The 61583-nt window shown below is 42.4% G+C and overlaps 2 protein-coding genes across 6 annotated transcripts; one reads left to right on the plus strand and one right to left on the minus strand.

Moving 5' to 3' along the window:
• Nucleotides 1–10667: 10667 nt before the first annotated feature.
• On the plus strand, nucleotides 10668–36890 carry Ociad1 (OCIA domain containing 1). Of its 3 annotated transcripts, XM_051170101.1 has the most exons (9): nucleotides 10668–10833; nucleotides 12177–12239; nucleotides 12616–12696; nucleotides 19617–19670; nucleotides 25511–25558; nucleotides 26235–26370; nucleotides 29122–29294; nucleotides 33204–33356; nucleotides 36427–36890. In XM_051170101.1, the coding sequence occupies exons 2-9, from the start codon at nucleotides 12182–12184 to the stop codon at nucleotides 36462–36464; spliced, it is 741 nt and encodes a 246-aa protein (XP_051026058.1). In that variant the 5' UTR covers nucleotides 10668–10833; nucleotides 12177–12181; the 3' UTR covers nucleotides 36465–36890. The 3 variants fall into 3 exon arrangements, with proteins under 3 accessions (XP_051026058.1, XP_051026060.1, XP_051026059.1); XM_051170103.1 differs by lacking the exon at nucleotides 33204–33356 and having other exon boundaries at nucleotides 29122–29339; XM_051170102.1 differs by lacking the exon at nucleotides 33204–33356.
• Nucleotides 36891–46283: 9393 nt separating this feature from the next.
• Ociad2 (OCIA domain containing 2) lies at nucleotides 46284–60642 on the minus strand. 3 transcript variants are annotated; one of them, XM_051170475.1, is made up of 6 exons: nucleotides 60500–60530; nucleotides 57016–57112; nucleotides 53740–53771; nucleotides 50537–50584; nucleotides 48972–49089; nucleotides 46284–46666 (listed from the first exon to the last, which is right to left on the minus strand). In XM_051170475.1, the coding sequence occupies exons 3-6, from the start codon at nucleotides 53768–53770 to the stop codon at nucleotides 46585–46587; spliced, it is 279 nt and encodes a 92-aa protein (XP_051026432.1). In that variant the 5' UTR covers nucleotide 53771; nucleotides 57016–57112; nucleotides 60500–60530; the 3' UTR covers nucleotides 46284–46584. The 3 variants fall into 3 exon arrangements, with proteins under 3 accessions (XP_051026432.1, XP_051026431.1, XP_051026429.1); XM_051170472.1 differs by having other exon boundaries at nucleotides 46294–46666; nucleotides 53740–53793; nucleotides 60500–60642; XM_051170474.1 differs by lacking the exon at nucleotides 53740–53771 and having other exon boundaries at nucleotides 46290–46666; nucleotides 60500–60642.
• Between the last annotated feature and the right edge of the window lie 941 nt (nucleotides 60643–61583).

Consider the following 61583-nt stretch of genomic DNA (forward strand, 5'->3'; position numbering starts at 1 on the left):
CTGCAGGCCAGAGGAGGGCATCAGATCACATTATAGATGGTTGTGAGCCACCATGCGGTTGCTGGGAGTTGAACTCATGACCTCTGGAAGAGCAGTCAGTACTGCTGAGCCATCTCTCCAGCACCAAGCAGCTATTTTCAGTGCTTTGCCCTGAGTTAGTTAACACATGAATGGAGAGCTGAACAAGGAACTTACAGGAGACTTTTTCTTTTTCATGGGGAACAGCAGGTTGGAATAGACCCAGAGGGACTGGGAGAGGTCTTGGGTATAGAAACTACAAAGCATTATTTGAATGAATTTACCATAAAAAATAAAATAAATAGAACTATTGGAGTCCAAAAATGTTTGGGGGCTGTTCTTGGTAAGAGGACTGGGGAACAGCTCCTCCAGAGGATTCATGTTTAGTTCCTAGCACCCCTGATGGCTCACAACCTTCCGTGACCCATCATCTAACCCTCAGAGGCACCAAGCAAACGTGTGTAAATATAGCTCATGTACAAGCTAATGGAAAATGTCCAGCAATGAAAAGATGAGGCCAGCCTGGTCTACAAAGTGAGTCTAGGTCAGCCAAGGCTACACAGAGAAACCCTGTCTCAAAAAAAAAAAAAAATCAGGAAGAGATTAAATAGAACTTGAGTGTAGTGGAAGTTTTGATGTCTTTAAAACTCAGTTATGTTATATAAACATGATTTTATTTTAATCTCAGGTGTGGGATATGGGGCTGCTTTAGATTGTCCACAACAGGCTTGGAGAGGCGTGTAATCTTTGGCAGCTGAAGATAGTTAAATTCTGAGGATTCTGAAAGGGAATAAATGGCAGAGCCCAGATGGGGGCAGGGGATGCTCTGAGAAAGTAGAAGTCTGCTGCTGCTCCTGATTGCTGTGTGATGCAGTCTGGTGAAAAGGAGTTGAAGATAGACTAAAATGAAGATGGGACTCACCCCCAAGGAACCCAGTAACCCTAACCAGGTGGAAGTAGGCTAAGAGACCTACACCCCCTTTTCCCACTTAGCCTTCTTTCTCTCCTACCTGGTATTGGGGTGTTGGAAGGGATTGGGGTGAAGGGAGGTAGAGGTATAAGAAACTCCAATAAAATAGCAAAAACAATACATACTTACACTTGAGTAAATGGGAGGAGCTGGGATGGATCCCTCACCTGTAGGAGAGCCGCACACAAGAACAGTAAGAGAGACAATATATAGGCCGGGTAAATAGTTAGATGCTATGATAAGAGCCAATGGCTTCTGACTGTCTCTAATAGAGGTTGTTTAATTACACGCTGTGACTTTTCATTTAACTGAGCAATGTTTAAGTGTTAAACACACATGCTATGGTTGGTATAAACACAAAGGGGAAAGTACCTTTCTTGCGAAAGCCAAGTAAATAAATATTTGTGGTTTGGTAAGCGTTATCACAAAGGCACGCGAAATGCTGCAGAAGCTAATTCTGAGAAAAGTGGAACTTTGAGAGGGCAGAAGCATGAGGCCAGGACCAGCACCCCCAAGCCGACGTTCTGGGTCAGTAGCTCTGAATTCTATGCAGTCAGATGCTAGCAATGTGAGAGGCCTCCATTGCCCTCTGTGACAGATAAGTAAATGCTATTTTTGGCCTTTGGGCAGCCTGAGGCTTATAAGAGAAACTGGCCCAAAGGTATTAATATTTTAAATCTCTGGAATCTCTGCCTGTTGTGTCTCTGTAGCAGACACAAACTTGCTTCCAGACAGAACTTGGCTCTTGGATTAAAGTTTACATTTTTTTTAAATGTGGATATTATCCTTTTCTTTCTTTATTCTCTTATTTTAAAACAGTTTCCTCGGTGTAATGCTCTTGTGGGCTGCGCACAGTTCATCCTTGCCCATTCAGATGCCGACTTCTCTGCCCTACTATCCGGTTTCAATCTAGACATTGCATTGTGATGTTTATTCTAAGTAGCTCCGGTCTCAAGTTTGTGTAAACATATCACTATTTGTTCTCTGTGTTGCCAATAAAAAGCTAATTAGCCAATGCTGAGCAATACAGAGAATTGGGTGGGAGATCCTGGTCCAGTGACGGGAGGAGAAAGAACAGGAAGGACAGAGGGATAAAGTGGAGAGGACCAGGAAACACCAGGAGGAATGAGCCAGACCTAGCAGATGAGTAAAAAAGCAAGTGTAAAGTGGGAAACCAGAACGGGAGGGAGCTATGCTAGCTCGGAGGTTTAGGATGGAGTGATGATTGCTCAGTACTGTGCTCTAGGCTAATTAAATATGTCCTAGTCTCTCTGGGTTATTTGGGTATATACCTGGTTAAGGAGTAACCACAGGTTATACTAAAATTATAAATCAATATTAAGTATTAATAATCATTTCAACACAGTTTTAAAAATTTTATGTGTCTGAGTGTTTTCCTGCATTTATGTATATGCACCACATGTGTGCCTGGTGTCTGAGTGTTTTCCTGCATTTATGTGTGTGCACCACATGTGTGCCTGGAACTAGAGTTAGACAATGCTGAGGCAGTTGTGGTTACAGACAGGTGTAGGTGCTGGGAACTGAATGTGGGTCCTCTGTAAAAGTAGTAAGTACTCTTAAACACTGAGCTGTCTTCTCAGCCCTCTTTTTTAGTTTTATTTTAAACATTTTCTAAGATGGGGCCTCCTGTATCTGAAACTGGGCTCCAACTTGCTGTTTTAGCAAGGCAGACCTTGAACTTCTGATGCCTTGCACCTACTTCCTGAGTACTGGGATTATAAACCTATCTCACGACGTACTGCTGGAGACAAAACTTCTCATAGGCTTAGTAAGCACTGGGCTCTGGCTCCAGCACTATCAGAGTTTGCTGTTACTGTTGCTGTTGCTGATGCTGTTGCTGTGTTGTTAGGAGAAACTGATTTGAGGACTTGAGATGTAGCTCAATTCTGTAGCATCGGCCTAGAATGCATAATACCCAGGGCCAAATCCCCAGCACAAACAAACAAAAAGAAGTTCAAACATTTATGAGAGGCGTGATAGTGGATGTCTGTACACGCCTGTAATCTCAGCACTTGAGAGGTGGAAGCAGAAAGACGGAGTTCAAGGCTATCCTTGGCTACACAGGGAGTTCTGTGCCAGTCTAGGCTATATGAGACTGCCTCAAAAATCAATAATAAATGAAACAAAACCGAGAAACTCATGAATGATTACTTAAATACTTACAGTGGGCTTGAATTTTAAACACTGCTATATTTTGTGCATACATACAACACCTTAAGATTTCAGAAGCACTGAGTTAAGATCCATTGTCAAGCTGAGTGTGGTGGCGCACGCCTGTGATACCAGTACTCGGGAGGCAGAGGCAGGTGGACCTCCATGAGTTGGAGGCCAGCCTGGTCTGCAAAGTGAATCCAGGACAGCCAGGACTACAAGAGAAACCCTGTCTCAAACAACAACAACAACAAAAAACCAACCAAACAAACAAACAAAAAAAACAGGGGCCTGGAGAGATGGCTTAGAGGTTAAGAGCACTGGCTGTTCTTCCAAAGGTCCTTAGTTCAATTCCCAGCAACCACATGGTGGCTTACAACTATCTATGATGAAATCTGGTGCCCTCTTCTGGTGTGTAGGCACATGCATGCAAAATACTGTATAAACAATAAATAAATAAACACATAAATAAATCTCTAAAACAAAAAACAAAACAAACAAACAAACCATCCACTTGGTGGTTCTAGTCTCCCTGAACTGGGAAAGACCCTCACAGACACCATGTCACAGTCATGTGGGTCTGGGTGATACGGTATCCCAACCCCTCACAGACACCATGTCACGGTCACAGTCATGTGGGTCTGGGTGACGCTGTATCCCAACCCCTCACAGACACCATGTCACGGTCACAGTCATGTGGGTCTAGGTGACGCTGTATCCCAACCCCTCACAGACACCATGTCACGGTCACAGTCATGTGGGTCTAGGTGACGCTGTATCCCAACCCCTCACAGACACCATGTCACGGTCACAGTCATGTGGGTCTGGGTGACGCTGTATCCCAACCCCTCACAGACACCATGTCACGGTCACAGTCATGTGGGTCTAGGTGACGCTGTATCCCAACCCCTCACAGACACCATGTCACAGTCACAGTCATGTGGGTCTGGGTGATACAGTATCCCAACAAGCTGCTTCTCAACTTTCTTGGTTAACAGTGTTTATAGTGACGTCTGACTTCTCAATGGCTCTCTTCAACAGAAATGTTGAATGCAATAGCCATCTAATATTAAAAATGGCCAAAAACTTGGCAACTTTTACAATTTTGAAAGACTTTCTTCTTATTAACAAATGTAAGTATTGGGAAAATCGAAAGGAATTATGAATCCATATGAACTTTGTATATCAAGAACGGCAAAATTGAGCTGGAGAGATGGCTCAGTGGTTAAGGGTGCCGCCTGCACTTCCAGAGGTCCTGAGTTCAATTCCCAGCAACCACATGGTGGCTCACAACCATCTAAAATGTTATCTGATGCCCTCTTCTGCAGATAAAGCACTAATATATAATAAATAAGATAAATTAAAAAAAAAAAGAATGGCAAAATAGGGGGCTGGAGAGATGGCTCAGTGGTTAAGAGGGCTGCCTGTTCCTCCTAAAGGTCCTGAGTTCAATTCCCAGCCACCACATGGTGGCTCACAACCATCTGTAATGTGATCTGATGCCCTCTTCTGGCCTATAGGTGTACATGCAGGCAGAACACTGCATACATAATAAATAAATAAATAAATAAATAAATAAATAAATAAATCTTTTTAAAAATCGCAAAATAATAACGGAGCTGAACACTGCATTGTTAGACCAACCCATCCCCATCTATGTTGAGCGAGCTGTGGAACCAATGTGAAGTCTGAGGTCCATGAAGCCTGCTCTGGGTTCAGTGCAGTGGAACCAGGACATCTAGAATATGGCACATGTCTCTAGCTGCCTCATTGGCTCCTTCTCCATAGTGGGCAGCAATGTGCTCTTTGACTGAACTTTCTGCAGTTTAAGATGGGAAGGAAAACAAATCTTTCCCCCAACATCACCTGGCACATCACTCAGCAACATGTGCTAAGTCTTTGCTACTCTGAGAATTCCCTTCAAAACACTGCTTAGAATGCAGACACAGGGCTCTGCCCAAAGGCTGCTGAGTGATGCACAGAAGTCTGTAGTGTGCCCAGACATGGTCATGGCAGTGCCTACCTACCTTCTATCCCCTCTTTTCCCCACATTTCCAGTCCTTCTCGCTATTTGTAGTTTACATGTGTTAACAGAACCAAATCCATCTAGAATTATAAAACAAACCTAACCTTCACTTATTTCTTGTACTTTCTCTCAGCTACCACTTATGTCTGCTTTCTTCAAACAACTAGAACTAGTAGAAATAGTAATCTATGCCTTTCCATACATCAACCCCAGCCATTCTTTTCCCAGTCAGTCCAGTGTAATCCAGATTCTTTGCCTCACCTTATAATCTAGATTTGAATAAAAAAAATACTTGTAAAAGTTATTAATAACTTTCTTAATGTAGTTAGTGGGTAGCTTTCAGTCCTTATCAACATTTGATATGTTTGATTACATCCTTGATTTTGCAATATTCTTTTCCTCTGGCTTCTATAACATTCCACTTTTTATTTTTTTAAATGAATATTTATTTTATTTTAAAGATTTATTCACTTATTATTATATATACAATGTTCTTCCTGCATGTACACCTGCACACCAGAATAGGGCACCAGATCTCATGTGGTTGCTGGGAATTGAACTCAGGACCTCTGGAAGAACAGCCAGTGCTTTTAACCACTAAGCCATCTCTCCAGCCCAGACATTCTACTTTTTAAAAAAGATTTATTTAATGTATATGGATATTTTGTCTACATTACGTCTACACACTTGAAAATGGCATCAGATAGTTGTGAGCTGCCATAAGGGTGCTGGGAATTGAACTCAGGACCTTCAGAAGGGGAGTGAGTGCTCTTAACCACTGAGCCATCTCTCCAGCCCCACATTTTTTTTTGTAACAATAAAAATATCCTAGTCTCATTAATGGGCAAATGAAACCAGATTTTCCATGAACATAAAGCTTTTTTAAAAAAGGATTTATTTACTTATTGTGTATATATAACACCTGCAGGCCAGAAGAGGGCGCCAGATCACATTATAGATCACATTATAGATCACATTATAGATCACATTATAGATCACATTATAGATCACACTATAGATCACACTATAGATCACACTATAGATCACATTATAGATCACATTATAGATCACATTATAGATGGCTGTGAGCCACCCTGTGGTTGCTGGGAATTGAACTCAGGACCTTTGCAAGGGCAGCCAGTGCTCTTGACCTCTGAGCCATCTCTCCAGCCCTCTAGGAGGACTTTTAACTCTCTTTTTTCTTTTCTTTTTTTCCAGGAAAAAGAACACATAAAATTTATTATATGCCAAAAGCACGGAAATATTCTTCTGTGTTGTAACTGGACACTGGGTAGTCTATGGTGAACCAATAAGGCATAATACCTACCTTAGAGAACACAAATGTAAATGCATTGAATCATTGTTACTTTTATAAGGTAAAGAATATAAAGAAAAATACACAGAGTCAACCTCTGGCCTCAAAAATGTATGCACAGGTAAATGTGCTCCTTCACATACATATGCAGGCATACGCATGAACTACACACACAAATACAGCAATAATAATTGCAATTTTATTTGTTTAGTTGGTTTTTTTTTTTTTAAGAGACAGGGTCTCTTTGTGCAGCCTTGGCTGTCCTGGACTCTCTTTGTAGGCCAGGCTGGCCTCGAACTCACAGCAATCCTCCTGCCTCTGCCTCCCAAGTGCTGGGATTAAAGGCGTGCGCCACCACACCTGGCTTAATAATAATTGCAATTATAAATTATAAAAGTCCACCCAGTGCTGGTGAGATGACTCAGCAAGCCAAAGTCTTCATCACACAAGTCTGACAGCCTGAGTTTGAGCCCCTGATCCCAAAGTGGGAGGACAAAGCCGACCCCTGACAGTTGTCCTTTGTCAACCACTGAGTGCTACACAACCTATCACACACACAAAAATAAAATTGAGATGAAAAAAGCTCAGCTAAGAAGAGAAACTTTATGTTACTGAAATCAAGAGGAAATGTATTAGTTTGCTTACATTTTATATGAATGAAGGAGTACTCTGAAATATTCCTTTATAATGGTTTCAAAGTAATATGTAATGGGCTAACAGGGCTGGTGAGATGGCCCAGAGATTAAGGGCACCTACTGTTCTTCCAAAACACCTGGGTTCAATTTCTTGCACCCACGCCAGGTAGCTTACAACTGCCTGTATCTCCAGTTCCTGCACACACACGTGGTGTACACAAACTCATGCAGCCACACATGTAGAAATAAATAAATATTTAAAAGCAAACGCAGCGAGGTCTGAAAACAGAAAGGTAAAAACGGGATGCTATTTCATTGGATATTTACTCAATGAAGCTATTTGGAAGAGTGTTTGTTAACTGACCCTTCCAGGGGTGTCTCTCTCTATTCATCTCAGAGAGCAGTGGCAGACGGAGGAAATAATTCTACTCGAGTCTAGCTCGGTGAACCAGTGAGCTTAATTAAAGCTACTTTCAGAATCATGGGCAGCTTGCCAGCAGCTATACCACTTAATATGCCCCAAGCATACACACCCAACTGTGTATCTTTGCAGAAGGGAGTGCCCCCTGAGCTCTTGCTGCCTTTGGATGGCGTGCTAATGGAGCCAACCTTGGGAGGATCTCCAGCGGGTAAACCAAAGCTCTTCTGACTTCAAGGCTGGAACCCAAGGCTTTCACGGCTGAGCACAGAGTGTCACATCAGTATTGCTTTAACTTAATCTAGGAAACACGCTTTCTGGTGACCTCGAAGTTCGCAGTAAGTGCACCAAGGGTCTAAGATGGCTAACAAATCCTACAGCCTTTCTCCATCAAGTGTACATCAGCTTCCAGGAAGACTTTGGATCTCATCCAATTTATGCTTGAATTATTCTATTATATCATTGCCCAAATTATCCAAAGGTCCAATAACCTTTAAATGTCAGCACAACTGCAAAATGACAGTTCACCCACATATAAAATTTGATTTTGAGAAATAAAGAAGAAAAAGGTATAATTTGAATACTTGAGAATCTTATTTCCAAAGAAAAAGCTCCATAAATCTTTAACCAAAAAAAAAAAAGTTGCCAATATTGATAGCTTAATTGATTAAAAGTTGGTGGACAACAGAAAATATTCCTAACAGTGTACAGTGATCATACATTAGATCTGCCCGAGAAAATATAAAGGATAGGATAGAACTAGATTCTGGAACCTACTAGTGTCATTAATAGTCAAATAAAAAATAGATTTTGCATTAGCATTAAGCTCACTCAGAATGACTTCTAATTCATTTCTTATTTCCCTCTGTAGGAAAAAGAATATTCAAAATTTATTATATGCTGATGGAAATATTAGACTTTTGTCTTCGAATTTTCTTTCTTTTTAATTTTTTAATTAATTAATTAATTTTTTGTTTTCTTTAAGACAGGGTTTCTCTGTGTAGCCTTGGCTGTCCTGGGCTCACTTTGTAGACCAGGCTGGCCTTGAACTCAGGAAGATCTGCCTGCCTTTGCCTCTCAAGTGCTGGGATTAGAGGTGTGTGCCACCACCGCCCGGCTTGTCTTCTAATTTTCTTATATTTGTTTTTGTATTATAAAAGTACATCCAATAGATTCATTAAAGAAATTAATGTGGTTGACTTTATTCTATATGATAGTCACTTTGATGCTAGACATTTATGCTTCCTTTCTTCCATGACCTTTTATTTCAGTGAAGGGAAGTGAAAAAAGACAAATTGGGCAGTGGGCAAAGCATCTTTGATGTAGTAACATCCACACATCTTGATTAAAAAAAAAAAAAGAAGAAGAAGAAATGCAGTGCTATACAGGAGAATACAAACTGCAGGGGTACTAAACTAAGAATAACTTACCATAAGAAAATGAATATTTATGTCAATTATCTTGAAATATGTGAGCGTATGCTTGTAAAGCTGATCTCAGAAATAAGCAGTTGTGACAAACCACGGTATTGCCAGAGCTACTGTGTGGTGCTATAAGTCTGTGTGACTCCTAAGAAACAGTGACTGTCTGGTGTGTTTCAGGTTTCACAGAGGAGGTGGTATAAAGGCAGGGTTTTGGGCTATCAGTGTACTCTACAAGACAGGGCGAGTCTCTGTGTATGGTGCTGGTTCAGATAACACAGTGAACAGTTGAGTGCAAAGAGAACAGGCTGTTTCTCATTGGTGTAAGGTTCAAGAGGCCTAGAGGCCTAGCCACGACTCTGCGGATCAAGTGCTTTACATGACCTCCTCTGGTAAATATGTTTACAGAACAAGTCTGTGGCTGCTGTAGAGGCAGTGAAAAAAAAAATGAAATGAGGAAAGAGGTAAGAAATGTGACGTTTATAGGAGTGGGGCTGGGTGGAGCTGTTCAGAAGTCTCAACGATAAACTTTCTGTACTTGGTTCAGAATAATTTACTCAATAAACATCCCAGAGACCAAAGAACGAAAATGAATAGTTGGCAGCTGGGGATGGCAGCCTAATGCCTGATGGACAAAAGTCGGTCTCCTAGGATCAGAATATACTCTCCTGTTAATAGAGTCAGAGAGTCTAAACTCCTTTTCAGACTTGTTTTAATCCAAAACAATGAAATAGGCATTATTTCTGTTATTCAGATGAGTAAATACTGAGTCTCCGAGTGGGAATGTATCCTTGGCTCCAGTTTTAGAATCCGTGAGACACCAGACTGGAGATTTTGACAGTTAACTAGATGCTCACCCTTAAACTCACTACCTTGCTAAGAAGCTTAAGGTATACCAATGAACAAGGAAGGGGCGTGTGTGTGTGTGTGTGTGTGTGTGTGTGTGTGTGTGTGATACCAAGGAAGGGGCATGTGTGTGTGTGTGTGTGTGTGGTGTGTGACCAAGGAAGGTGTGTGTGTGTATGTAGGTGTGTGTGACCAAGGAAGGGGCGTGTGTGTGTGTGTGTGTGTATGTAGGTGTGTGTGACCAAGGAAGGGGCGTGTGTGTGTGTGTGTGTGTGTGTGTGTGTGTGATACCAAGGAAGGGGCGTGTGTGTGTGTGTGTGTGTGTGTGATACCAAGGAAGGGGCATGTGTGTGTGTGTGTGAATACAAGGAAGGAGCGTGTGTGTATGTAGGTGTGTGTGACCAAGGAAGGGGCATGTGTGTGTGTGTGTGACCAAGGAAGGGGCGTGTGTGTGTGTGTGTGTGTGTGTAGGTGTGTGTGACCAAGGAAGGGGCGTGTGTGTATGTAGGTGTGTGTGACCAAGGAAGGGGCATGTGTGTATTGTGTGACCAAGGAAGGGGCGTGTGTGTGTGTGTGTGTGTGTGTGTAGGTGTTCCAGAACATCCCTACCGGCCGGTCACCGAACAATCTCTGGGTCACATCACAAGAGCATCGAACCTCGCTCGAGGCGGGGAGGAGCTGCAGTCCCATAACGCGCGCAGCCGCAGTGTAGCTCTGGAATGCGGCGGCCTTTGAGGGGTGAAAGGAGGTGGGACCAATTGGATGGGGCGGGGCCGACACTCGAGCGTTGCAAGGCTGGCCCGCGGCAGAGCGGCTCTTACGTCATTTCCGGTCGAAGGCACGGCTTCCGGGTCCCGGTCCGAACGTGCTTGGGTCTGGGTGACTTCTTGACGACCGCGTTGCAGCTACCCTCTCTCCCCTTGCCGGGTTCCCGCGTTATCCGCGGTGCCCGTCTCTGGGGTCCTCCGCCGGCCTCTACCCCGGGTCGCTGCCTCGCCTCCTCCGTCGTGAGGTGGGTGTGGTGGCGCAGCTGGCCTCAGTGTGTCTGCCAGGCTCCCACCCTTCACCCGCCGCCGCCTCGCGCTTTCCGCCATTTTCCTGCCTAGAGGTGTCTGGTCGCGCCGCGGGCCTTGGCCGGTGACCCGGGTGGCTGGGGCTTGCGTGGGTGGGTGGATGGGAAACCCGCGGTGGCCGAGGTGGGTGGCAGCGGCTGGCCTTCGCTGCAGCCTTTTTCTTTGCAATTGCGAGCTTTGATCTGTAGTGTTCAGGTGGTCGCACGGCCCTCCAGCCTCTGGGGAAGATGCGGGTTCAGTTTTTTCCCCCTCTTTTCTTCCTAGTACCGTTTTGCAGTTTGATAAGCTTCCTCTGGATGCTTCCTCCACCCAACAGTTCAGTTTACCTTTTCTGAGACCTTGCTCTCATAAGGGATGGGTACGCAGTAAGCCCTAAACAACTTACGGAAGGTACTTCGTCTTCGGCATCGTGCAAATCATACCGCGGTGCGATTGTTTTAAGCATGAGGTTACTCATTACCTTACCTGAAATGCTGAGGTCCGAGTTTAAAGGAAGACTAAAAAAATATCAGTCGATATACGTTCTTGGAATGCTCTTTGGGTTTCTAAATCTAATTTATTTTAGTTTTTGAAGATTATTTAGGTCGGTGAAGGGAAGTTTGGAAGATTCGTAGTTTGCAGCCACCTCCCGAGAATGTGACGTCGTTATATTTTTTTTGACTGCTGTTGTGGGAGACGATGCAGTTATTTATTTATTTATTTGGTTAGTTATTAGAGACCTGGAAATGCATTGAGATTTTTCCTCCATTTGTTCAGGATTGTGGGGTTTTTGTTGCTGTTGTTTCTGTTTTGTTTTTTGAACCCAGATCCAGAATAATGTGAATAACCTAGCCTCAGAAGGGAAATTATGTCAGCTGTTCTTATATGCCCGCTTTTCCATTAAAGAACTGAACATGAATGCTTAGTTCAAATAGTGTGTTTACAACCCATTTTCATTCGGTTATTTTCTTAAGCAGTTGAAATGTGCTGGTCAGGGCCTGAAGAGATGGCTCAGCAGTTAAGAGCACTGGCTTTTCTGTAATACCTGGGTTCCATTCCCAGTACCCACACCACAGTGTCACAACCATCCGCAGCTCCAGTTCCTGGGGAGCCAGCATCTTTGGTCTCCTCAGGTACCAGAGTGCATGCATGCAAACCAAACAACCGTGCATGTAAAATAAAATTGATTTTAAAAAATGTTTAATGTTCAGTAAATATTTGTTGATTTACAAGTAAACTGGTTATAGATAATTAACCTATTCTGATACTTTATAATACTTGGATGTAAATGTTTCTGATACAGGAACTATGAATGGGAGGGCTGATTTTCGAGAGCCGAATGCAGAAGTTCCAAGACCAATTCCCCGTAACTATCATATTAAGTATTTATAATTAGCACTTTCTGTGTAAGGAAATTTTAATTGCTTGAGTAACAGCTGGCTTTATGGGTGTGACATCTGTATAGTCACACACAGGGCTTTAATATTCTCTTGTTACAATCTCAAAATTCCTTATTATCGGAACAGGGGTGGGAGGTGGTTTTCCATACTTTCATTGAACACTGTCCAGCCTGTCTGACTAACAGGTAGTAAGAATAAATTCTGTTGGAAGTCAAAATTGTTTTTAAAAAAAGTTAACAAGCTAGTTTCTTCATTGTTTTATTTTTTAAAAAATATTCTTGTTACCAGTAGGCAGAACTAACTTTTCAGCCTTAAAATGACTTTCAATTTTTCTCTAAAAAGACATAGGGGCTGATTACATTCCAACAGAGGAGGAGCGGAGAGTCTTTGCAGAGTGCAATGAGGAAAGCTTCTGGTTCAGATGTGAGTTAAACTTTAAGAAAGTTTTTAAAGGATGTACATGGGTGTATTTGTGTTGTGTGTGTGTATATGTGGAGGGCAGAGATGTCTGTCTTTCTCCGTTCCTTGCCATTTCTCTCTCCTCCCACCCCCCAGAAAGGGCCTCTGTGTAGCCTTGGCTGTCCTGGAACTGGCTCTGTAGACCAGGCTGGCCTCAACGCACGGAGATCCTCCGTGCTAAGGTGAAGGTATAGGCTACCACCATCTTGTTTTTCTAGACAGGGTTTCGCACTGAACCTGAAGTTACACCATTTTGACTAAATTGGCCATCTAGTGAGCCCCCAGGATCTTCCTAACTCTGCCTGCCAGCACTGGAGTGTCCATGCCTGCCTCTTCACATGAATTTTGGCGACCAGAACTCAAATCTTGATGTTTCCATTGCAGGCACGTTACCACCGAACCATCTTTCCAGCCCTGGTTTATCATTTTCTAATCAGCATAATTTAATCCAAAACTTTAACCTACATATTGACTTAAATTTAAGTTTGAAATTATAATTACAAGTCACACACTGGGACACTCTGGGTGTAGTGTGGTTGGTTATCACTAATAGAGTAAGGAAACAAGTGGAATTGTGTCGGTAGTCACAGCATGAGGCTGCTAACCACCTCACTGTAGAGGTGAAGGATTCCGGGTTAGAGGTGTGAAGTGTGTCCGCCTGTGTTCCTCTTTAGCTGTTGAGTCGTTGTTGGGCCTTGAAGCCAGGTCTGTCTGAACCACAAACTTGGTTGGGGTTTTAATAAAACTCTTAGTGACTGTCACAACAACTAGCCTGCTGCCTTTTACCACAGTGAGGCTGCTATACTGTCAGCTCTTGATTTCTGACTACAGGCCTTAAGATTAGGATTCTTGTTGTTGTCGACCAGGTTGGGAGTTGGATTCTATCCAGTGATAGGGCTAATGAGGCCCAGGTTTGCTCCCTAGTCCCAGCATGGTGGTGGAGGAATCACAAAAGGATCGAAAGAACCAAATCACCAGCACCCCAAGGGAAGTAGGCCAGGCTAGCCTTGAATATGTGCTTATTCTGCCTGGACTCCATGGTAGACCACGTCACAAACACAGTGATCTGCTTACTTTATACCGAGTCCTGCTGGTGCTTCTGAAATCACAGTGCCTTTACAATTGCTGTAGGTAATTCTGACAGGAATTTAAAGCTTTCTTTCCATCTTTGTTTTTATTTTCTATCTGTGGGTATTTTGCCCGCGTGATGTCTGTGGACTGTGTATTTGATGCCTGAGGAGGCTTACAAGAGGGTGAGGCTCATTTGCAGCTGGAGTTACAGACTGCTGTGAGTTGCCATGTGGGTGCTAGGAACTGAACTCAGCACTTTGCAGAGCAGTCGGTCAGGTCTCTTAACCGGTGAGCCATCTCTCCAGCCCTGCAGGATATAATTTTAAAAGGGGGAAGAAACAAGAAAGGGGTCTGGGAGATGGCTCAGTGGGAGAGCCTGCCAAGCCTTGAGTTCAGTGTATAGAACCTGAGTGAACAGGAGGAGCCATTCCAAAAAGTTACCCTCTGACCTCCGTAGAAATGCTACAGCAGTGTTACCTTTTTTAAAGAATGTAAAATGGCAATTTTTGAAAATATTGATGAGGGAATAAAGAAAAAATAAAGGTTAAGTGGTAATACCAAGATACCTAAATAAATTTAGAATGGCAGTTTTACACTTATGGCTCAACAAATTATTTTCAAGTCCTTTTTTTCGGTAAAGATTTATTTATTTTATGTATGAGCGCTCTGTCTGCATATACATCTCCATGGCAGAAGAGGGCATCAGATCTCATAGATGGTTGTAAGCCTCTATGTGGTTCCTGTGAATTGAACTCAGATCCCCTGGAAGAGTAGACAGTGCTCTTAACTGCTGAGCCATCTTTCCAGCCCTATTTTCAAGTCTTGATGACATAGAATTAAGAAAGAGAAAAACCTGTTTAATCCCAGTCCTCAGGTGGCAGACAGGAGGATCTTCAGTTTGAGGCTGGCCCTGAGCTACATAGCTAGTTGAAGGTCTCCCTGTGCTGTGCTGCAGGATTCTACATGGAAAAGGCTAGACTAGATAGCCTTTGATAGAATTTGATATGTAATGTGTTAAGCTAATGCATACTGTTGTATCCAGATTTATTTCTGGCTGATAAATGTATGCTTTTGAAATGGCCGTAACATTATTATGCTTAAATTGCATTGAAGGGTAGTGATCTATAGGCAGGATTTCATATATAGGAAAGTGACATATGAATAATAAGGTACATTTTAATTACATAGTTATTTCAAATTGAGAGAAATAAGGACAGGTGAAAATAGCTTGCTATTGTCTTTCCAGCTGGGCTACTAGACAAAAGATTAATAAGTAGCATTAGACTTATTTTTGTTCAGTTTTTGTATTTTTGTGAGATAAAGCTCTAGATGTCCTGAAACTCACTATATAGACCATTCTGGTCTTGAACTCACAGAGATCTGCCTGCCTCCCGGATGGGACTGCTTAATCAGACACTTAAATCAGAGATGAACTAAGTGGTCCATATTATGACAGCACCAAACTTTAGGACTATATAAAACTTTACAGCAGATGATAAGGAATTAAACATGTGTAATTACCATGAGGATTTAATAGTTACCTAACAGAAAAATTTGTACTTTATAACATTTCACAAATAAGGAATGCTTTTTGTGGCACACATATTTATACCGATGAGTAATCGGATTGATTTTACTAAGTTTTGGCTTGAGCAGAATGTGAAAAGTAATTATAACTCCCTGGAAATGTAGTGATTATACTTTTTAAACCTTTTTGACATCTGTAAACCATTCCTTCTAGTTTAAAATCAGACTCATTAATCTAAAAAAATGTTTCTATAAGGTAACTGTTAGTTAGCTTATGAAAGTAACATAACAAAAGGCTCTGTACATGAAATATCCTTTGTTGCATATTATGTACTTCGTAGTTCTCAACCTTTGGAATTACTGGCATGGTGTATGGTGTATGGCATCCGTTACAGATTGCATGAGTTCTGTTGTACATGCGTGTTGATAGTGTTATGTGGCTTTCCCTGGAGAGACTTAGACATGTGTTTACCCAGATTGGGCTAGCACCGGTAGAACAAAGAAAGGCTTCACCGGATCCAGCCTGGCGAAGCATGGAGTTAGCTTAGAGTTATTACTGTAGGAGCTTGGCTGACCCTTGAGCAGGTGCATCACTCACAAGTTTCCCAGCATGCAGCACATACATGGAGGCTGCTCTGACTTATTTACCTCTCACAGCCTGCAGGAAGAGAGGCTTCTTGAGGAAATGGTCCTCTCCAACCCAGAGGAAACAACTACACTGCACTCTTGGCTCTTAACGTGCTTTCTTGCTCATGTCCCTTCTTTCAGGGGAAGATGAAGATGTATGGTGACCATCTGAGCAGTGAGTCACTGTCACAGCAAACAGTCTCGTCAGTCAAGAGTTTCCACAGTCATCACTATCACCATAAAAACAAGTTTCCTTTTAATATGTCCAACAGTGGCAGCAGTCTACAGGCATAAACACAAATGTTTAGGAGGCAGTTTCATCATGTACATTTAAAACAATAGTCATGGCTTCCCTACTGGGCCTACAATATTCTTGGTCATAAGTTCATGCCTGGCTCACAGTATCAAACATTACTTTTCTGTGGGGAGGTTTCAATTCACCTGGAAACCTGTTGTCTTCATCTGCATTAGTCATGCCTCATGCCAGCATTATAGCAGCAGCCACATCTTCTTGGCATGGCCACCAGGACTACTGGGCGCCATCCTTTCCCATCATCCTGCGTAATGCTGTCTGATACTGTAGATTTAACCACTAGGGAGGACATTGCCGGCTTGAGTTTTTTTCTTTTGTTTTGTTTTGTCCAGCAACCAGAGTCTCCCATGTTAGGGACTTGGTATCTACTTGTGGTGTGTAACCAGCATAGTGACAATAGCCTGGATCTGTTGAGGGGGCTCTTTGGAGAAAGTAGCTGCTCAAAAGTTGTTGGGGGGAGTCATCACTGATGTAGCTTTTTTGTGAGTCAGCCATGCTATGGTGCCACAGCCAACCATAAATTGCTCAGGGGACTTCCTGATCAATTGGGTACCTTTTGAGCCACCTGTGCTCCTGTAAAGAGTCTCCAGTAAGCACACTGGTTCACAACTCGACTTGGATGAAATCTTTATTTGATATATGGATGCTCTCTCCGGGGTGAACAGACTCTTCTCTATGAAAAGTCAGGTTATAACTACGTATCTCCAAATTAGTATTATCAATGCTAAAAACAGATTCTTGATAAACAGTTAAATAAAACAAAGGGGAAATAAACAGATTCTTGGACCTATCTTAGTGTCTGGATTCAAGTCCCAACTTTTAAGAGCTGTGAGATTTGGCAAGTTTCTATTCATGTCACCATTTGTTTATCTATAAAATGGGGGTAATAGCTACCTATCTCATGGAATTGTGGGATTTAATTCTAACTTTACAATTATAACTTTAGATAGTTATCTATTAAATGGCTATATGTATGTGTCTCTGTGTGTGTGTATATATGTATATGTACATACTGACTAATGCATTAAAGTTTCCATTGAAAACTGTTGGGAATTTAGTATTTTGCAGTTAGGAGGAGAAAAGAACTCAAGGAACTGTGGAAATTCTTGGATATGGTGGGGACAGCGGTTATCACTATTACTGACTTATCTAAAGAAAGAGATTGTTTACAGACTGGGGTAGTAATGACATAGTGGTAAAGGCCACTGACCTGGGAGCCAGAGAACTTGGGTTCTGATCCCAGATCAACCCCACGAATCTCCTGTGTTGTTTGAGCACATGAGTTGTCTGTTCTGGTTTACTCTGATTGGGGTGAAGACTGATGGGGAGACACCTGCCAAAGCCCTTCAGCTGGCCATTCTCTTTTGGTGTTATGTAAAGTAGATGCTGTAAGTTGGATAGAACTTTAGCCTAATCATTATCCCTTGTGGCATAGAAGATGTCTGCCGTCATGGTGGCAAGTGGAAATAGCACAGCAGCAGCACATTACCAGGACTGTTGCTCTTTGTCTCAGAGACAGAGAGCTGCCCACTGTGGGGCAGCTGACTAACGCATCGCTTCTTACCTCCTGTAATTCTTCAGTGCTACGCGTTAACAGTCCTTGAACCAAGACGAGCTGATGCTGTAATTAAAAACAATTTGTTCTTTGAAAAACCTTAAATGGTAATACATGAAGGCGCTCTAACCAGCCAGCATTAAAGAAAGCGTTTTTCCAGCAAAGGTAAAATCTGTTAGTAAGTAGAATAGTAAGCAGCCAGACCTTAGGGCGGCTGCAAATTATGTCTGCTAGCAAAGCTAATGTCCAATTATAGAATTAGAAATCTTGATCATAAAATTTCTCTAAGTAAAATGTTTAATTTTGTTTTTAAATTGCCACATAGCTTAGACAAAGGTTGAGCAGACTACAGCCATAGACCAGATGCAGTTTTGTATTTAGTATGCTAAAATAATTTTTATACATTTAAAATAGTTGGGAGAAAAAAGACCAATTTGATTACATATGCAAATTACTATAATTACTATTTTGTGTCCATAAGTAACATTTTATTAGAAAAGGTTAAGTTCATTTTTTTCATGTTTTCTGTTTGGTGCTTTTGCTGTAAAATGGCAGTTGCATAGTTGGCACAAAGACTATTACTCTTTGGCTCTTTGTCTCCCATCTAAATACTAACCAGGCCCGCCCCTGCCTAGCTTCTGAGATCGGGCGCGTTCAGGGTGGTATGGCCGTAGCCTTCTCTGGCTCTTTGTACAGCATGCCGTTCACCAGGTGCATGTAGTTATTTAAATTCAAAATAATTTACAATTAAAATATAAAAAGCAATATTAGGTAAGGAAGCATTAGTGGAGTTCAGAGGAAGATGGACACTTGCATCTCAGAGTCTGTCTACTGTGTATGCTCACTAGAGATCCAGAGTCAGGGTTTTTATTGGGGACTGATCACATGGGCACCCTTAGCCTGGCTGCTACTGAAATTCCAGTCTCCCAGGTGGAAAGTTTTTCAGTGTAGACTCTATTTGTACAAACAGGCGAGATACTTATTTAGGTAAACTTATTATCAGTCTAGGGAAACTGTCTACAGGTCAGTTACCAGATCCAGTTGCTTGTCAAGCTAGTAAGTCAAGTATCAAGTCCTGTCACTGCAGAAAATTCTAAGTGCTGGTGTAAAATGATTTATAGCTCTTTTTTTAAGTTCTAAATCATTTTGGAATTATGGACTAGCAATATCTTTTATATAGTTTCATATGGTTTTAAGGAATATTTTAAATACATGATTTCGTTCTCCCAGCTACCAGGTTAATCACATGGTCAAATACATTTTGTCTGACATAGTATAATATAAAGCCTAAAATCTTAGGGCCTGATACTAGGCAGATTTCATTAGGTTATGAGACCTAATGATTATTTAAGTAGGTGGTTTTAAGAGAATAAGGTTCTTAACATCTTTAAGCTTATTTTGTAAATGGTAGTAATATGACAATGCAGATGTGATGATAAAAGGTAGATGAGATAGTTCACATGAGGCACTTAGACTATGTGGAATTTGGCTACTTCAGCGGTGACTTCTGGACAATCTACTTTGTTGTTTAAGTTGATTAGTTTAGTGAATTGCTATTGAAACCTAAATCTAGATGATTTCTTGGATTATATTGTTTTAATATTTTGAAATGTTTTCTCAAAATACTCCTTTATTTTTGTAGTGTATACACAGTGCAGCTTTAGAGATCTTGGTTGTTGAATCTGTATCTTGATGGTTTCACTGTTACTGATACTAATTTACCTATCTCCTAGTGTACTCAGAACAGTATTTCCTTTTGTTGATATTAACAAGTTCTTTTTCTTCCTATAGCTGTGCCATTGGCTGCTACAAGTATGTTGATTACTCAAGGATTAATTAGTAAAGGTAAGTGTTCAAATTCACATTTAATTAACATTTTTCATATCTTGCTTTATCTTATTTTCCTGATTTTTAAATAAGGAAATATCTTATTAAGCATGATAATTGATTAAGCTTATACAGTATTGGAACAATTTTGTCTATCTAGACCCACTTACTTGATTATATTGATTTGATATTTTGATGGCATTGGGCATGTGGTTTGGTTTTTGTTTTTTTCTGAAACAGGGTTTCTCTGTGTAGCTCTGGCTGTCCTGGACTCACTTTGTAGACCAGGCTGGCCTCGAACTCACAGAGAACTACCTGCCTCTGCCTCCTGAGTGCTGGAATTAAAGGTGTATGTTACCACACCTGGCTGGGCATGTGTTATTATTTTTAAGATATTTTATTAATTTATTCATATTACATCTCAATTGTTATCCCATCCCTTGTATCCTCCCATTCCTCTCTCCCTCCCTTTTTCCCCTTACTCCCCTCCCCTATGACTGTGACTGAGGGGGACCTCCTCCCCCTGTATATGCTCATAGGGTATCAAGTCTCATCTTGGTAGCCTGCTGTCCTTCCCCTGAGTGCCACCAGGCCTCCCCATTCCAGGGGACATGGTCAAATATGGGGCACCAGAGTTTGTGTGAAAGTCAGACCCTGCTCTCCACTCAACTGTGGAGAATGTCCTGTCCATTGGCTAGATCTGGGTGCATGTGTTATTATTATTATTACAGTACCTGCCTATGTACAGGAAGCCAGGGTTTGAACCCTGACACTTTATTTAAACAAACAAACAAACAAACTGGGTTTGGTTGCACATGCCACTAGTCCCAGCACTTGGAAAGTGGAACCAGGAGGATCAGAAATTCAAGGCATCCTGAGTTACTTGAGACTCTGCTTCAACAAAATCCCCAGCCAGCCAGAGAATTTGCTATTAGTAGAAATCCACAAGAGCAAAAAAGCACCGTAACATTTGTCGATCGGTCTGGAGGGATGGTCCAGTGGTTAGGAGCACTAGCTGTTCTCCAGAGGACCTGCGTTTGGTTCCTATACTCACTCCAGCTTTCTTACAACCTTGTAACCAGTGCCAGGGAGCACATGTGGCTTAGACTCAGACATTAAAAACCAACCAACCAACCAACCCTTGTGACTAGTTTGCAAGGAGAGCAGAAAACCTGGGCTAGTTGGACATTGCATCCTTAGATATTGTAAGAAATGCAGAATCTGGGCCCATACCAGGCATACTGAGTCAATATTGCAATCTGTTTTACAAATTTAAGGTGATTCATATGTACTGGCTTAAAGACCTATAGTTTTCTTTAATGGCTTTGTCTCCTCATCTTGGGGATAGGTAAGGATGAGTTAGCATTTAAAAAAAGAAGGAAAGAAAGAAAAAGAGAGCAAGATAGATTAGAGGGCACGGAGAGATGGCTCAGCAGTTAAGAGTGCTCATGTTCTTGCAAAGGATTCAGGTTCAGTTCCAAGCACCCGCATGGTGGTTGTCTTAGGGCTAAAAGGAAAACATTTAATTGGCCCTGGCTTACAGTTTCAGAAGTTTAGTGTTAGTGGTTGTTTTAAAATTGTATTGCAGTTTTTCTCTTAACCTGGCTAGCACCCAAATAATTGAGAGTAGATTATTCTATTTATTTGACAAGCTTTATGGCACAAGAACTGAGCAGTATTAATGTCTTAACTCTCTAGGCTAATCTGGCTTCCTCCCAGTATAAATCCCCTAGATACTTGCTTTTATGGCTTTCTCTGCTCCAGCTGCTCTCTTCTGATATCTGGACCTCTCCTCTTTGCTAAATCCCCACCTCCTCACCCCCTCCTCTTCTCCTGGCTGACAGGAAGTCCAGCCTTATTCTCTACCCTGCTCAGTCAATGGCTATCAAGCCTCTTTATTGACATATCAGGGAACAAATGAGGAGCAAAGTTTAGACAGGCTCTTCTCAGAACAAGGATTGGAGCTGGATATGGGGGCCACAGAAACCAACGTTTGAAGCCTTACACAGTGCACAATAACATTATACCTACAGTTTAACACACTATCACTGTGACAGGTAGTGTGGTGGCATGCAGCCAGACAGTGCTCCTGGAGAAGGAGCTGAGAGTCCCACATCTTGATCTACAGGCAGCAGGAGGCTGCCACAGTAGGCCTAGATTGAGTACATGAGACCTTAAAGCCCACCTCCACAGTGACACACTTCCTCCAACAAGGCCACACCTCCTAACTGGCCAAGCATGCAAACACATGAGTCTGTGGGAGCCATTCTTATTCAAACCAGTATAGTGGTTGGCAGCTACTCAAAACCACAGCTCCAGAGGACCTTACACAGGCAAAGCACCTAATCTTCAAAAATAATTCAGAGATCCAGAGGTCTGGTTAGTGGTATAATTTCACATGTCTGTGTGTGCATGCAGGTGTAACCTTGTCTGCCATTCCTCAAGCACTTCTACAGGTTACCTCACTGTCCTAGAAGTCAAGTAGAATAGACTGGGCAGCCCAGTGGGTCCCAGTTTACAAATGCACACTTTACCAACTGAGCTATGTCCCCAGCCCATGGTAATTTTTTAAATAGTCCCAGAGAGGCTAAATTTTGTTGGTGTAAGTAGTTCAGTGTACATCTCTGGGATTTGGTTTAGATTAAGTATTAATGTATTAGGGGTACAGCCATTGGAGTTGCTTGTTAAATTTACTTTGTGAATTACCAGCCCATTTATAACCTTCTACCTGTGTTTTTGTCAGGGAACCATTCCAGAAAGTGGTGGTAATGATAATATGACTCTAGACATCTGGTTGGTTGGTTTTGTTTTTAAGACAAGGTTTCTCTGTGTAGCCTTGACTGTCCTGGAACTTGGTGTTTAGGCCAGGCTGGTCTCAAATTCAGAGGTCCACCTGCTTCTGCCTCCTGAGAGCTGAGAGTAAAGATATGTGTCACCACTGCCTGGCAACTCCAGACATCTTTAAAAAATTGGTTCTTTTAATTAACTAGCTACTTTGTAAATATGAATATGATAGGATGTGCTTTAGATTAAAAAAAAAACTATTATAAGATGGCAGGATCTGATGTAGCTCAGGCTGGCATTAAACTCAATATGTAGCTACGACTTGCCTTAAGTTTGTAATTCTTAAGCTTTCCCTTTCTGCGTGTGAGATTGCAGACATATACCACCATACCTGTTTCTCTGGGAAATGCTGGAGGAAATATAAGAACTTGAGGCACCATGTTGTGAAATACTCAGTTGTAGATATTCAAAGAAGATCATCATCTGTACTGTAGTCAAAAGCAGTCTTTAAAAGATGTGGCCTTTAAGAGATATGCAAGATTCTGAGTAAAAAAAAAGGAAGAGGTATCAGGAAGGGATATGTGTGAGTCGCTAGGTTTAATACCAAGTGCTCCTCCTCCTATCCCCCACCCTAAAAGGATGTATAGAGGCAGAACCAAGACCCTCATTAAATAATTAAGTAGCTAAGGTAGAACCAGAAGAAGTAATACTTTTACTGTCTGGATTATGATGTGAAGAAGGAAAAGCTTTAGATTTTTTTTCCCCTGTGGTGGCAGGAAATCCTGGGCAACTTAAGGAAAAGGGAGAAATTAAAATTAGGGCAGGCTTTTGGGAAAAGAATCAGACAGAATCTACAAATACGTGTATTTCATCCTGATGGTAGTGTTTTGTGTATCTTTTGGTCCATAGTATGTTGTGTTGGACATGCTATACTAGCTGATCCCTGTTTTTTATACACTGCTCTGCCTGCGTGTACACCTGCATGCCAGAAGAGGGCACCAAGAGGGCACCGGATCTCATTACAGATGGTTGTGAGCCACCATGTGGCTGCTGGGAATTGAACTCAGCACCTTTGGAAGAGCAGCCAGTGCTCTTAACCTCTGAGCCATCTCTCCAGCCCCTGATCCCTGTTCTTGATCTAATAAAAAAGAACAGAACGGGCTGGAGAGATGGCTCAGCGGTTAAGGGCACTGACTACTCTTCTAGAGGTCATGAGTTCAATTCCCAGCAACCACATGGTGGCTTACAACCATCTATAATGTGATCTGATGCATACTGCTTACATAATAAATAAATCTTAAAAAAAAAAAGAACAGAACATAAAGGAAAAGCCTCCTGCGTTTTACTTAATAGTCTCAACTATTTCAAATTTGAGTCTGATTTCACGAGTGAGCACTGCACTTTTTATGTGTTTTAATCCAGTATAGTCCATGTTTATCATTGTTGGAAACATCAGAGGTTATTGCTGTAGCGTCTGTGTTGATTGGCAGTTACTGTTACTGACCAACATCACGCATCAGTACCGTTTTCTTTTCTTTTTTCTTTTTTGGCAGCGGGGTGGGGTCGAGGTGCAGATAGTGTCTCCATTGCCCTGAAACTCCATGAAGCCCAGGCTGGTTAGCCTTAGCCTCATAGTGACCTGCCTGATTCTGCTTCCCAGCCACTGATATTAAAGACGTGTGGTGCTTCCGTGCCTGGCTCCGTTTCCCAGCTCTTGAAGCTTTCTTTGTGTTTGGCTTCTGTGATAGCACGTCCTGCCTTCTTCACTTTCCCATGCTCTCACATACCTGATGTGGATTGTGCTGTTTTAATTCTATATAGCACAAAATGACAAATTTTTATTATTCTCATGCTCACTTTTTAAAAAAAATTATTTTATTTTATTTTATTTTATTTATTTATTTATTTATTTATTTATTTATTTATTTTTGGTTTTTCGAGACAGGGTTTCTCTGTGTAGCCCTGGCTGTCCTGGACTCGCTTTGTAGACCAGGCTGGCCTCGAACTCAGTGATCCGCCTGCCTCCGCCTCCCGAGTACTGGGATTAGAGGTGTGCACCACCACGCCCTGAGTCATGCTCACATTTTTAATGTTGGTTTTCTTCATTTGTTGGTATTTGGAGTCTTGTTCTGGCCTTTTGTTTCTATCTATGCACATTTTGTAAGGGGAGCTGAAAATTGAGCCCTCGCTAAATCATGCTGTGACTGAGCTTCACCCTGGTCGAAGTCTGTGTACTCTAAGCTAGCAGTGACATGGATTTTAGTGGCAGTGCTTGCAGCAAGATCCCATGATTGGATCAGTGAGATGACTTCGATGAGATGACTTAGCAGTATATATGCGTCCTGCTAAGCTTGACAACCTGAGTTCTGTCCCCAAAGTCCACATGGTGGTAGGAAAGAGCCACCTCCTGCAGTTGTCCTCTGTACCTGCCGTGCCAGGCAACTGCACACACATGTATGCATACAACAAAGAAACAATCAAATAAAGTAAGTCCCCATGGCTATCTGTAGGTCAGCATTGATGGACTACTTACTTAGAGTCCACTTTTTGTGCTCTAAAATCTTGGCTAGGATGAGAAGGTGATCTCTTACAGTTTTTTAGATATGTTTCTTTCATATTTCATGCCACCTGGACTCACGGTACATGTTATTGACTCTGCACTGTTTTGAAAGGACTGTTTTTATTTACTGTATTGCACTGTTGCTTTTTCTTAAGAGATAGTTCAGCTTATTCTTATATTTATAAATGACCACCTTAATTTATTATTAGTTTATCAATAGGTCTTCATACCTGATAATAGTTTATTATTCTTCAGTTTCGCCTTGGCACTTTGTGTCAACACATGGTTTTTAGAATAAGGAAAATGTTTTGATTTCAGTCAAACCTTGAGCTTGTAGGTGTATTTATGGAGAATTGCCTCCTCAATGTGTAGTGTTTTTTTGTCATTTAGAAAAGTTTCTGTTGGCACCAATATTACAAAGAAGAGTTACTGTTGGCACTTGCTGTTTTAAGATAGTCAAAAATGATTTTTTCCTTCTAATAATGTTACTCATAAATATTTAACTCTTCTTTAGGAATCCTCTCAAGTCATCCAAAATATGGTTCCATTCCTAAACTTATATGTAAGTATGAATAATGCTATATTTTTCCTACCCTTTTTTCAAATGATTAATTTAAATCAGATATTTTGAGTTAGTTATGTTACATGTTTATATGCTGTCTCAAGTCAAGTTGTTTAAAGCTTTTCATTAAATGTAATGCTTGAAAATTTTAATGTCAGCATAAAGTCCTGTGTTAAAAGGCTCCCCCCTTTTGCAATATAAAATAACTTTTCATTTGACATTATTTTACATACAGTACTTAAATAAATTTGGTCTGTTTATAGTAACAGAAGAGTTGGGTAGAGAGTCTACTAATTCAAGTAATTCATTGTTTTAAAGGGCTTGCTGTACTGAGTTTTGTCTTTAAGGCAGTCCGCATGGCTACAACTTACTTTGCTTATCCCCCCTGCCTTGTTCTTGTCTAGGAAGTAGTATATTAGGATTGGGCTCATGTTATAGCTACTTTACTTGAGCTGACTTCACTTTGGAGAAAGTGAGTTATATTCATAGGCTTTCTCTATAATTTGATGTAAAGTGTCTATATCACCATTTTAGGTAATCTTGGTCTTTCTAAAGCCTAAGAGATACTTAGAAATGTACTTTAAAAAATGCTATTACAGAAAAGGTTTTATCTAAAAAGGCCCATTCATTGACAAAATTTATTTGTTTGTTTGTTTGTTTGTTTTTTACAAATAAGTTGCTTGTATCATGGGATACTTTGCTGGAAAGCTTTCTTACGTGAAAACCTGCCAAGAAAAGTTCAAGAATCTTGAAAACTCTCCCCTTGGAGAAGCTCTACGGTCAGGCCAAGTGCGGCGCTCCTCTCCACCTGGGTAGGTCAGTTCTCACCTGCACTTACCAGCAACTCTCTGTCAAAATGCGAAGCCTGAAATGCCTATGGCATTGCTTTAGTAGAGAAGTGTTTTGCCTTAAAAAGTAGACCAAGATTTGGGTGCTTTTAGGACCTGTCCAAGGATAAAGGATTCTTGTTTTCGTTCAATTTGGCAAGCACTTTTGGTTTGTTGCATTTTGGACTTCTTTCAAGGTACCAGATTTTGTCAATCTATCTTATTTTGATGGATAGCCACTTTTCTCTTTTATTGCTTTTAGAAAAATTAACATAGCAGAAAACATTTGTCTGTTTGATTTTCTTTCCTTTTTTTTGTTTTTTTGTTTTTTTGTTTTTTTTTTTTTGTTTTGTTTTTTCGAGACAGGGTTTCTCTGTGTAGCCTTGGCCATCCTGGACTCACTTTGTAGACCAGGCTGGCCTCGAACTCACAGTGATCCACCTGCCTCTGCCTCCCGAGTGCTGGGATTAAAGGCGTGCGCCACCACGCCCAGCTTGTTTGATTTTCTTGAAGCTTGCTGTACATTTATGTTTGTTTTGACTGTCTCATAATACCAAGAACCATAGTTAATTCTTAAATATATTTCAAAAGCAAAGTGGTGCTTGAATCAATTTTTGGTATAAATTGATTAAAGGTATTTTGGAGTGTTTGTTTATTTTGTTATTTACAAAGCTGTAAATAAGATACAAAGGAAATTAAAAACCAAAACAAAAACTGTAGGCTCAAGGTTGTTTACAACTTTAAATAGAAGAGAAACTGTCGTTGGCATCATGTCCAGTGGAGGGGGTGTGGCCACGTTACGCCTGTGAGTGGACATCATGTGTGTGGCCACGTTACGCCTGCGAGTGGACATCATGTGTGTGGCCACGTTACGCCTGCGAGTGGACATCATGTGTGTGGCCACGTTACGCCTGCGAGTGGACATCATGTGTGTGGCCACGTTACGCCTGCGAGTGGACATCATGTGTGTGGCCACGTTACGCCTGCGAGTGGACATCATGTGTGTGGCCACGTTACGCCTGTGAGTGGACATTACGTGTGTGGCCACGTTACGCCTGTGAGTGGACATTACGTGTGTGGCCACGTTACGCCTGTGAGTGGACATTACGTGTGTGGCCACGTTACGCCTGCGAGTGGACATCATGAGCTGCTCTACACTGTGACTGTGAAGTCTGTGAAGCGTCTCAGGGAAATTGTTTTTTTTTAATGTTGGCAATGTTGTAGGTTATATAATTTATTTACCTATTAAGTATACAGTGTTTTGCCTGCAGAGGGCATCAGATCACATTATAGATGGTTGTGAGCTACCATGTGGCTGCTGGGAATTGAACTCAGGACCTTTAGAAGAGCAATCAGTGCTCTTAACCTCTGAGCCATTTCTCCAGTCCTAAAATGGTTTTGATACTGAAAAGACAGTATAAAATTGTTTATTTATAAAGCTGTGTCTCAAGAAAAGTTTATACCAATAAATAATACAAGTCCTCAGTAATACTGGTTGCAATACGTCAGATTTTTACTGTCTTTCCCAGACTTCCTACAGAGTGATTTGGTTAAGTTAAAATTAAATCTTCAAAACAGGGCTGGGCGGTGGTGGCGCACGCCCTTAATCCCAGCACTCATGAGGCAGAGGCAGGCGGATCGCTGTGAGTTCGAGGCCAGCCTGGTCTACAAAAGGGGTCCAGGACAGCCAAGGCGACACAGAGAAATCCTGTCTCAAAACAAACAAACAAACAAACAAACAAAAATCTTCAAAACAACTACAGTAAAATTCCTGCAAATGATAACATGATGGGGTGGTGTATACAGCTCATCACCACTTGGAAAGCTGAAGCAGGAGAATTAAGTGTCAGACCAGCCTGGGCTACATCTCTACTTCCTATCCCTAAAACTACACTTAGAAATGTTAAAAATTTCAAAGTTCTAATGCTACGTAGGTATAGCAGCACATGCCATTAAGCCTAGCAGTGGGAGGCAGAAGCAAGCCTCCCTGTGAGTTAAGGACAGCCAGGGCTACATAGTAAGACCATCTCAAATAAACAACAAAAGACGTCTTCAGACTTAGAAATCTAGTAAAGTGATGTTTTAACCCATTCTTGGGTTCTTCAGATTATGTTTTGGATTTTATATTGTGAAAATATAGATTATCTGTGTGGGTAGGTAAATGCATAAGTAATAGAATCATTAAGCAATGTAAATTTTATGAGAAATAGTAATACCTGTATCTGTGTCAGCTAGTCATAGATGATGTGGACTGTAGCGGTGGAAATACCCTACCCATTAGTGGGCAGCATGGACATGTTTGCTGAAACCTACTCTGAAGGATGTTTTCCTATGTAAGAACTTTAGCACACAAATATATTGAAATTACCCCAAAGCTAAATATTTAGAAAATTGAATGTATGTTTTTCTGTTTCCTGTTATTGAATGACTGTTTACTTCTGAGATGGTTACACTATAGCCCTATCTGGCCTCCAGCTTGGGATCTTCCTGTCTGAGGCTCTCTGGGCCTGGGATTACCATAGTCACCATCCTGTTTAGTTAGTGACCATGTTTAAGGTGCCTAAGTGGGTCAAGATATAGCTTGACTGCTTTTATAGCAGAAACAAACTTTATTCAATGGCTTACAAATACCTTAAAAAATAATTATGATTATTTTAGAAATGTATAGCTTATTTTTATACCTTAATATAAAGACAATGACTCTTTGTTCTTATGTGTTATGGTATTCTTTTTCAGGCATTATGCTCAAAAGTCAAAATATGACTCAAATGTGAGTGGTCAGTCCTCTTTTGTGACATCTCCAGCAGCAGACAACATAGAGGAGACACTTCCTCGTTATGAGCCAATTCCGTTTAGCGCTTCTATGAATGAGTCCACTCCCACTGGTATTACTGACCATATTGCCCAAGGTAGAAACTTCTCTTGAAATGAATTTCAGCATTTTATGGTCCAACGTATGTATACACTTTATTTGATGCTCTTTTCTCCTGGATATCACCTCTGTGTGCTACTGTCTCCTGTCAGCCTAACTTCATCCATTAGCCTGACTCAGCATGTTTGCTCTTTTCCTCGGTTTCTTCATTCATCCAGCATACTCTCGCTAGGTGTGGAGGAAAGAAAGATGAACGAGAGAAACTCTGTAAGAGGATACAGGAAGAGATGGATGAATTTCAGATTGTCCCAATGGTTGAGACGTTCACAAATGCAGAGGAACAGAAAGAAGTGGTGGCTGTGCCTGGGGGCGTAGAGGCTCTGGAAGGTGTAGGTTCTATATTTGATAGGCTGGTCATAAAGGCTCTCAGTTTCCTGTTTGTAATCGTAAGGAAAAGTTAGACCTGCTTTACAGAATTGTTGTCATGTGAGAAAATCCACTTAAAAATGTATTGCAAAATTTGTGTAAGTACTATGTTCAGAGCGTAAATGTATAAAGACTGGAATAAGGCCAGGATTTAAATTATGTAACTAGTCATTAGTTTATATCTTCATCTGGAGTGGAGATGGCCATGCTTCTCAAAGAACTGTTGGAGTTAGCTCAAGTAATCAGACACAACGCTAGTGGACAGTAAACTAAAGACACACTAGGTTCCTTCCTTTCATTCTAGAGTGAAAATTAGAGAGTTAGGAACAGGAAAGAGGGGCTGGAGAGATGGCTCAGAGGTTAGGAGCACTGTCTGTTCTTCCAAAGGTCCTGAGTTCAATTCCCAGAAACTGCATGGTGGTTCCCAGCCATCCACAATGAGATCTGATGCCTTCCTCTGGCCTGCAGGCACACATGCAGGCAGAATACTGTACAAATAATAAATAAATAAATAAATCTTAAAAAAAAAAAAAAAAAAGAGGAAATTTGAAAAGAAAAAGAAGAAGAAACAGGAAATACAGGCCTGCAGTTCCTTATCTAAAACCCTAAGACACCAAGAGCTGTGACTGGTGTGACCAAGAGTTGGAACTGGACCACACTTGGCGACAAATAGTGATATGGCCTTTATTTAGTTTACTTATGCGACCTTTTCTCTATATTTTGTATAAAACTTTTGACTTGTTTATTACACATTCCTGCCCTGACCTTCTGTCTGGGAATATTATATATGAGAATATTTTTCTAAAACTTATAACATCTCTAACTCAGAGGGCTTGGATAAGAAATTGTGCACCATTGTCGAGTATGCTTTGAAAATAACTTTGAAGGCTAATTTGGCAACGATTAGAGATGTGTCTTTGTTTTTATCTTTTTGACTCTAGATTGAGTCTATATACAGGTTAGAGAGACTGGAGAGGGTGCAATGGAAAAAGAGAAGCTGATTATATTTTAGGGGATGTTTAAAAAGGTGCCAAAGGGACCTAGGTAGCTCAGAACATAAAGTATCCACAAGCCAGGTATGGCTTTGTAAATTAATTAGTACTGAATGAAATGTAAAGGTAATTTCTCTGGTAGCATTTCAAGTGCTCAGTAGCCATGCATGCTTGTGGCACCTTGGATGTAGCACTGTAGAATACTGTCACTAAAGATTTACTGAACATGATGTCTTATACTGAAAGTTTGGGCAGAGGGAAGGAGCTGTTGCAGAAAAGATAAAAGGCTTGAGTTGAGGAGAATGTTGTTGAATTCCTTAATACTAAGGCCCCAGTGCTGTTTCTGCTAGGAACCAAAGATACCAAGTTAGAACAGGAAAGGGGCAGGCAGAGTAGAGACACCATCTTCTCTTTAAAGGCTGATCTTGATCTTCACCTGTGTTTCATTTTTTTAAGTTAAGTTCAGATCCATTCTCCCTATATCCTAGGCATGCACCAGCTCTTTTGTTGTAATTGTATGTAATTGTTTCATACCATTTTCATCAGCAAAAATTTGTGTTGTAGTTTTTTCCATATAAAAGCAGATAGAAGTCTCTTTGGTCTTTACCCACAAGTGAGAAAGATCTATATTTAATATGAATTTTAATGCCCTTCATAGCAGCTATCCATCTGTCCCCATGTGGTTTTTGTGTGTGTGTTGTCATCCTCCCCTCCAGGTCAGACTCACCACTGCGGATCCCTGTGGCCCTCTTGCTCTGCCCAGATATTGACCTCCCCACTGTTAGCTCTTTTTTTTTTTTTTTTTTTTTTTTTTTTTAAAGGATTTCAAAGACTTAGTGATCTTTTCAAAGCTAGAAGACACTTTGCTACATTGGCTAATAAATTGCCAATTTTAGGCAGTGCTGCTACACACTTTCTTATTCCTTCCAGGCCTTAGTAACTTTCACAGCACAATAAAGTACACTGTCTGCACAGTGCCGTAATATTTAGTCAGCCTACGCATGGAGAACATGTGTAAGTCTCTGCTGATCTTCTGTGTGTTTATGCTTTCATTTATCACAGAATGTCAGAATAATGTCCTTTGTTATACAAGAAAAAAGTAGACCTGGAAGGAATCCTAAAGATGATGCTTTCAAATTATTTCACAGTTGGAGAAAACAGGATTCAGAGAGGCTTTAGTGATTTGCCCAAGGACTTGTGCCAGTGGCTAGTGGGGTGAGGATGCAGACCCCACAGTCCTGAAAATTCCTACAGGTGCCTTAGGACTTTAAGGGAAGGGAAATAACTTCACTGGTTGTTTACCACTAATGTAATATAGGATTTAAAATGGATATAAGATTATTTTTTAATTTAATGTATGATTACTTTTCTTCTCCAGGAAAAATGGGTTTCTAATCATGGTATATTAGCAAAAGTTATAAATTGAGATCCTGTTTGTTTTGTATTGATACAGTATACTACCAAGACAAAAGATTCGAGTGGAGCCAGGTGTGGTGGCACACGCCTTTAATCCCAGCACTTGGGAGGCAGGGGCAGGCAGATCACTATGAGTTGGAGGCTAGCCTGGTCTACAAAGTGAGTCCAGGACAGCCAAGGCTACACAGAGAAACCCTGTCTCCAAACAAACAAAAAAAAGATTGAGAGTGAAAAATGCAACTTAGTACTTACTGCTTGGAAGATTCTGATTAGTCACTGGGGTTTTAAATAAATACCATTTACAAAAATTGACTCAAAATTTAGGTAGTATATTACTAAAATGACACACCTGGTTTGTGTATCTTGCTGGAAGGTAGTTTAGTGTGCTGTACAGTCTTGAGTAGGTATTCACTGAGTGTTACCATTAGGTATGCTTTGGAACTGTTTGTGCGGCCCTTTTGCTATTTATAAACTTAAGCAACGCTCCACATCTGACCTGTCCATCATTAATTACAGAGGCCACCTCGTTATTTGTGTGAGGATTTGCCTGGTGCTGCACACTGACTCTTCGGAAGGAAGAGAACAAGTTGCTCAAGCTGACCTTTCCTACCTCAGGGCTGTCAGACTGCTAGACTCAGCTCTACTCTGTTCAGAGGCTGTTTCATACCATGGAATAGTTATTTCAAGTATTTTTGTTTAACCACCATAAACATAGTAAAAACAAATTTTAGCTAGTATGTGTCTATAGAAGTATTAATATGATTTACTGTCAAGTTCTGTTCAGTTGCGACCAATAGATACTCTGGTTCTATAGAACTAATGACTTCAGGATTTAGGAAGTTTCAGCCACACTATTAGATCTTATAAATTGTTCCCTCCGCAGCCATGGCTGAGTTTGTAAAAATGTTGATACTAATCTTAAATTTTAGCAGCACAAGGGAGGGGGACCGTGCTTGTGTAATTGTCTTGGGGGAAGCCTCTGCAGAGGTAGGAGTAGTTTGCTTCTGTGACTTCACTCTCCTGCTTCAATTTTAGGTCACAGCTTTTGCAACATGCAGTCGCTTTAGGCTTGTCCACCCTTATCACCACGCATTAACTGTTTGTTGTTTTAGGACCTGATCCCAGCCTTGAAGAAAGTCCCAAAAGAAAAAGTATTACATATGAGGAATTAAGGAGTAAGAACAGAGAGTCGTATGAAGTGACCTTAGCACACAGGACTGACCCCTCAGTCAGGCCTGTGCAGGAAAGAGTGCCCAAAAAAGAAGGTATGACAGTTTAGTCTAATCATGGGACTCCTTAGATCGAAAGCTGAAGTTTCAGCTTAAAATGTTATTATATTAATATGTCTAGCTTACCAATATATTTACCAAAATAAATTATTTTTAAAAGAATAGTTACTTTAGAGTGGATGACGAGGGCCAGCAGGTAAAGGCATCTGCCACCAAGCCTGATGACCCGAGGTCAGCCCCTGGGAATCACACGCTGGAGAGAGAAAAAGAACCGAATCCACGAAGTTGAACTTGACATGATGCAACACACACATTTGACATAAATAATAACAAACAAATGTTTTGTTTGTTTTGTTTTTGTTTTTTGAGACAGGGTTTCTGTTTGTAGCCCTGGCTGTCCTGTAACTCACTCTAGACTAGGTTGGACTTGAACTCAGAAATCTGTCTGCCTCTCGAGTGCTGGGATTAAAGGCATATCCTGCCACCCCCCACCCAGCTAATAATTAAATTGAATTTTTAAAAAATTATTTATTTTATAATAAGACACAACAGAGAAAGCAGCTCTCTAATACAGTGTTCTCCCTTGTAAGGAGTCACCTTGGGAACTGATGCCTTTTCCCTGACAATTCAGCGAGTCTTCTGCATAATCAGGTTTAGTGACCAGGGCCTGAATATTGTCCATTATTGATACTTTTTGAAAAATCATGGATCCATAATTGAGTACATAAACATACAAGGATTATTGGCAAGCTTTCAGGGCTTTTCCGGGAGAAGTTTGACTTTTTCCTTTGTAATTAAGAAGTTTTAAGTTGTAGTTTAATTTTTCTGGACAGTAATATGTTACAAAAGTAAAACTTTGGGTGCATTTTTCATCTAAAGAAAGACATTTTTACTAGAGTTTATTTTGTTTTGTTTTTTTAAACGATTTCTGTTTAGAATTTTATGACTTCTAAAGAAATGCCAAGGTATGGGTCCTGTTTGAAGGTTTTCTGTGCACTCATTTAAAAGTTAAGGGGAAAGCTGGGTGCAGTGGCACATGCCTGTAATCCCAGTACTTAGGAAGGCAGAGGCAGGTAGATCTCAGAGTTCAAGGCTAGTCTGGTCAAAAGAGTGAGTTCCAGGACAGCCAAGGTTACACAAGGTTATCCTGTCTTGAAAAACCAAAAAAACCTAAATAAATAGACAAATAAATAAAAGCTAAGGGAGGTGATTAGAAGGCCCTGGTTTCTATACATAACACAACAAAGTGGTAAATATATAATGGGTAAATAAACTATCAAGGGTAGGACGGGTCTTAGTCACTTCTGGAGGGCCATCTCCCATAAAAATGCAAAAATAATAGCAATTCTCTAGTATTATAATAATTTTTAGAACCAATTTGGTTTCTAGTTGTTAATGATTGCTTCATTTTACAACTTTTTGTAACTACAAAGCAAAAGTTTGTTACAAAATTCCTTCCCTTTGAAAAAGATTTCTGATGTAGAACACTGCTGGTAGCCTCGCTTAGTAGGCACGTACGTCCTTTATGCTGGTTGACTGAGGCTCCGAGTGGAAGCCTCACATATCCTGAGGACAGGAAGCCAGTTTCCCTTTTTATGCTCCTTTACTCCATGTCTTACAGCATAGCATTTGCACTTGTGTGTCAGAAAGAACTGTCACGTTTTATTTTCATTTTTCAGGCTCACAGGCTAGGGAAAGAGCTCTGCTGTGCTTTTGGCATTTGCTGCACTGGACATGTGGAGCTTTAACTGGACATTCTTGAAGTGCTGTTACATGCATGACACAGTAATAAACCTCTGTAAAATATAGCTCTTAGTTTCTAGAAGAAAACTGAGGTTTTTTTCTTACTCTTTATATCACAATTTAAAGAAAAGACCTGCTATGAAATTTTTATTTTTCTAAAATGTTCTTGAATCTAAACAGAAGTTTGGACATTGGTACAGTGTAGTTCAGAATCTCTGAAAGTGTTAATATTTTGAGCATTAAGGTGGGCAGTGATGCCTCCCCAGCCCTGGGGAGGCAGAGGCAGAGGGGGGTTCGAGACCAGCCTGGTCTATAGAGTGAGTTCCCAGACAGCCAGGGCTGTTAGACAGAGAAGCCCTGTCTCCAAGAAGGAGAGAGAAAAAGAAAGGAAAGAAAAGGAAGGAAGGAAGGAAGGAAAGAGCTTTATATGGATTACTCATGGTGGTGTTTATCTTACTGGGGATTAAGATAGGAAGCACTTGTAGTCAGAGCAGTGCTACCACACATTGTGGATGCTTTAGAAAACTACCACACGGTTTTAAAGGAATAAACAAAATGGAACAACAGTGGGGCAATGTATGGTGGTTTTAATGTGATGATACAAAGGCTGTTTTGACTTCATGTGTTCAGGAAGTGCCCACACTGCACTGCAGTCATTGCTTCTTAACATTGTTAGAGTTGCTGGAGCGAGTCTTTGCCATAGGTGTTAATTCACAGCTAGAAGCTGTGTAGAGAGAAGGTAAAAGAGTACAGGAAATGAGCTGAGTGTAGCAATGTGCTTTCCCAGCATGCCTAGGCCCTGGGTTCCAAAGCACTGCCAACAAAAGACAGGAGTGACCTTGAAAATTTAATATTGTAAGATGCCAGAATATGGGAAATAGTTTCCCTCATTGTCATTTGACAACTGATAGGTGAGATTGAATTAACTACACCATTACTCTACTTTTTGTGAAAAGCAAAGTTAAGTTATTAATGATTTTAAAACAATTTTTTTTCTTTTTTTTTTTTTTTTTTTTTTTTTTTTTTTTGGTAATTTTGTTTTGGTATGTACTATCATATACAACCACATGCTTATTTAGGTAAATTTGTAAAGGCAGGCACCAGGATTTGTCTTTGAAACATATCTCCAAATCTCAGTACTTGTTAAGGCTTATACCTTGGGCAAATTACTAATGTCACCTTTAAAATGGGGGTTGAGCTGTTACATAGTTTGATACAGGCCATTTGTGCTCAGTTCTTTATCAGCTGACTCTCAGGTGCCCTTATCCACTCAATGCAAGCGAAGTGCCTCATCATCAAACAGACTTAAAGTGGTGTCTTTTACTGTTTGGAATCATCATTATTTGTGCTTTTTTTTCCCTAGTCAAGGTAAACAAATACGGAGATACTTGGGATGAGTGAAACACGGCGTCGTTGGACCTGCTTATCCAGCTTGACCAGGTGGTCGCGCACCTGCATGCTTGGACTCAGCAGCAGCCTTCATAAACACTTTAAAATGAAATCCTGATTTGTGTGATTTAACATACGATGCTTTACAGACACAGATTTAGTGTTTTCCCTTGTGTAAATGTCCCCAGGGCACCCAGAATGATGGTGTTAGCCAAGGCTGTGCACACTTGCTGACGTTCTCGGTTACAGGGAGAGATCAGGAAGCTCTCCTGTGACTCTAAATCAGCCTATGTGAAGCTAAGTGATAGTGCATGTTCAGGGGGTGGGGGTAGCAAGCGCACGCCTCGGGGTTAGCTTTGCATCAGTTATTGAGAGGCCTGGCTCCAGCATTTGCTCTAGCATCTTAATGTTTGTGGTGAATAAAATGTAAAAACACAACTGTCTTTCTCTTTTGTATGGCTTTGTTCGCAATTTGCTAGTGCATTTTCATATATAGGTCTATGTAAGTGGTATTTTAAGCAAAAGAAAATAGAAACATGTAATGCAAGTAGACCCCCATATACAGTAGTAGCTAAATGTCTTTAGGAAACAAGTGGGTTTTGTGTTAGCATTTTGTAACTAGAACCAAATCTCTGAGACAACAAGGAAAAAAGTCTTATTAAGGGTGGTTCAGGCCTGGGGTGGCTTTGTGTGTTCAGGACCACATGGCAGGTCAGCGCCACTTAAATTACTAACAAGAGAACCAAAACTGTTGTCCCCTAGTCCCCTTCCAGGGCCTGCCATTAGTGCTCTGAATGTTCCACAAGGCCTTACCTCTCAAAAGTCCATACTTCATTCAGCCCAGGAGTGTCACTCTGGGACCACACCTTTAACATGTTAACTTCTTCAGGGTCCATTTGAGGCATCCCAGGGCACTGGAGTTATGGATGGTTGTGAACCACCATGTGAATACCAGGAACCAACTTTGTGCCCTCTGGAAGAGCAGAAGTGTTCCTTGCTGCAGAGCCACCTCTCAGCCTCTGCCCCATGTTTGACATGTCGTAAGCACGTCATCTTTCTGAGACTTAAACGCTGATTTCTGTACCACCACCACCCCCCAAAAAACCTGGTGCTGGGGAGTGAATCCAGAGTCGTCCTTGGATATTCTAGGCAAATGCTTTATCACTAAACTGCAGCTCCAGACTTATTGAATAAAATATGTCTCACTTCAGGTTCCATCTTTACCTGGCCACCATTTCTGAATACAAGGACACTAAGCCAGCAGAAAGGACTGTTGAGAGCTTTTTTTAAATTTCCCCCAGATTTCATTTGAGATGAAGTAATTTGGTTATGTTTCCTTGTGGCATGAGGGAGAGCAGCGAGCAACAATGAAAAAGTCAGACAGCTCCTGGCTTAATGCTGTCTGGAGTGTTAGCAAGGCAGTCAAGTATCAGACACAAGTATTGCTGAACTTTGCTGCTTTCAGGGCCTCTGTTTGCAGCTTCTGTGAATTCTTACTTAATCCATCCTGGGTCACCCCAGTCACCCTCCTTATTTTGTGTTTTGCCAGTATCTACCTGCCACTGGATCTAAAATAAATAAACTCTTGCAGCTACCAATTTTACAGAAAGGGTTTGATACAGGAGCTGAGCTGTGGTGACGCGTGCAGAGTAAGAGGTTGGCCCTGCGCACTAGACCTTGCATGGCTGGGAAGCCGACGTAGCAGTCTGCAGACTACCTCTGAACCTAGCACTGACCATGGTCCTCTTGTGGCCATGGAGACAAGTGGGCATGTAGAGGGCCTCTTATTTTGACAAATGAGATAGGTATGCCTTAGAGGAGGAAGGAAAATGCTAAATGACAGAGGGCAGCAATGCAGGGAGAGGAAAAGAAATGGTCAGAGTCAAACAGAAGCTACTGAAAGTAAGCACTGCCTTGAACTCTACTGACATTTGTAACAGATGACAGTGCACCCTTCATTTGTATCTCATTTCCATGTTGCCAGTGGGCCCCATTACTCACAGGCTGCTTTATGTATTGTTAGTACTGAGAAACTCTTGTTAAGTTGATGAAGTCTTGAGTCCCCTGATCATGAGGAATGTGATGGGGTTTTTAGTTTTCAAAACCTCATAAGGGGAGACTTGTTTTTTAAAAATAATTTTTATTTTATGTGCATATGTGTTTTGCCTGCCTGTATGTCCAGAGACCAGAAAATGAGTCAGGTTCCCTAGTGACTGGAGTTTTTTGGTTTTGAGTCATTATATGGGATCTGGGAATTGAACCTGAGCCCTCTGGAAAAACAGCCAGTGTTCTGATCCCCTGAGCCATCCCTCCAGCCCATTTTTTTAATGTGACTTTTTATGATACTTTGTTTTATTTTTAATGAAATAGGTCTTGTGTAGCCGGCATTGGCTTGAAACTCATTGTTAGTAGAGGATGACCTTGAACTCCTGATCTTCCCCATCTCAGAAATGCTAGGGTCCTGACTGTTCTAAGCTTAGGAGGTTTTTTGTTTGTTTGTTTTGTTTTAGTTTCTATGAGTACCAAGCGTCATTATTAATCTACCATTGATAGGCATAAAAACTCAATAGCCCCTCTCTCCCAAAAAGCAAGTTGAAAAAATTTTAACAAAAAAAGAGCCACCCACCACTAGGGAGTCAGAAATCCTGTGACATGCCATTTCTGCTGTGGTTGCCACAAGAGACAGTGTGCCTCAATGTATCCAAAGCTTCAGGGAGCCCAGATTGTCATTTTGGGAGGACTCCTCGGGGTTCTGCCAGTTCTGCCTGATGGTCCGTCTTGGTGTAGAGGTACACGAGGCTTAATCTAGTATGGCCATTAACAGGGTTTCTTAAGGAAGAAGCCCAAGTTTTGCTCTGTTGGCCTTGGACAACTGCTTGAACGTCATCTTGTTCCTTCAGAAGAGGAACCAAGCCTCAGTCTCTCTTGTCAGTTTGACTCTGTCAGTCAGCTCCTTGAGAGTCTCCTCACGAGGCTTAGGTCCGTCTCAGAGTGTTCTCTTAGCGCCTGGTGCTGCTTACGAGTGAAGCCGGGATGTTGATCCCAGCAGGACAAACTCAAGAGTTGTCTCCGTGGCAGTTACTTCCTTCTTGGCTGCAGCTCACTTGAGTTCAGTCCGTCAGTTTCGAGCTTCTTAGTTCCACCCACCAGGACCTAAATCCTATTCCTTCCCTACCTATGTGTAGATGTGAGAGAATAAACTAGATCACTACTTGAGGCTTTTATTTGTAATTAATGTATTCAGAAGGGACTCCAGATGAAGCCCACACCCAAGAGGTTATTTGTTCAAAAGGGTGGGAGAAGCACCTTAAGTCCCTATGAAACAGTCTGCCAATAAAAAGCAAGCACTTACCAGGAACACCAAATATCCAGATACCAAAATGGAAACAATGGGGCAGGAAAGATGGCAGCTGTTGAGAACACTTGTTGCTTTTCCAGAGGATCGGGGTTCAACACCCACATGGCACCTCACAACCATAACTCTAGTTCTAGGGCATTTGACACCCATTTCCGACCTTCAAGGGCATCAGACACACATAGGGTGCACACACATACTTGCAGGGAAACACTCATCTAGGCGGGGGAAAGACTGGTAGACTATGTGCCTGTCCAGCCAAAGACTCTGAAAAGAAAGAGAAATGGCACCATGAAGCTCAAGAGGTCGGATGCATAGCTCATAATGACCAATTGCATGCACACAAAATGGGAAGAAGACTTTAATGGTAGGCTATGCACAAAAGCCTAGCCAGAAGCTTGGCACAGTGTCATATCTCAGACCACACTAATAGTATGCCAGTAGAAACATCTGACATCCATTGAGGGCCTTACTCAGTCTTCACTGTTCCAAACATGATTATCATCAGTCCATTTAATGCTCATGAACAACTTGCCATATAAACCTGTTGAAATGATTTCCATTTCAAAAGAGAAAACTTTAGGCCCAGAATAGATAAATAATAACTCAAAGCCAGAAAGCCATTTTGTTTTCCTCTTAGTGTTTTTTGTTTTGTTTAAAGATTTCTTTATTATGTATGCAGTGTTTTGCCTGCATGTGTGCCTGCATGACAGAAGGCACCACATCTCATCATAGATGGTGGTGAGCCACCATGGGGTTGCTGGGAATTGAACTCAAGACCTTTGGAGGCACTCAGCCAGTGCTCTTAACCTGTGAGCCATCTCCCCAGCCCTTGATTTTTCAGTGAGTCAAATCAGGTAAAAGGAGGTCATCACGTTTGTCATCTTTGTCTTTAAGAGCCTCACCCAAATCTGTGGTCTGGCTACCCAGCAGCATCCTTTGGAGACGTTTGTCCTTCGATTTTACTCTTTAAGTGGGAATCCAGATTTGAAGCAAGGGGCTTTGCTAGTGATTTCAGTGCTGGAAGCAAAATAATAATCTTGCCTTCAAAAAAATAAAATAATAATCTTGCCTTCTGAGCTGCTCACTCCACCGTGGAGTCTTCCTGTGTGAGAACACCGGGCAGAATGGTCTCCCCAGACCAGGGTATGGTGGGCCTGGGACCCCACTGCAGTGGTTGAAAAAACTGAGGCCCTCTCAACCACAATTTTAAGAGGCACGCTTCTCAGGGTGCAAAGGCTATCGGGTGAAAGGAGCAGCTTCGAGGGAATCACACACTGAGGGTGACACATACTTACAAAGCACTTAGATGCCCAAGAACTGTGCATGAGAGTCAGAGAAAACCCAAAGCCAAACACTCTGTCCTGGAGGAGCTTCTGGCCCTGGTGGGTGACTGGCAAAGCAGGGCTCTGAACTGCTGGGCTGCGGGCTGGACCACAGCAAGGGGTGGCAGATAGTGCACATGGCGCTCCGGGAGTCTTGCGTGCCGTAGGGTGCAGAGCGGAGGGGAGCTCCATGTGGAGTGGGGTAGCATTAGGTGGGTCTGAAGGACAAGAGCAGGTGCTGAGAGTGTGGGCACCAGGAAGTTGTGGGTTGATTTCTCCGTCCCACTCCCACGCCTTGGGCAGTGACACCACACAGAGCACACACATTCAATGTTTAAGTGTATGATTGACTCAGCATAATTCTGGAGACGGAAGCAAGAGGATCAAGTCAAGGTCACCTCCATATACAGTAACTTTGAGTCCAGCCTCAAAAAGGAAGACAAGGGGGGGGGAACCCCAAAGATTGAAATATTTATGTGGAGGGGGAGAAGCAAAGCAGACGCCTATGTTTAATATGTCCCTGCCTCTCTACTCAGTTGCACAGTCTAGCTGACCCTGGACTTGGCAACCATTGGGTCAGTCTTTGAAATTGCTGCCAGTTCTAAATGCACAGCATTGCATTTTCTGACTGAAGCTTGGAGAAGTTTCTGCCGATTAGCAGTTTGCACTGAGTATCAGGGGAACAACATATTTGTGTTACATTTCATTAAGTCATATTTCATTACTCTTGTAATGTTAATAGAAGGTGGATGGCCTCTATTGCCACAGTATGGAAAGAACATCCTTGTCTAAGTAAAAATGTTAACAATGTGTAAGAAGTGTTGCATACAATGTCACGTCGTTATATGTAATGTGTACATTTGATGACTGTATGTCTGACATATATAGTAAATCCTGTTGGATGTTATGATTCTTTGCACAAAGGAAACAAACACAGGGTAGTTATCCTGTTTTTATTTGGAAATAACATTTTATATAGAATACACTTCAGCTCTAGCCTTGAATGCCAGGATCACACAAATTAGGACAAACTTGGGGAAAAAAATGTTTGCCTTAGTTAACAGGGTGGGGTATTTGACCAGTTCCTCATTTTTTTTCTTGACACAGGTCTCTCTATTATATAGCCTTGGCTGTCCTAGAACTCACTATGTAGACCAGGCTGAGCTCAAACTCACAGAGATCACCCTGCCTCTGCCTCCTGAGTGTTGGAATTCAAGATGCATACTTTCGCTTGCTCTAAAAATTTAAATATCCTTTGTAGCCATCTCCTCAAGTGTAAGCCAAGACAGAAGCACACTTTTCCCAGAATAGAACAGGTCTTTATTCTTATTACTTTAATTTTTTTGTTTTTTGTTTTGTTTTGTTTTGAGACTGGGTTTCTTTGTGTAGCCTTGGTTGTCCTGGACTAACTTTGTAGACCAGGCTGGCCTTGAACTCACAGTGATCCACCTGCCTTATTACTTTAAAAAATTCCTATTTATTCACATTCTGATTCTGTGCTTGTGCCTTCGACATTTTCACAATGATTTTCTCCTCAGTAAGGAGAACATGCTAGATCCTGTCGCCTATGTGTTCATCGGGCACACACACACACATGGACCCATTGTAGGCCCTGCTAATTGCCTCTTTTTAGATGATCTTGTAAGGACATTAGGTCCCCCAGCACGAACTCTTCGAAATCAGCCTGGGTACACACCACATGTGGATTGGTGCTTGCCCAGCCTTTCTGGCACAAAGGTAAGCAATCCTATTACCAGGGCTTTGGGACAGCTTAGTTTCGTTAGAGCTTACGATGGTGTGCAAATGCTGGGATCAGCTTGGTCCCCGAACACCATAGATGCACTCTGAAGACATCCCCGGAGTGCTCCAAGGATGTGTCGCTGAGCAAGGATCTTCCTTCACTGTCATTCTCTGCCGAGAACACATCACTAAGTTATCTAGACCTCAAATGTGTGAGGCAGGCTCGCCAATTCAGACAGCAAATTTGTTTCTTCTTTTAGTACATCCAGGGATAAAGTAAATTAACATTACATTAATTCCCATTAGTTATCTTTAATATACATATGGTCTCTAAGCTATGAGGATTCGACCTGTTTTCTATGATTAGGGTGAGAATGTGAGGGTGATCAATAAAATGTCTTGTTTCTCAGTCCAAATCTGCTAACACTGTTATAAAACAGGATATATATATATACACACACATATATATATATATATATATATTTTTTTTTTTTATTCTAACTGCTGCAGTATTTATTTGATTTTTTTTCACAGAGCAGAAATTCATGAAACCAACTTTCTGGCTATATTTATATTTGTTTTTTTTATTAATTTATTCATATTACATCTCGATTGTTAGCCCTTCCCCTGTTTCCTCCCATTCTTCCCTCCCTCCCATTTCTCCCCTTCTCCCCTCCCCTATGTCTGTGACTGAGGGAGACCTCCTCCCCCTATATATGCTCTCAGAATATCAAGTCTCTTCTTGGTAACTAGCTATCCTTCCTCTGAGTGCCACCAGGTCTCCCCATCCGGGGGACATGGTCAGAAAAGGGGCGCCAGAGTTCGTGTGAGAGTCAGATCTCACTCTCCACTCAACGGTGGAGAGTGTCATGTTCGTCGGCTAGGTCTTGGTAGGGGTTCGAAGCTTACTGCCTATATTCTCCTTGACTGGTGAAAACAGGCTATATCTTAGATTACTATCCAACTGTAGACCCTGTTCTTAGCACATTTAGGGTGGGCAAGGCCAAGGTATGCTGTTATGTAGGCTAGGTCTACTAAATGGTATGTTCATCAGACAGCAGCTTGATCAGGACACTGTGAACTGAGCAGCATCAATAACGAGTTACGTCTCACGCTCTTTCTCATAGGGAGAGTCCCTGGGTGAGGCTGGCTAGAGGCGACTTTCAGCACTTCGTTCAGTTGATTTTTGCTTTCCTGCAACTGGATCTGCAGTGTAAACCTGCTGCCCTTTGCCAAGGGTTTTGGCCATTCCTCCACCCCACCCCAAGCCCCTGGTATGAGAGTTCTTTTACAAATTTACAGTGGTGAGTGCTGGCACCACGGCAGACTTCTGCTCCAGATGCCTGCTTCCTACTAGGTACTGAGGACCCGCACAATGATCAAGACCTCCTGGGAGACCTTCCAGGATCTCCCTGTGGACTGGTTCTCACACCAAGATCTCCATAGTTAAGCACTTCAAGAATAAATTGTCCACTTAATGAAAAGTAGACAGTCCAAACAATAAACTCAGTGTGACTGGGAACTATAAAGATGTCAACAATTAACAAAATAAAAAGTTTCTATTGCTGATAGTGACACTCCCTTTTTCCCCAGTTGCCAGGGACTGACCGGTAACATTGACTGGTTCCTGAGAGATATCTTTCTGTCTTGGAGGAAGTGATGGTGCCGAATTCTACGTTATTATCAAGAGCTGAGTGATCTTAATCACTAACTTCCACTTGTAAGAGCCAAACTGAATTCAAGAGGCCAGAATAGGGCCTGGGGGTGTAGGGTGTGTGTGTGTGTGTGTGTGTGTGTGTGTGTGTGTGTGGTGTGTCCACCACAGCCAAAACTGTAACATCCATAGGAGGGAAGAAAGAAGTTTGGTTCACCACAACTAAGTAGTCAGTGTTGGTTTAAAATTTGGGAGTCTGCCTATGAGTAGTTTATTTTAGACATATTTATGCACAGCACAATTTGATGAAAACTTTCCTGGGGATAATCAACTCAATCCTCTTCTGTACACAATAAAGCACATATAAATCTCCTTGAGGAATAAAGTACGGCAAAGAAAGAGCAGAAGTGACTACATTAAAATTCTTTGTAAAGTACAAGTGACACCATCTATAGATGGGTTCTGCAGATTAACTACATGTGACACCTTCTATAAAGATGAATTCTATAGACAAATTGCAAAAACAAAATGAAACCAAACCAAAAACTTCACATTTGGGGGGGGGGGTGGTTCTGGTGTGGTCTTGGCCACACAGTGCAAAGGTCACTGACTATTAGCCATGTCTATGCCCAGCCTTTTGGGCAGATAACAGGTTATGCATCCTGCCCTTTGAAGGAAGGACCCTGTGTGTTAAACACTCCAGGCTCCCTGGTGCTTACCTGTGCTCACAAGCATGTTTGCACCTCTTACACTGGTTTAGCATGTACAAAGGGCTCGACTCCCAACATAACAAAAGAAGAGAAAGCTAGCATATTGGCTCTGCCTTTTAATTTTCAGAAATAGAATTTATTGACTGTCAAACAGGATATGTCATATAAAAATCAATTCGGTCAAATCACTCCATCTCATTCATTTAATGGTCACACAAAAATAAACCTCCACATATTTTTGATGCTTAAAATGAAAAATTTCACACCAAACATTAACCTTTGATGAAATTTCCCTTTTTACCCCCACAGTTCATAGGCTTTCAGATGTTCTGAGCACCGACACACACACACACACACACACACACACACACACACACACACACACACACTCCATATTTAACTGGTGATATGTAGACAAAGCATTTTCCTGAGAAGCTGCAAAGATGCAAGGGCACCTTTCACATGGGATTCAGCCAAGCCGCCTAAACAAAAGGTTCCAAAAAGGAAGGACCACACTTCTTGTGTAACAGACATGGCTGGGGAAGGAGTCTAACTCACGCCATTGCATTGGCTGCCTCTGAGCTCCTGGAAATCCCAATAGCTTCTTATTTTCAGAGTTAGTTGCCTCCTCCAGTGGTTCTTCCAGGAAGCTACTCGCTAAAAGAATAGGTTAGGAAATTGTCTTTCTGCTCTGAGACTACTAGTCAAGGTAAAAGTAGACACTGTTGAGTGCTGACCATGAGATGGACTCATGAGCCAAGCAGGTCACCTACATGATGATGGGCAATTCTGCAGCTCCACCTTTGTGATGAGCCACCAAGTCAACGTTGATCACATAGGTCTCTAGGGTGACCCCTTCACAGGAAGGGTTTTCCACTGAGTTAGGATGGACTTCAAATACTGAAACATAACCTTTCTTAGCTTTCTAGTTTCATATGCATGCGTTTTCTTTGGGCTATGACTTCCCAACTAACTTGCACATCAATCATTCCTGTTTTCTACCAGAGAGCTTAGACCACTTGGGGGGTGGGGGAGTAAAGAGCAGAGTGAAGGGCTTGCGGGGAGGACTACCCAGAAGCTACTCAAAATTCTCTCAGGAAGCTCTAAGCAAGGTGGGGTGTAAGTTCAATCCTGTGCAGTGTGTGATGGCTCCTGGCGTGCTCTAAGGGAAAAGAAGAATATGCCATGCTCAAGTCAACCGAGAGCTTTCCACGGCAAGCATTTCAAAGGAATGAGAGAATTACAAGGTTTCTCTTTCAGTAGGAGTATATTATCTTAAAGTACACTTGGAAGTTTAAATGTGTACAAATTTAGAGGTTTAAAAATCATTGAAAACCACGGACACGGTTTAGGAAGCGGATGGTTGTGCCCCTTCCTTCTCACTTAATCCACGCCTGGTTTTGCAATCCTCACAGGTAAGCAGGCAGTGCCTAGAAGAGAAGCAAAAACAGATGGTGACCCATACTTTAACAATGCAAGCTCTTAGTGTGTGTGTGTGTGTGTGTGTGTGTGTGTGTTTCTTCCATCCCCCAGCTCCCCAAGCTCTCATCTTACCATTATAAGCAATGCATAGAGCAGTGTTTGATTCTACAGTTCACAAGCTTGCTTTTTTTTTTTTTTTTTTAAAGATGGAATAAGAATTGTTTCTTGGAAAAAAAAAAAAAGAATTGTTTCTTGGGTTACAATTACCCCAAAATATCATTCAATAATGATGTTTATGTTGGAACAGATGGCTGGATTTGTGCTCAGAGTCACACAAAAGCTCAACATGACTCTTTGAACTTGATCACTGGAGGACTTTCTACCATCACAAAAAATAAATCATAAAGTATTCCAAGTGTAGTGGTGCACTCCTGTAGTCCCACAGCTTGGGAGCTAGGCTGAGAGGAGGCCTATCTGGGCAATATAGTGAGATTATCATCTAAAAAAATAACAACAAATGTGCATCACCTTCTCTTGGACTGCAATGCCATTAGGAGCCTGCTGTACTTTTAGTTCATGAGAAAATCAAGTGGCCTCATGTACTGTTGCCTCTGACGTGAGAGGTGAGCCTTTCACTCAGGGCTTAGCCACTGGTCACCATGCACAAATGCCAGCCCAGACTGCGGCTTCTGATGTCAGGAGCTAGGCAAGCAAAACAGCTACAGAATGCTGAGCTGAAAGGGCCCTGGAGATCATTTAACCCCAACCACCTCCTTCTAATACCTGAAGTACAGAACGATGTCTCGAGAATGTCTGGAAAATATGGATTTCATCATCGTTCCAAAACCCAATGTTGGGTTAATAGCAAGAAAAACTCCCAAAATGAAAAACGAAGAGGAAAGAAAGAGTGAACACACTGCCTCCTTTGCTGACAACGCTTTTCTCTATTTTCCCTGTACACATCAGAATCCTGGGCCAACGACTCTGTGAGCTGACTCCAAAACACAGCTTTGCAAGGATGGAGCAACACTGGAGTTGTCTGTAAACACACAGCTAATGCCTTCTCCTGGCCTTGCAACCGTAAAGAGAAATGTCAGGGGCTGGGAACAAAGGGGATACTGAGGTCTCTTCTTCGTACGGCCACCAGCGTCTTCTCAGAGTGTGAGAACACGGTGGCAGGCTCAGTAGAGTACTTCCTGACGTCCAGAAGGCCAGCAGCACGTACGATAGGCTGCGGTGGTGTAGACCTGCCATGCCAGCACTCAGGAGCGAGATCAAGGAGGGGACCAAGCTCAAGGTCATGCTTGGGCTACAGAGCAAGTTTGAGGCCAGCCTGGGCTACGTGAGATGCTCTCTAAAATTAAGTGACAAGTGAGTGGCCTTTAGAGGGATGTCCCCAACTTGTTCTGAGACATGACAGAAGTAATACTTGTGTGAGTATCATGAATATGTCTTCTCCTTCCTCCCAGCACCCTGGGGAAGTTATTCTGGTCTTCATGTTAGACAGATGGGAGATCTGAAGGTGAGAGTTTAAGAGAACTGGGGTAGAGCTGGCTTTTAACCCAAGTCTCCCGGGGCGCACAGAACTTGCTGTAAACTCCAGTCCTACTGCTTGTGCCCTGAGAATAAATACAGGTATCAGGACAAGTAGTCAGTCAGTCTGTCTGTCTGTCTGTCTGTCTGCCTGCTTGTCTGTCTGTCTGTCTCTCTCTCTCTCTCTCTCTCTCTCTCTCTCTCTCTCTCTCTCTCTCTGTGTGTGTGTGTGTGTAATATTAAAGACTCTGAAGAGCTCTGCAGCAAGGAAGACTGTTTAAGTGTTGAGCAACTGTGCAATGACAAAAACCACATTTGCTCACAAAGGAATTCTTCAGAGATCTGTACAAAGCTAGACTGTAGTAGGTGCTCATTAAATGCATGTTGAATAATGGAAATGGATGATTAAGCTAAATAATAACTTATTGAAGTTTTAAGGCAATAAATCAAAGGCTGAGGTTTAAGGAGTTTTTTCTTAAGAAATAAAATTGTTAATGTACTTAATATTACAGTGAGTAATGCTTCACTTCTTTTTTTCTTTTCTATCTTTTTTTTGGGGGGTTGTTTGTTTTTGTTTTCCGAGACAGGGTCTCACAGTGTAGCCTCGGCTGTCCTGAAACTCACTATGTAGACAGGCTGATGGCCTTGAGCTCACAGAGATCCACTTTCCTCGCCTCTCCAGTGCTGGGACTAAGGCTTGTGCCACCACTCCCCCCCCCCCCCCCCCCGCCTCACTTCTTGTCATCATCTTCATTACAGTCCCTCCATCAGACTACAAACCTGTTATGCTCGGGACCAAAACCAGCGCCACGGAGCTGATCTTCAAATAAATGGAATTTACTCTGGCACACTCTTATGTAGGAAGCCTTCCCAAGGCCAAATCCCAAGAGACCAGCCACTGTAAAAGCAGGTTAGGAAAGGCAGACAATTAAGAAGCTCAGAATCCTGTCTATTAACCATTGCATGCACCTTCTTAACACTGGTCCTCCTTACGTTAAAATGCGCCTCTGCTAAGGGCAGGTCTGAACACTGGGGACTCTCTGAGCTCTGCTTTGAGCTGACATCAGGAGGACCAGGGCTGGGCACACACTGGGGCTGTCCCAGTTGAGGCTGCCAGGGGAGGGAGGGTGGGTCTGGGCTGTGGCTACAGGTAGCCTCTATGGCACTGAGTGGTGAAGTCTTTTGGAGTTGCTGCCCCCCTGCCCTGGCCCCCGGCCCTTGCCTCAGAAAATAAGTTATAGAGAGGAGAACCTCCTGTAAAAGAAATCTCCAACTGGCAGTGAGATTCAGTTCACAAACTGGATAATTCTTCTAGCACAAACCATCTACATGTATCAAAAAGATGAAATCCAGAATTGGCAATAAATTTCATTTAAAATGTCTCTGATTTTAAAGAGTACTCACTTTAAAAAAAAAAAGATTTATTTATTTATTATTATGTATACAATGCTCTGCCTGCATGTGCACCTGCAGGCCAGAAGAGGGCATCAGATCACATCATAGGTGGTTGTGAGCCACCATGTGGTTGCTGGGAATTGAACTCAGGACCTCTGGAAGAGCAGTCAGTGCTCTTAACCGCTGACCCATCTCTCCAGCCCCAGTACTCACTTTTTAATGTGCACTCTAAATGATATTTTTAAAAGACTGATCAAGCCAAGAGTACCAAAGCATAACCCTCCTAATCAATCTGCCACTCAAACAGCTCTGCTGCTGACAGTCTTACTGTCATTGGATACACTCTTATAGGTTCCATAGCTGTGTGCTTAACCATCGGCAGACTAAAACGAGTACTCAAGAAAAAAAGCTGTGTCTATTCCAGACACACACACGCCTTTTATGCATCGTTCCCCAAGTGTGTTATTCCACAACCACACACACGTTGTTTGCATTGTACCACGGGCTAAAGGTAACTGGAGATTCCTTAAAGTACACAGAAGAGTGTGCACCTTTAGAATGGAAACAGCACGTCACTTGTACAAGAGACCTGAGTCCCTTAGATTTGGGTCCCTGGGTGTCCTGGAACCTACCTCTCATGGGCACCGAGAGAATCTATATGTCTTCCTAGTCTTTGCTCATGCTTTAAAGAAGTCTGTGGCCTAAGTCCTTGCTGTTAACCAGAAGGTCAGAAAGTGTTGGGGTAACCCGGGAAACAGCAGGCCAGAGTGCTGTCTTTGTAAGAGCCAGGCCAGGCAACACACTTGGGCTGGATGTTCATATCCTCAGTTCTTGTAAACTTTGTCAAAATGAATCTGCTTCTTCGTTTTACTGCTGGGATATGAACTCTGGGCCTTGGTGCTTCAGCCACCTAGCTACGTCTCCAGCCCAAATCTGCTTTTATGACTTACGTGCAACTTTAGGCAATGATCCAAATCTTGGATTAGCAGCTAAATAACCTGAAGGGTAATATAGAAATGTATTATTTCATTTAATAATTTATTTGATTTTGTAAAAAAAAAATCAAAGCTTAAAATATAACATTTTAAAAATGTGCACATTATTAACCTGATGAAATGGTTTTAGAAGAGTTATGACTCAATCCAGGAAGTTAACTCCCAGAAGCTGTCTTAGGAAAATGGTAAACATTGGCTTTAACATGTGGAGAACAATATGAACCCCACAATTAAAGGCTGGTTTAAATTTGTTCAAAGAGACTAGTCACCACGCTCTACCTTTAAGAGTAACTCAGCTGGACAGTGGTGGTGCACGCCTGTAATCCCAGCACTCAGGAGGCAGAGGTAGGTGGCTCGCTCTGAGTTCGAGGCCAGCCTGGTCTACAAAGCAAGTCCAGGACAGCCAAGGCTACAGAGAGAAACCTTGTCTTGAAAAAAATAAAACAAAACAACAAAGCGAAACAAAACTAAAAACCCACAAAAAACAAAAGAATAACTCAAATGAGAGGTGCACATATATACCTCACAATTTAATTCATATCTATCTATCTATCTATCTATCTACCTATCTAGTCATTTATTTAAGACAAGGCCTCTCTATCTTCCCCTCACTGTCCTGGAACTTACTATGTAGACCAAGCTGGCCTTGAACTCCTAGATCTACATATTTCTGCTCCTGAGTGGTATGGGATTGAAGGCGGGTGTTACCATACCTAGCCCATCACGATTTTTAAGTGAAAACATTGCACTTTGTGCTAGGCACTAGGCAGAATAGTGGGCTTTTAAAAATACGTCCACACCATAATCTTTGGCAACTCTGGGCATGGTATACTACAGAAAGGGAGATTAAGGCATAAAATAGAATTGAGTGGCCTAGTCAGATAACCTTAAAATAGGCAGATGGTTCTGAATGGGCCAGGTGGATTAAACATAATCCTGATGGTTGCTGATTTGGGTCCCTACGGTCCTGGAGTCTATCTCTCAGGATACTGAGTGAAAATGGTGTATCTTGCTAGTCTTTGTTCATGCTGGTACTGGAGAGATCAGAGGTGGGAAAGTTTGACTTGGCGTAGCTGGCTTTAGAGATATAGGAAGAGGCCACCAGCCAAGGAGTGTAGGTGGCCTCTAGAAGTTGGAGAGCGGAAAGAAGATGAACTTCCAGGGAAGACACAGCTGTACTGCATCCTGAGTTTAACCCAGCCACACCCATTCTGACTTTGGCCTCTGGATAATAAATGTATGTGATATCTATCTATCTATCTATCTATCTATCTATCTATCTATCTATCTCTATAATTTATTTGCATTGGTGTTTTGCCTGCATGCATGTCTATGAGAGGGTGTGTTGCATCCTTTAGAACTAGAGTTGCAGTTACAGAGAGTTATGAGCTGCCATGTGGGTGCAGGGAACTGAGCTCAGGACCTCTGGAAGAGTAGCAAGTGCTCTTAACCACTGAGCCATCTCTCCAGCCCCACGTAGGCAATCTTTTTTTTTTTTTTTTTTCTCCCAGACAGGGTTTCTCTGTGTAGACTTGGCTGTCCTGGACTCACTTTGTAGGCCAGCCTGGCCTCAAACTCACAGTGACCCACCTGTCTCTGCCTCCTGAGTGCTGGGATTAAAGGCGTGTGCCACCACTGCCCGGCTCACGTATGTGATCTTAAGCGATTGAGTGCACAGTGACTTATTTCAGCAGCTGTGGGAAACTAACATACAACACTGACTAGCACAGATGTGAGAGACCGAATAGATTTCGGGCAGGTGGATATTTATAGGACCTCACTTCACAGAATCTTACCATATTTCTGCATCAAAGGTAATTTAATAAAACCCTTGGTATTAATTGGTGAATTCATTTCTAAAAAAAAGCCTGTCTTCAAGTTATGAAAATAAAACCATATTACTATGAGACCTTTATGGATAAGGATAATAGCAACCAAAGTAGAATGTTCTAGACATGTGACACTGATCTTCAAGAAAAAAAAAAAAAGAAATAAGAAACAGTATATTTCTTTCCCTTTGTGCTTGTAGACATTGGGTTTTTTTGTTTTGTTTTGTTTTGTTTAACCTTTCTTCAATGACATCTATCTTACTTCCCCCCACCCCCTAGACATTTTAAAAAATCATGGCAATTAGTGGCTTTTGATAAGATGGGCTTACACGGGGACAGTTGCCCTGACTTATCTAAGAGACAGGCACTGTTCGAGTGCCCTATGTCTGCCATACGAAGTAGCCACCAATTCAGTGGCTTAAGATAATGTGAATTTACTATCTCAGAGTTCTTTAGGTCAAAGGTCAAAGCCAAGGTGGTAACTGTGTCCTTTAAATGGGCTGCCTTCTTTTCTGAAGATGCTAGCCCCCATACTCCTCAGCTCAGCGGTTTGAATGTGCGATGACCACCCCTGCCCCCGGTTTCGTGTGTTTGAACATGTGATCTGCATCTGGGGTGCTGTTTCAGAAGGCGGTGGAGGTAGAGCCTCACTGAATGAAACAGTCTGTGGGGATGGTGCTGAGGATTCATAGCCTGACTTCTTCCCACCTTCTGCTGCCTGATTATAGTTACCATGTGACCACCTGCCTCATGTTCCTGCCTCACCCTTCCCCCCCAACCCCCCTCCCCACTGTGGCAGACTACATCCTTTCTTAAACAAGGAACCAAAATAAGCCCCTCCTTCCTTAAGTGGCCTTTGTTGCCATGGCAACAGGACCAGCTACATCCATGGCCCTTTCCTGGGTCTTCAAAGGCCATCATGTTGAGTCCAAACCTCACACTGCCATCTCTCTAATATGCCTCCTGGTCCCCTTCTCCATTTAAAGTCCCTCTTTAGATGAAAAATAAATCAATGATAATATCTATTTTAAAGTCCATTAACAACCTCAATGCCACTGGTAACTTGAATTTCCCTTTATCAAGTAATCAAATACATTCAGTCTTTCCAAAGGCAAGGAACTCTTTTGCAGAGCTAGAAAGTTTAGCTAAAAGCAGGCAAAGGCCTTCCCAAAGCAAAATCTTCAGCCAAAAAGATAACTGTCACAAGGTTGCAAGGACGGCCACAAAAACCAAAACCAACCAAACAACCAAAACCAAAACAAACAAACAAAAAACAAAAACAAAATCCCGGGCTCTCTGAAGTTAAGGAGTTAGGAAATACAGACTTACCTTGGTGGACAAGTCCCTGGGTGACAAGCATGCTTATAAGAGAAAAAGGCAGAGCTGTAAAACAAACAAACAAACGAATGCCCCTCAATATTAGTATCTTAACACACGGTTCCTCAGGGCTCGCAAGACTGCTCAACGGGGACAAATGCGACTCCATGCATAGCAACCTGAGCCCGGCTGGTCCCAGGGCCCACAAGGTGAAAGGAGTGAATCTAGGCTGTCTGCTAACTCCACGTGTGACCACAGTGCATGCACGTGTGCACATCCTCCCCAAATACAATTTAAAAACACAAACAACTCAGCCCCCTCTCCTAGGAATTAGAGATAATTATTCTAAACTTTTTTTTTTTTTTTTTTTTTTTTGCGAGACAGGGTTTCTCTGTGTAGCCTTGGCTGTCCTGGACTCACTCTGAAGACCAGGCTGGCCTCGAACTCACAGCGATCCGCCTGCCTCTGCTTCCCGAGTGCTGGGATTAAAGGCATGCACCACCACGCCCGGCCTCTAAACTTTTTATCTTACTGAATTTGGCAGTAAGTTTTGTTCACCTTTCTTTCTTTTTTTGAGACACTGTGTAATCCTGGCTGTCCTGGAACTCACTCTGTAGCCCAGGCTGGGCTTGAACTCACAGATACACACCTGCGTCCGCCTCCCGAGTTATTCACTTTGTATGTTACTATTCAATATATATTTTTATCAAACTACAGGAAGGATTTTCTTGGGATTCATCCCAATAGCTCAGCCTGATGCCCAGCATTAATATAAACCAACACCCACATTCAACTTGATCCCTGACATCCATGCTCACTGAACACTCTACACACACATGACTCCAGTGGCTCTACATCCAATCTTAGTGTGTGCGCTTAGCTATAAATTTGGGAGTTACATATATATATATATATATATGTTCTAGAACTCACTCTATAGACCAGGCTGGCCTAGAACTCAGAGGTCCACTGGCCTCTGTCTTCCAAGTGCTAGAATCAAAGGCATCACCACCACCTGGCTATTTTTTGATATTTTCTTTTTTAAATAAATTAATTAGTTTATTCACTTTATATCCCAATTGTAGCTCCCTCCCTCCTCTCCTCCCAGTACCACCATCCCTCCCTTTTCCTCCTATCCTCCCTCCCCTTCTCCTCAGAAAAGAGGGTATTTTAAATCCTACATAAATTTTGAAAAGCAATACCATGAACTTCTGTAGAGCTTTCTCTTAGATTCATTAATTACGGATTTATCTCTGGGTACATCCCTATGTTGTGTTTTATATCACTCGTTATTTTTTTTCCCCTGAGACATTTGAGATTTGCAAACACCACCACTCTTTATAACTGAAGGCTTTAAACAGGTAGCTTCTAAACTTAAGTTAATGCCTCCAGAACAAACCACAACACCACTAGCGTAGCCAAGAAATTTCTATTTGCAGCCGGGCGTGGTGGCTCACGCCTTTAATCCCAGCACTCGGGAGGCAGAGGCAGGCGGATCACTGTGAGTTCGAGGCCAGCCTGGTCTACAAAGTGAGTCCAGGATGGCCAAGGCTACACAGAGAAACCCTGTCTCGAAAAACCAAAAAAAAAAAAAAAAGAAAAGAAATTTCTATTTGATTACTCGGGCTCAAGAGGGATGATTGTCACTGAAACACAACCTATGTTCAAATCTCTCCAACTAGTCCAAAAATGTCCTTCCTAGCTGCAGGCTTTTTTCCAGTGTGGAAGATCAAGGATTCTGCATTGTGTTGACTGTCCAATTGGTTTCAATCTAGGGCAGTTTCCTGTTGTTTCTGTTTTGATTTTTGTCCTTCATAACATTTTGCCCCACTATTGGATATCTGCCTGAAGAGGCACATGGAAGGATATAAGCAGGCTTGTTCCTGCTAAACACATGCAGTGTTTAGTCAAGGTTGTCTGACATAAAGGGTTTCTAGCTCTCCCGTGATGTGTCATATGGCCTCCTCAGAAAGCAAAGAGCTGCAATAAGCAGTTAGCTCTTCCTAGCAACCGAGACGAGTCCGATAGCAGCCACTTTTCCCATCACGAGGAACCAGATGGTGCACTAATGGGTCACACTGAAGTGTGAACCTACCAGGTCAGTTAAATTACCGGCTCAGGGGTTATCAGAAAAGACCTGGGATTCTAGAAAAACAATCAATAATCATAGTGACGTGTAATGAAAACCAACTTCTAAAGTGGTCATTGCAGACTCTGGATGGTTTATGACATCAAGAAGAATCCTGGCCGGGCGGTAGTGGTGCATGCCTTTAATACTAGCACTTGGGAGGCAGAGGCAGGTGGATCGCTGTGAGTTCGAGGCCAGCCTGGTCTACAAAGCAAGTCCAGGACAGCCAAGGCTACACAGAGAAACCCTGTCTCGGGAAAAAAAAATTCTGTGAAGTCTCGGTCAGGCCTCTGTCAGAACCATACCCAGCACTGGTATGGATACCTAGGTCCCATAAGGCCCCTTCCAAATGTCAAATTATTAATTTTTTTAAACCAAAAAAGGGATTTTAATACAGTGTTAATTCACAGCCTTGTCTTACACATCCTGGGGTGAGGGAGCAACTCAGCAGAAAACAGTAATGCAGAGAGGGACGTGTTGATGGGATGCTGCCAGGCGGCGCCCAATCAGCAAGCGATTCTGAGGTGTTCCCTATGTGTGGGCTGTGTGCTGAGGTCCAGATGAGCCTGAAGAAAGTCTACTCTGTGGAAGTAAGCCATGTTACATAATGTCTTCAGCTTGTGTTCTCGCTTCCGTGAAGGGAAGAGCGTCTGTTTTTACTGGGTGAGGTAAGGTGCTTGCATATCACTTCTGCCTGAAGAGCAGGGCATGCACTCAAACTCTAAACACTCATAAATACCCAAATCCTCCAGGGACTCATGCAAAATTCCTGCTCAAAATTCATTGGTCCTCATGATTCTGTTCTAGCAGGATACAGAAGCTTTCTATTGTTGCAACATTAATTATTAAATCATGAATTATTAATTAGTTTATCATCTAATACATTACTAAATTGAACAGTATATTATTAAATTATTGATTATTAAAGTATTAATTAAGACCCAGAGGGGCTGGAGAGATGGCTCAGAGGTTAAGAGCACTGTCTGCTCTTCCAGAGGTCCTGAGTTCAATTCCCAGCAACCACATGGTGGCTCACAGCCATCTATAATGTGATCTTTTCGCCTCTTCTGGCCTGCAGGTGTACATGGAGGCAGAGCACTGTATGCATAATAGTAAATAAATAAATCTTAAAAAAAAAAATACCCAGAGGGTGTGAGTACCTCGCTTCCAGAAGCTTTCTTCTTGACACTCTCGCATAATCTTGGCGATCTCTCCTCTGTGGATGTGCAGTTTTGATTTTGGGCAAAACAACAGGCTCTGTAGAGAAAGACACCATGGGTTAACTGAGCTCAAGTACCCAGGAGGCTGAGGGAGGAGGATCCTGAGTTCAAGGCTAGCCTGGGCTAGATAGTGAGATCCTATCTCAACGTCAAGCTAATAGACGAAAGCTAGACAGTAACAAACTGAGGTCACGAGGAAAGCCTCCACCATATTTCCTCTCCTGTTCTTGGCTGGTTGCCAACCCAGACCAGGGGCCACTTGCTACTGCTTTCCAGCTGGCTGTGCTGCATAGACTCAGACAAGGTGGAATGTCTGCGGTTCAGAGACCAGTGTGTGCAGCGCAGCTCTCCCAGGCTGGCTGCTGCAGGCGCCAGGCTCTTGCTCTTCGTCCACGCTGCCCATGGCTCACCATTATCACAATGCTGGCTTGTTCCTTGGCCTATGGGGTCTTAAGCTTCAGCTCAGTGCTGCATCTGTGGTGAAGACAGATGTGTTGATTTTGCCACTGCTGTTTTTCTTTCTTTGCCTGTGGCTATTAAGGTGGATGCTGGTCACCATTTTGTGGTCCAGGCACACATGCTCGAGGATGCCCTGAGAAGCCAGAAGGACCCTGTGGCGCCTAGGCTTCTATAACAGTGCAAGCTGGTGCCTCTTTTTCATTTCTCTGCACACCCTTTCAGCACAGTGGAGGAAAGCAGACGTCAGTATGACTCACAGCCATCAGCAGCCTCGGCCATGCACTGATGGGGCAGGCAACGGCTCATACTGTCTACACTTTGGATCCTCAGAGCAAGCACTCCTCCCCATTCCCAGAGTAAACACAGACGGTCCTGATGTAGTGGTTCGTGTGTGTGTGTGTGTGTGTGTGTGTGTGTGTATGTGTGTGTGTCTGTGGTGTGTGTAAGTATACATGTTCATATATGTACAGATGTGTGGCAGCCAGAGGTTGACAGTAGGTATGTATCTCTTTTCATGTTTTTGTTGTTTGTTTGTTTGGTGTATGTGTTGTATTGTTTTGTTTCATTTTTTAAAAACAGTATCTCTTATTAAACCCGGAGCTTGCTGATTCAGCTAAGCTGGTTGGCGAGCAAGCCCCTGGGACCCCCCACCTCTGTCTCTGTAGCACTGGGATCACAGGTGTGTGCTGCACCTGGACTTTTATGTAGGTGTTGAGGGTGCAAACTTGGGTCCTCGTGTGTGCAGCAGGCATTTCACCAACTCCCTGAGCGTTTTGCCATCCCCCTAGCCCAGTGGTTCAGATTTTTAAAAAAATTTTACTTTAGCATGTTGTGCTGGCTAGTTTTATGTCAGCTTGACACAAGCCAAAGCCATCCGAGGGTAGGAAACCTCAATTAAGAAAGTGCTGATTGATGGGGAAGGACCCAGCACATGGTGGTGGTCTTTGGTTTTAAAAGAAAACAGACTGAACAAGGCATGTTGAGCAAGCCAGTAATCAGTACCCCTCCACGGCCTCTGCATCAGCTCCTGCCTCCAGGTTCCTGCCCTGCTTGAGTTCCTGTCCCGACTTCCTTTCATGATGAACTGTGATGTGGAACTGTGAGCTGGGTAAACCCTTTCCTCCCCAGCTTGCTTTTGGTCAGAAACCCTAAGACACATGTTCTGAAAGTGATACTCACCCAGTGGGAACTACCAAACATTTTGAAGTTTAAACCTGTTCTAGCCTGTCGTGATGCTAAACAGCAGCACGGAGGCCTAGCTTCAAGTTAGCCATGACATCACAAGGAGTATCCTCAACATAGCAGTGGATCATAGCGCTAAACTAGGGTTCCCAGTCGCATTTTATTTTATTTTATTTTATTGGTTTTATGAGGCATGGTTTCTCTGTGTAGCTTTGGCTGTCCTAGACTCACTTTGTAGACCAGGGCTGGCCTCAAACTCACAGCGATCCACCTGCCTCTGCCTCCCGAGTGCTGGGATTACAGGCGTGCGCCACCACGCCCGGCCCCAGTCTCATTTTAAACAGACAACAGTTTCAACTCACAGTGGGTTTATTGAGGCAAAATTCCATTATAACTCAAACCGTATCTGTATTTGTTTTTTGTCCTGTCAGTAGCTACAGCAGAAATAAGGAAAACCTCCCAACATGTACAACACGTTCATATCTGACCACCATAATTTCTGCAGCTCCAGCATTCAAGATTAGAAAGTAACCTCTGAGTGGATCTTAGGAGATCTTTTTCAGTAGTGCCATAAATGTTTTATGGCTCTCTACTTCACAGAGGCCGCTCAGGTGTCCAAAGGCACCCTTTTGTGACCTGTCGTCATTGGTCTGTTCGTTTCTCCCGTACTTTGTTGCTTAAATGCTCTCTCCTCCTGAGAGCATGTTTAGCTTGTGGACTCCAAAGAACATAGACTCCAGTTAGCCCACCAAACACCGGCTCTCCTTTTCATCCACAAGGTCCTGAGCCACAACACTCACTCCTAACAAGCTAGCATGTGTGCTCTCAATATGACGGCTAATTCATAACTACGAACACTGCTATGCTGAAAGCAGCTTGCAGCAGCATATGCTCAGGATAATAAGCCTGGGACTGTGCCGTTCTGTCAGAGACAAGGCATAGCTTTGCTCTCCCTCAGAACACCTGCTCAGCCACTGCTTCGGTGAGCAAGTTAAGCTCGATTCTCAGAGCAAAGAAAGGAGTTCTCAAAGAAAATTGTAACAGGCTTTTCAAGACAGCCCGACACATTTTCCTTCCTCACGCCTTCTTCCCCGAGTCCATCTAACAAAGGGCTGGGCTGAGAAAAAGTGTTTGAAGCCGGGAGATATCTTGATTGGTAGAAAGTGCCTGCCACACAAGCATGGGGAAGAGAGTTCGAATTCCCAGAATGACTTGAAAAGCTGCGTGTGGTGGCATGGGTCTGCAAGGGCACCTGTGACTTATTGGCCAGCTAGTCTGGCTGACTGAGCTCCAGGGTCAGTGAGAGAGCCTGTCTCAATACATAGAATGGAGTGCTGGTGAGATGGCCCGGCAGGCCACAGCTCTGGGGACCAAGCTGGGTGACCTGAGTGCAATCCACTGAACTCACGTGGGAAAAGAAGAAAACTGACTTGTTCAAGGTGTCCCCTGACCTCCCCACACTTGCCATGGCGTGTGTGGGGGCGATAGACGATAAATTAAATAAAAAATAAATAAGCAAACAAATAGTAAAGACGTAAAATTCTAAAATGATATAGACTAAGGAAGATGGCTCCATGTACAGGGATATCCATACACACCAGCACACATACCACATGCACGCCCGCGCGCGCCCGCACGCGCGCGCACACACACACACACACACACACACACGCACGCACATGCACGCACATGCACGCACACACACATACAGTCAAATGATTCATCAAGGACAAGATCTAGTGACAGCCTTCCTCAGATGGCAGACTCTCAAGCTAAACCATACCTGCTTGCTCAATGGTGGCAAGTGGGGACTTTTCTCCTGGTTTCCATGAGTGGACACTGAGGCCATGATGACGTAGTCCTTTCTTTGATTCCTGGTGAGTGCTTTGACTTCTCCTTGGCCAGATGACTAAGGAAAGTAGAAGAGACGCATTGTACCAGGTCTGGCTATTTATATTTCAGGCTTCACATCACCCCTGCTGTCAACGGCACTAACAGAACACTTCCTATTTTCATTTTGTTATTAGCTTTAACCTGCAGCCATCTATAAACTCAAATTTTAAAACAGTCATTTTGGGGGTACAATGGGGGATGCATTGTGACATGTCCACGTGGAGGTCTGAGGGCAACTTGCAAGAGTCAGTTCTCTCCTGTCATGTGGACCCCAGGAATCAAACTTAAATGGTCAGGCTTGGTGGCAAGAGTCTTTACCCACTGGGCTGTTTTACCATCGCTACCATCTCAGTTTCTTTCCTTATAAAAACAAGATTTAAAATGTTTAATTGTGTGAGTATTGGTGTTGATGGAGGCCAAAGGAGTCAAATTCCCTGGGAGCTGGAGCTGTGTACACGCAGCTGTAAGCCACCTAGTGCGGGTGCTGGGAATTGAACTTAGGTTCTCTATAAGAGCAGTAAGCGCTCCTTCCTAATCACTGAGCTATCCCACCAGCCCCTACGATCCCAATTTCTAATGACTCCCCAATACACAACTACACATACTCCCATAAACACATGCATGTACGCTCACACATAGTGACAGGTCTGATTTAAGAGCGGAGTGAGATGTCACACTGTGCACATCTTTTACTGCCTATAAATTGTGTCTGTAAAACGTCTCAAAGTGTTATTAAAAGTTAATAACTATTCAAATGTTTGTTGACTGTCTATGCTATGCCAAGAATGAGGCTACAAAGGCCAGAATAAATTCACTTTATGAGGAGCCCAGATTAAAGGGGGTCACTGGTAGGTCAATAGTTATTCACTAGGAGAAGGTCCAAGACAAGACGGTATGCTAAGGAAAGAGAGTAATAAAGGTCTGCCCTCCTCATCAGGTGTGTAGACCCCAAGGACACCGCGATCCTGATCTTT

This window comes from Acomys russatus, chromosome 28, assembly GCF_903995435.1.
Source record: "Acomys russatus chromosome 28, mAcoRus1.1, whole genome shotgun sequence".
NCBI lineage: Eukaryota > Metazoa > Chordata > Mammalia > Rodentia > Muridae > Acomys > Acomys russatus.

Coding starts and splice junctions, on each gene's coding strand:
- Ociad1 (XM_051170101.1), top strand. CDS start 12,182: ATGAATGGGAGGGCTGATTTTCGAGAGCCGAATGCAGAAGTTCCAAGA. Junction 12,240..12,615: donor AGTTCCAAGACCAATTCCCC/GTAACTATCATA, acceptor TTCTCTAAAAAG/ACATAGGGGCTGATTACATT. Junction 29,295..33,203: donor TACTGACCATATTGCCCAAG/GTAGAAACTTCT, acceptor TTGTTGTTTTAG/GACCTGATCCCAGCCTTGAA.
- Ociad2 (XM_051170472.1), bottom strand. CDS start 60,565: ATGGCCTCAGTGTCCACTCATGGAAACCAGGAGAAAAGTCCCCACTTG. Junction 57,113..60,499: donor TGCCACCATTGAGCAAGCAG/GTATGGTTTAGC, acceptor CTTTCTCTACAG/AGCCTGTTGTTTTGCCCAAA. Junction 49,090..50,536: donor ATCATTGCCTAAAGTTGCAC/GTAAGTCATAAA, acceptor CTGCTTTTACAG/TGGCTGGTCTCTTGGGATTT.